The sequence below is a fragment of the Dendrobium catenatum genome, unplaced genomic scaffold (genome assembly GCF_001605985.2).
Source record: "Dendrobium catenatum unplaced genomic scaffold, ASM160598v2 fragScaff_scaffold_220, whole genome shotgun sequence".
Classification (NCBI taxonomy): Eukaryota; Viridiplantae; Streptophyta; class Magnoliopsida; order Asparagales; family Orchidaceae; genus Dendrobium; species Dendrobium catenatum.
The window spans coordinates 1,132,527-1,204,615 of record NW_021318682.1 but is presented as its reverse complement, the minus strand read 5'-3'; the positions used below and the strand labels follow the sequence as shown (position 1 = coordinate 1,204,615).

At 33.8% G+C, this 72,089-nt stretch overlaps 1 protein-coding gene across 1 annotated transcript; it reads left to right on the top strand.

Annotated features, from left to right (window-relative positions):
* Positions 1–33,303: 33,303 nt before the first annotated feature.
* On the top strand, positions 33,304–66,706 carry LOC110099791 (putative G3BP-like protein). The gene is made up of 9 exons (XM_020827074.2): positions 33,304–33,538; positions 33,651–33,785; positions 46,981–47,287; positions 62,468–62,727; positions 62,843–63,026; positions 65,395–65,516; positions 65,601–65,666; positions 65,993–66,071; positions 66,306–66,706. Exons 1-9 carry the CDS (start codon positions 33,500–33,502, stop codon positions 66,449–66,451), a joined length of 1,338 nt encoding a protein of 445 aa, XP_020682733.1. The 5' UTR covers positions 33,304–33,499; the 3' UTR covers positions 66,452–66,706.
* Positions 66,707–72,089: the final 5,383 nt, after the last annotated feature.

Below are 72,089 nucleotides of genomic sequence, written 5' to 3'. Positions count from 1 at the left end.
CAATCAGATTATGCAGGTAGGGGACGAATAATAGGAAAGGGGAGTTCAGCTTTGAAGGAGGAAGCAGGGAAGCGAACCTCTACCAAGTATCTCTCAACTTCATTTTAAGGATGAGATAGCAATCGACTGAGGTAGCTTGCGTTACAGGATTTACTGGAAGAGATATTAAATCAACGGGATTTCAGGGATTCAGCCTGAGACTTGTACAGAGGTTTTCACTCAACGAGGTATTTGGTTTAAATGAGATTAGATATTTCATTTGACTTTTCCCTTTTTTTGCTTAAACACATAGGTAATATTAATAATGACTTGCTATAATTAGTAATAGCATTAAATGAGGATGACAATGATGCATCAGTCAGTGAAAGCGATCTTGATTTGCGCGACTTTTTTTGAAATTTGTGTTTTTGCCTCGTTTTACGTGTCGATTTACCGAATATCAGAATTAGACAAATTAATAGTGAATTTAGGGTATTGCTAATGTTCCGATCGCAACGACGCAGTCCGTTTCACGATCGGACATCATTTGGGTGGCGACGAGGCTTAATTTCCGTAGTAACGCATGCCTTCACATCATGTTCGGATTGCCTTTAAAATTTTCGACATCACCTCAAACAATGCGATTTGATTAAATAAAATGTATATTCCTAATGCCAACGACATTCTGGATGTAATGGCGCCATCCGTTTTGCAATCGGACGTCATTTTGCCACCGACGAGGCTAATTTCTCTCGTAATGCGCGCCTTCGCATCATATTTGAATAGCTTTCGAAATTTGCGACACCACTTAAAATGATCTAATTTGATCAAATAAAATGTAGATTCTTAATTCCGATGACGTTCCGGACGCAATGGAACTATTCGTTTGTCGATCCAACGTTGTTTCGTCACTGACGAGGCTAATTTCCCTTGTAGTGCGTGCCTTCGCATCAAATTTGGATCACCTTTGAAATTTGCGACGCCACCTCAAACAATCCAATTTGATCAAATAAAATGTAGATTCTTGATGGAGACGATGTTCCGGACGCAATGGCATTGTCCGTTTGTCGATCGGACGTCGTCCGAGTGTCTTTGAGGCCTCGTTTCCGTCGTACCGCAAGCCTTTATATCATATTTACATCGCCTAAAAATTCACCACCATCTCGGATGATCCAAATTTATTAAATAAAATGTATATCCTGAATGTCGACGTCATTCCAAACGTAATGGCGCTGTCCGTTTGTCGATCCGACATTGTTTGATCAACCTCGCGCTTTAATTTCGAGTGTCGGCCATCCCTTTTGATCGATCTCGTCTGATTCAATTACGAGGGGCCTCGGCCCAGCAGAGTTCAATGTTCTGATCACAACGATACTATCCATTCGGCAGTCAGAGGTCATTTGGCCTTTCAAGTGATATATGGCGCCAAAGTACGTAACGTTTGTTCAACAATTGGGATCCTTTCTCGTGTGGTTTGAGGTATAGGGGTCAACAGTGTGTGAGATCAAGTGTTAAATTTTTCAGAATTTAAAGAACTAATTTTTTCTCTCTATTTTTTGGATTGGAATCTTATATATTGACATGCAACTAGCTTTTGATAATGATATCAGAGAATGAAAGATTTTTATAATAACTGATGTGCCAATTCAAACTCAATATGTAAATTACGAAATATTTGTTTGTAGAGACATGAAAATGATTTGCCTTGAAGGCAATACCACATAGACTGATATTAAAAGTTGATAAGAAGAAATACCAAAGTATAGGGTGAAATTAACGCATAAACTTTTTTGTAAATCACTAAGTAAAATTTGATAAATATTTTGTCCATAGTTTTCTTCATAGTTTTTTATATTAGTGTAGATAGTTTAAATTTATTTTTTGTATATATTTTGTATTAATCTTAATTTTTTTTGTGCATAGTGTGTGCATAATTTATTTTAAAATTCGTTGGAGTTATAGTCTAAATATGAATATCGTATACAGAGAATACAAATACCGTATGTAAATAATATGCATCTCATACACAGAGAATACACATATTGTACGTAGAAAATATATATATCATCCATAGTAAATACACATATCATACACAGAAAATACACAAACCGTACGCAGAGAAAATGCACATCGTACACATAAAATAGAAGAGAACCTATGTACGTTCTAATGAAAAAAACCATTCTACTTAATTTTTTGGGGGATAATTTTATGAATAAGAGAGTTTAATAAATGATAAAAAGTTACATAAAAATTAAAAAAATAACATTTATAACAGAAATAATTCCTTATAAAATAATTACAAGAGAACCTATGTACATTCTATGAAAAAATGACAACAAAAAATACTTTGAGGAAGGAGTCAGGTGCCTTACTTTCTTTTGGAGTCATGATTATGTAAACAGAAGTAATGTAGCCTTAGAAAAAGGAAATATTTTTTACTTCAAAACTAAGTCTAAGGTTGTTATTAGTTTGTGATTCTTTTGAGGATGAGGATTAACTAAGTAGATGGCAAAATCGTAAGAATAAAAAACTAATAATTGCCTCAGACTTAGTTCTGAAGTAAAAAAATCTTTCATTTTTCTAAGGCTGCATTACTTTTGTTTGCATAATCTTGAGAACCCTAAGCGAACCTTTATGCGTTCCCTACTTTATAAAGAATATTGAACAAAAGAAATCAATAAAAACAGTCAATAAAGGCTCATAAGACTTCAACCAACCCTCCCAACCATATCTGCCCTCCATTAGTTTATAGCTAACAAAAATTACTACACATGCCCCCTAAATATTTTTTGTATTTATTTTTAAATTATTCCAAAGTATGCAATAAATATGCACAAAATATGCAGCTCATACACATAATATACATAGATAATATGCATTAATTTTTATTAATTTAGATTAATTAATGAGATCCTTTTTGTTACTTAGGGTTGATAAATTTTATGTTTTAGATTATTTATAGTTTATTGTTGAAAAAGTAGTTCAAACATTTTGCATTAAGTTGTGCTAGATCCTTATCATCAAAATTTCATTCAGAAAATAGAAGTTTAGTTTTCATGCTATTGATTTCACGTGTTGGTGCAGAATAATCTTCTTTTACAAGCATCCACATGTAATAATCTATATATTATAAGCGAGTGGATATGCAAGTTTTCCAAAAATAAAAAGGTATATTTTCAAATAAGGGTGGTCGAGTAATGGAATACCCTTCTGCAATATTTCGGTTACCAAAGTTAGCCATGGATCAAAATTCAAAAGTTTTCAAAAATTAGATTTTATGAATCCTGCTCTGATGGCACTTGAAAGTTCGTTAGGGTTGTTAAGCCCTCATAAACTAGCCCGAGGCTAATCAAGAGGAGGGTGAATTGATAGTTTTAAAAAATTCTTAAATAAAAAGTAAATTTTTTTTGAAATATTTTGAATATTTTAAAACAAACACATTCAATCATAGAAATTAAAATGTGAAAAAATAAAAATGTATGAATAAAATAGAAAGAACACACTAGATTTTATATTGGTTCAATCAACTTGACATATGTTTATTCCCTGAAGCCTCTCCTCTAAGTATTTCACTAAAACATAATGACTCTCCTTTTGCTCCCACAGCATGATGGAGAAGCCTTTACAAACTCCTTTTCACTGACCCCGATGAGGTAGAGAACTCAAACTCCTTTTATTTCCTCCTAAAGCAGGTAGAGAACCTTGATCTAATGATAGCAAAGACCTCCCTAAATCCACCAAGGAGCCAAGGATGATGAATGGATAATACAACTCAAATACTTTCTTGGAGCAACTTTTATGAACACCTCAAAAACTCCCCCTCATAAGATTCTCTCTCTCTCTCTCTCTCTCTCTCTCTCCAAAGCTTTCCCTCTCCTTCTCTAAGCTCTCTTATGTCAGGACAATAATATAAGATGCTCTCATTACTAAGTTTTCCTTATTGATCGTTTGGGGTGATATGATCTATCAATCTAACCTTAATTATTTTCCTTAATCATCTGAAAAATTTAAGTATGATTATAATAAATCATCTAGGATGATAAGGGATCTTCCTGTATGATTAGAACAAAAATCTATAAATAAAATATTGCCTTAATGAGTTTGGTGACTGAGTATCTTTGATTTGAGCATATCATCCAAGACGATGGGAGTATTGTCTAGGACGATTTGCTTAAGCAAGTTTACATGACCTAGATGCCCTAATTAGGATTTCTATTTTTTATTGATCTTTCAGGATGATTTTCAAATCGTCCTGAACGATCTGATTGAAAATAAAAAACTCCAACTCACTATTTTTTTCTACCTAAGTATGTGTATGCAAGGTTGTTGCAATTCTAGGTTCAAGAATTATAATATTGATGATAATAAGCATTATTGACATTATTGTTTCTTTACTGCTGTTACTATTACACATTTATTTTAGTTGCCGTGTCTATTAACTTTCAGGTCCATAAGGTCAATTCAAATTCAAGTCATCTCAAGATTAGGTAGATTAGGACTAAGTTAGTATGTAACTTTAATTCCAATGATTTTTACTCTTTCTTGAATCAAATATAATAAGGTAGATCCTGATGCTAAGTAACCTTGCATACATACACTCAGGGGAAAAAATTGTATGTTTAAGAGTTTTTTTATTTTTGATCATATCATACGGGACGCTCCAAAATCATCCTAGATGATCAGTTAAAAATAGATACCCTAATTAGGGCATCTGTGTCAAGCCAGCCGAATTAACCAAATGGTCCTAGATCATATTCACATCGTCCTGGATAGTATACTCAAATCGGAAAGACTCAGCCACCAAACTCTTTTAGGTATGATATTATTTTTAGAAATCATATAGGACAATCTCATATTATCCTGGACGATATATTACAATCATGCCTAAATTAGTCAGGTGATTATGGAAAGTAATTAAAATTAGATTACTCGATCATATCATCCAGGATAATCACAAGATCATCTTGGACAATTAGTTAGAAAAACTTTAATATTCTCCTGAATCAGCTAGACATCCCGAAATATGTGCTGGATGATTAGTTATAATGCTTCATCATCTAGATATTTTTGCTAGAAGAATAGAATTATGTTCTGGATGATAATCACTAGTTTTGAACTAATCATGCATGACGATCCAAGCATCGTCTTAGATAATTAGTTATAATTTTTTATTGTCCAGATATTTTCAGTTGAACGATGAATTATGTATTAGATGATATATATTATCTTGAACTAATCATATAGGATGATTTCCTCATCATCCTGGATGATCAGAACAAATAATGTGTTATAATTATCGAGCACACCCAGATCATCATGATTGGAAAGGCTAAAATATACAAATTAAGGCGATCATCCTAGACGATCTTTGATGGCAAGTTACAAATTAAGGCAATTTTAAGGCTTTCTTTATAAGATCTATTGATTATTATTGAAAGTATCTTTTTCTACATTCATGACCTTAGAGAGCTTAGAGAAAGAGAGGGAGAGCTTGGGGGAGAGAGAGAGAGAGAAAGAAAATCTTGTGAGGGGAAGTTTATGAGGAGTTCACAAAGGTTGCTCCAAGAAAGGTTCGAGTTGTCTTCTTCATTCTTCATCCTCAGCTCCTTGATGGCTCTAGGAAGGTCTTATTTAGCAATCAATCAAGGTTCTATGCCTGCTTTAGGAGGAACCAAAAGGGGTTTGGGTTCTCTGCCTCACTAGGGTCAGTGAAAGGAGTTTATAAAGACTTCTCCTCTTTGCTGTGGGAGCAAAAGGAGAGTCACTCTATTTTAGTGAAATACATGGAGGAGAGGCACCGGGGAGTGGATGCATGTCAAGTTGACTTAACTACTATAAAATCTGGTGTATTTTTTTGTGTTATTACAGCAGTTAATTTTTCTATACATTAATTTTAATGATTTATTGCATTTGTTTTAAAATATTCAAAAAAGTTTAAAAAAGTTTCTACTTTGCATTTAAGAGTTTTTAAAACTATCAATTCAAACCCCCCCCCCCCCCCCCCCCCGCCCTCCTTCTTGGTTAGCCTCGAGCTAGTTCATAAGGATCCTAACAAACTTTTAAAGGTTACTTAGCTTCAGGATCCACCAAGGTACATTTGACTCAAGAAAAGGAAAAAGATATATTGAAATATAAATTACAGACTGACTCAATCCTAGTCTAACTAATCTTGAGTTGATTTATGTTCCAAGCAAACTTATGGACATGAAAGTTTAGTGAGTTGGGCACATAAAATATATATACATGAATAGTAGTAGTTAATGAATAATAATATTTATTATCATCAAAATTATAGTTCTTCGGTCCATATTTGCAAGAATCTCACCATTTTTTATGATGGCAAACATTATTATTAGAATAATTCAAATCACGTATTTTTTCTTTTTAATTTATTTAATAAAATGAAATATAAAATAAAGGAAAACAATTTAAGTAAAGCAAAGCAAATTTTACTAAAGCGAGCAAACAATACAAATGATACAACACCAACACTACTCCCCCTTTTGATATCACAAAAAAGAGGAAATAAAAAAATAACCACTAAACAGAATAAAGTAGAGAAACAAGTATAAAACATCACATAAAAAAAACTATAAAGAGGAACTCTGATCAGGTGGAGGTAGCAGTGACTGAAAGAATTTGTGGATGGAAGCAAACTACTCCCCAGAACTAGGTCATATCCTGGTCGTGCTGCTGCTACTGGACTACATAGGCATCGAATCTGGCCTCCCACCAATCGAACCTCTTTACCAGTTGATCAATCTAAGGCTACAGGTTGATAGGGGAAGGTGTAGGAATAGACCCTCCTCTTCTTCCCAAGGTTCCTCATGTGCACAAGGATGATGAGTATTATGGAGGGTGTGGAAGGAGTTATTTGAGTAGAAGATTAGGAGGTGATCAGGTGGACCAGGGAATTGAATGTTATATTTCAATTCAAGAATATATGCAATTAGGTGTCCTAGGGCTAGGTTTGGCTTTCTATTATGGCCTAGATCACTAATATATGTTAAGTGCTCGATGTATCGGATAAGAAGATAAGCATCATTAAATTGGAGGTTGGCTATAATATAGTAGGTGGTGAGTGAAAGGATGGGAGTGATGTGAATCATATCTCTAGCTTTTGAAATAATTGAGTTGCGAAGGATATGTTGAATCATTCATGCATCATTGACTAGGGAACTAACAGAGGAGTCATGAAAGTGAGCATTTGTTCCCCTAGAAATTTGGTTAGCATAAATCCAATTGAAATTAGGATCAAAAGTTAGAATATGAAGTTTGTCACCAGTTGTAGATAAGTGAAGATATTTATAGAAGTCTTAATATATTATTTCAACAGGATGTTTATTAATGTAGGACTAAAGGGAGGTGAAATCAAAATTGAAATGGAGATTGGAAAAAACTCAAATAGGAGTTCATAATTAAAAGGGAAAGCCAGAGTGAGAATGAAGGGTTGTGTTGGTGAAAGGTGTAATACCTAAAATTAAGGGTGGATTAATTTATGATTTTTGAGGGGTTGATGTCTAATACCTAAAAATTAAGGGTGGATTAATTTATGATTTTTGAGGGGTTGATGCCAGCAGACTTGAAGCAGGTATAAACTGCTTCATCTATTATTTAAGTCAATCGAGGATTGACAACTCTTCTGGAAGAGCTACCTGCAAGTGCACGCGATCTTTTGCCGCTAACCATATCAAGAAGTGGAAAGCTCAAGTGAGAGAAGGGTTAAAGGGGTTGGTAAAGAATAAGGTTTTAAATGTCAATTTATAATGAGTCGGGAAAATCATCCAGGACGATTATGAAATAGTCCAAGACAATCAGAGCAATAACTGCATTCAAGATGATTGGTCAAAAAGGATGTCCTATTGTCTAGGATGATCAGATATCATCTTGGATAATTAAACACAATCAATCATCCTGAGGAGTTAGCCGGTACGATCTTTAACTTTAAGAATCGTCAAGGACGAACACGTGGATCATCTAGGATAATTGACAATAATAGATCATACTAGATGAATTTAAAACTCCTAACCATTTTTTCCACGTGGATCGACCAAGACAAACATGTTGATCGTCCAAGACGATCAACAATAATTGAGGTAGAATTCAATTAAATCATCTAAGATGATCTAGATCGTCTAGGATGATCTCAAATAATAAAGTCAGATCATCCATTAGATGAATTATGAATCGCGAAAAGATGATATCATCCAGGACGATAGGGAAATTATCCAGGATGAAGTGAATAAAAATTAAAAATCTGATCATGGATAAATATGATCAAAAGAGATCCCAAACAAAATAAAACATAATAAAAATAAGTAAAAAACATAATAAAAAGATAATAAAAATAGTAAAATGATTTGAAAAATAATTTTTTTAATCAATGCTAAACAATGATAATTTTTTTGTGATTGGATTAAAAATTAGTAAAAAATGAATTAACATCGCAAAAATCTGAAAAATGATAGAATAATTGATACTGTTAACCCCAACTCGGACTTCTTACAAGGCAAACCATCTTTTGAAAATAAAGATCTAACTTAGAAAAATCAATCAGATATAAAAAGTGATATATTCAAAACTTCATTCCAAAAAAAATATCTTATAAAATAATATAACAAAGTAATTAGTCACAATTAAGAATTTCAAAATCAAGTCTTTGAAAATATCAAATGACATATGAATTCTTCTAAGATTTAAAGGTATGAAAGAGAAGAAAGCTTGATTTCTTATGGGCTGATTTTGTGCCTCTTGTCAATTATTTGGCACACTTTACGCATCTTTTGACTTTTGATACACTTTGTATATCTTTCAATTTTTTTGGCGATCATTATGTATCTTTTTAGTTTTTCTTTTTGGGCCTCTTGCATTTTTGCAAGCTAGTTCCCTTTTAAAACTTTTAAATACTCTAAGTTGTGAGAATGTCTTTCAGATAATAGAGAAGAAAAAACTCACTCTCTAATATAAGGAGGAGTAAACTACAAAGTAGAATCATTAATAATATCTTCAGAATTTAAAGCACAGAAAAAGCAGTTTAAAGATTTTGCATTCAATTGAGCATTTACTTGTTCTTCCCTATTCCATTGATTAAAAGGAATATCAGTTTTAACTCCATTAATAATACGTGACGGTGATGAATAACCAATTATAATCATATGCCACATGCGAAAATCAATCGATTGTAAGAAAATAGACATGCGAGTTTTCCAAAAATCAAATGACATGTTTTCAAATAAAAGAGGTCTGGTGACTGAATAACCTTCCATAATAGTACGATTAGCCATGGATCAAAATTCAAAAGCTTTTTAAAACTTATTTTATGAATTCAGCTCTGATACCACTTGAAAGTTCGTTAGGGATGTTAGGCCCTATAGAACTGGCCCAAAGTTAATTAAAAGAGAGAGGTGAATTGGAAAACTTTAAAACCAAAGATAAAACTCCAACCAAAATCACCACAAATAAAGTGCGGAAGAAAAATAAATGCGGAAGCGATAATAAGAAAAGAACACACCGGATTTATAGTGGTTCTATCAAACCTTGACCTACATACACTCCTTGGAAGCACCCTCCAAGTATTGCACTAAAAAAGTGTCTCTCCTTTAGCCCCCACAGCTAAGCGGAGAAGCCCTCACAAAATCACTTCCACCTTCCCCGGTGCGGCGGAGTCGCCGGGTCCTTTGACACAAAAGAGATCTTCTTCTTTGGTGAACTTACCTCGAGACAAGCCTTGAATCCGATGGTAATAAGGTGCGAGTTCGCCGGAGCAACTGTGTGGAATCCCCTCCACACTCCCTTGAGTTCCTCCCCCTCACAGGATCTTCTCCCTCTAAAACTCCACCCTTTCCTCTCTCCCTTTCAAGCTCTCTCTTCAAGTTTCCCCATAAGAATGAAGCTACAATGATTGCCAAAGACACTTACAAAGTGCCTTCCTATAGCTTAAATAGAGGCTCTCAAAATGAGCTCATTAATGCAAGTTGCCGCCATTATCGTCCAAGATGATAGGCATATCGTCCTGGCCGATTAGCATAAATATGAGGAAAATTGTCCTGAATATCACCCTGAAATAAAGCTAGATGATGTCTAATCTTCCCGGACGATCTTGCGATCAGCCTGGACGAAATCCCCATTAATTGCTTTCCAAAACTGTTTGAAAAATTGACCTGGATTAGCCAGGATGATATTTTATAGTCCAGGCCGATATACCAGGACGATATCCAAAAATAAGATTTTCCTAAGTAGATATGGCGGCAGATTCTTGCTGAATTGAGCCGATCATCCTAGCCGATACAAAATCATCCAGGACGATGTGTTTTGCATAAAGACGACTGCTTTAATGAGGATGCCCTAATTAGGGTTTCTACTTTAGTCAGGATGTCCAGCGACGATAAAAATATCGTCCGGAGATGTTACCAAAAATAGAAATCTTTTAGGGCAAAAGAAAATCTTCCCCAAGTTACAAATCATCAGAATGCCACAGGCCAAAATACAACAACATCAAGAAAGGAAAAAGATTCAACTGACACAGGACCTAGTACTAAAACCCAATCTTGAGCTGGTTCCATTAATTGTAGTGCTTGATCGTGTGACGAAACGTTGCACATAAAGGCAATCTGTAGAGAAATAAAGGATGTTTGCTATACAATCAAAATCATAAATCATAGATCCGCAAACATGATTGGAGACCAATCACTAACCAATAAATCATATAGTGAGCCCATAATGAAATGTTACTACACAATGACATAATCATTTTTTTAAAATTCTACGAGTAGATTTAAAAAATTAAAGAAAATTTATTAAAAATTAAGGTATATATAATATTATAATATAATAATATAATAATATAATAATATATATATATATATATATATATAATATATATATATATATATAATAAGTTTAAAAAATATAAATAATTAAAAATAATTACAATGTTCATATTCATGGGAGATCCACTGTAACCAAAGGAAATATTTCAAAATAATTTTTTAATTTAAAATACATAATATATTATTTATTTAAATAATATTAATATTTAAGTATTAAATCTAAAAAAAATCATATTTTCATCATTTGAAAATAATTTAAGTAAAAGTACATAATTTTCTAAAAACGTTAAGGTGTTATACAAAATTTTTGGATTTAAAATGAATTTAATATAAATTTTTTAAGTTTAAATTATTTCAAAAGTATTTTAATATTTAAAAATAATAATTAAATTAAATATTAAAGTCTTGGATTTTTTAAAATAATTTAAAATAATTTCAAAGATAATTTTTATAAAGCTTAGGAAAATATCTTGAATTTTAAATTTAATTAAGTATTAATTAAAAATTTAAATATTTAACTAATTAGAATGACTAAAAATACAAATATTATTAATTTGAAATTAAATAATTAAAATAAATTTATGATATTAAAATTAAAATATTGTAGAAAGCTATTTAACTCTAGGTGTGGTGACCTAGGGTAAGGATTTTTAGGGAATCTCACCATTGGATTTTCGAGATCTTGATACAGTTGAGCTTGTGGATTATCCTCGTATAATTTCCTAGTTAAAATTGAGCCTTAAAACGCTATGGATCAAGCTGAGGAAGCCTTGGAAGCTTTAAGGTCTCGGTTAGCCGGAGATCTCATCGCCGCCGACCTTGACCGATCGGGTATCTCTTGGGAAAGGTGGAGAGGGGTAAAGGGAGCTCACACGCAAAATTTCTCAGATTGGGAGAGTGAAAGCTGTTTTTACTTCCAGGATCGTCCAAGACGAAGTTGGATCGTCCGGGGACGATCGGTACAGGTTGTAGAGGAATTTCTGGACAGAGAAGTTCGTCCTAGGACAAACTGGGGTTCGTCCGTAAGAAAATTTTTCAGAGAGAAACTCGTCCGGGAACGATAATTATTTCGTCTGAACGACATTCGTCTAGAGGGCAAATCGTCTCGGAACGATTTGGGATTGTCCGGGACGATCTTGTTGGATGTATATGGAAATGAGATCTTTTGAAGAGAGAAAAGCCTAGGAGAGAGAAAACTGAAGGAAAAAGAAGAAAAAGTGATTTTTGGGCGACTTCTGTCCGTTTTTATCCGTAACTGCAGTTGAGAAAGTTGACCGACTCGAGGTAAGGCACATTCCGTCTTTCTTAATTTTCAAAAACGAGGATTTTGACGACTTTTCGGTTTTGGATTTTGTCTCCGTTACCGAATAATTGATTCTGTTTTGTACTGATGAACTTTTTACCGTGTAACTTTTGGTATGTTTTTGAGATTATATTTGTGCATGTTTTGAGTATTTTCTGGAAGATTTTTATTAGGTATTTTGGATTTTGCGGTATTTTAATCGAATTATGAATTATCAGGATGTTAAAAAATGTTGCTTCAGTACAATAAAAGTCTTAGAATGATGTTGTGTACTCTCTGTGATAATTTGGTCAATTTCTGAATCTGTGAATTCTATGTAAATTCCGTATACTATCGTTATGCCGCTGACAATTTTTCTGACGAAATCCAATTTTCTGAATTGAATGCTTTGATATGCTGTGATATCAGAAGGGAATAAGGGGCCAGAATCCTTTGAGATTCTGTCCGTGTCAGGAAAATCTGAAAAGAAAACAAGTTATGTTCTAAAAATTCTATATCTGTTCTGTTTTGGTGCTATAAGCACAAAGTGAGACATAAGGGGCCAGAATCCGTTGAGATTATGTCTATGTCAGGGAAGGGAGGCATAAGGGGCCATATTCTGTCAGGGTCCGAGAATTTGATATGTGATATGTAAAATGTGATATCTGAAATATGATTTTATCTGATTTGAATTTTGATTTGTACGATCCGATCCGTTCTGTGATTTGAAAGTTTTATCAGATCTGTTCTACACTCTGATTTGAATTCATGCATACATGATTTGATTTCTATTTGATCAAGTATCTGTTCAGTCTGTTATACGATTTATGTACGGCTATTTGAATAACTTCTTCTGATGTGTTTTCTGATGTGAATTTCTGGAGATTTTGATTGGTGAGTGTAGTCTTGCTGAGCTGTTAGCTCATCCTTGTTTTCTGTATGGTTTTCAGGTTCTGGGAAAGGGAAAGAAGTAATGGATTAGCCGTTCAGTGTTTGATTAGTGATTAGGTATTTTTATACTTTTGATTTGTGTACAGTCATGGCTTTTCTGTTCTATTATTTCTATCTGTAGCCATGCACTGTATTGTATATGATTATTTTGATGAAAGAAAAAAATAGTGGATGAATTTCTATATATGTATTTGAAGTTTATAGCGGCTCTGTGTTTCTGTTTGTTTGAATCTCTGGAAGAAAGCCTAAAGCAAATTCCAAAACTAGATCCTGGATTTTCAACATTTGTCGCGACTCGACGTGAAGGGATTCATTCCAGTCGGGTTGGGTCGTGATAGGGAGAAACTAGTGTGAGAGAAAAAGCCAAAAGTCCTTTCTAATGAAACCCTAAGTCCCTATTTATACCTCTAACCCTATGATGGACGGCTAGGATAGAATCTAGACTGAATTAAGAAGTAAACCAAGCTATTTGGTCGTGATTTGAACCAAGGGAAGATTAGGAAACATTTAAATGCTTTAAAGGAGGGAATTTGACCAATTTAAGCCTAGGTTTTACCAACTAATGGTTGGGTTAACCAAATCAAGGGTTTACCTGGTCAACATGGTCAAATAGACCCAAGGGGTAGGGAGTTGAGCCCAAGATGGCTTGGAATTGGTTTGAATTTGAATTAGGCTCATTTGGACTAGTTGGGTCAACCTAGGTTGACCTAGTCAACAAGAATGACCTAGGGCATGGGTCTAAGTTCAACAGAGTTGGTCTGACCCATGGAACCCAAGGGAGGTGGTGGATTGAGCCAAGGAATATTTGAAATTGATTTGAACTCAAAATAGGGTCAATTAGGCCAAGTAGGTCAACCAGGTTGATCCAGGAGTGCATGGGTCTGAGCTCAACAGACTTAATCTGACCCATGGAGCCCAAGGGAGGTAGGTAATTGATCCAAGAAGATATGGAAGTTATTTAAAATTGAATGAAAGGAATTTGGGTCAATTGGGTCAACCCAGGTTGACCTGGTCAACCAGGTTGACCCAGGGCCTGGGTCTAGGCTCAACAGACTTGGCTTGACCCACTGAACTCAATGGGAAGTGGTGTTGGGCTCTAGCTTGGTCAATTTGACCAAGTCAAACCCTCTTGACCAAGTGTCGGGGGAATTCAAGGTCAACAATATTATATTATATCCATGGATTTTAAAAATGATTTGCTCATTAACTTTTGCAAGTACAATCACCATGTGCATATTTGTTTATTTATGAAAAAAAAAGTATTATCTTCCTCACCATATCATACTAAAATTAGATTTAAATAATGAATTCGTTCATTTCTTTTGTCCAAATTTTTAGGTTTTGTTTTATTCGAGTGGTCTATATTTGCAAGCATAGTTATAATGTAAAAGAAATTTATCGAAGTTGGTTTTTCTTCTTCATTAAATACAATTAGTAAGAAACTAGTGATGCCCTTTTGCTTGAAATACCAAAGATTAGTTCCTTTAGATTTTCTTTTTCCCTATGATGAATTTATATATATATCAAGCAATTGTATACAGGTAGACTATCGTGCACTACTTGTTACTTTCTATAAGTGGATGGTAGTGCACTAATGAATTTCCTGTTATGACTCATACAAAATTGTACTTGTGGTAATCCTTTGACTTTTATAGGAGAAATTTCAAGTTTCTTTCATATGAATTGCCAGATTCTCTATAATTTCTACTACTCATTGCTTGCATGATTCGATACACTTGATTATATACTGATTTCATAAGATGTAATTGTTTGAGAATGATCGCTTGGTATGTAAAATCTGAACTTGTTTATAATTCGCATCATGGAGATTCAAAGTTTCATGTATAGATTATAGAATGCTACGAAAAAACTACGACATTCTTTATAAGAAAAATGCATGCAAGATATTTGTATTAATGATTCGTTATGTAATGGCGCAAACGTTGGTTAAATAAAAGACTATTGGAAAGCATATCTGCATCTTACTTCATTTATACTTTCAAAAGAGTGAACTAGAGTAAGATAAAACATTTTTTTATATACAATCATACATCTTATAAAGAGTGAAGTTTGAATGCGAACTTGTTGGGATGTTGCTTTTGTGCATATGAGATGCTTCATTGTTCTCTTTTAGAATAGCTTTATCGGAATTATATTTACTAGCCAATTGCTTTTGAACAAATGATTATTCAAAAACTTCTCTCTGTAAAAAAAAAAAAAGATATTTGTATGTAAATCTTTCTAATGATTTGTTAATAGTATGTAGTCAAGTTCAAATGCATCAGTGTAAGAATGCTCAGGATCATTCCTTAAAACATGCATGTATGTATATACATGTCTTACAAGGTAAGTTTTCGTTGTTTTCCTTGAATATAAGCAAATCTTTCTTTAAGATGTCTTGATTAGCATCGTATTTTATTTCTATAAAGTATTTCATTATGTAAATACGTATTATATTGCCTTGATTCCATAACATGAAAGTTTGTGATAATCAAATTAGAATTTACATGAGCTTGGTTATTTAAATTATCGCATGCATAATATGAACCGAATTTCAAATGGCATATTCATATGCTTGTCGAAAAATTTGATATGTATTTGCAAAGAGTGACTCTTCTCATGTGAATGGAGAAATATTTATGTTCGAAGTTGCGCTTTTGTTGGAAAGCTTCAAATTTACTTACTCTTTCTTTTCCCTATAATATAACACATATATTTATATAAATAAATAGATTTGTTATGAATGACACATTGTTTGGGTGAGAGTAAAATTTTCATGATTTATTTGATTATTGTGACTCGAGTTTATGGCTTGTACTTTAACCTTCAAATGTAGCTTGTATTGCATGATCTTTAGAGAAGATTTACATAACACAAGAATATGATTGAGTCATGGTTTTGGCACATGTATCATATCATGTGTCTACTTATCTTTTTATAGTTATTTATATTGTTTATGTATATCTTCTCACTCATCTTTCTTGCATATATGTCCACTTTTAGCTATACCATGGCATACACTTCAGACCCAAATGACATTGATTATAATATTTGTTGGAAGGTTTATTTCATAAGTATGGATGAGCTGCATATATTTTTTAAGCGAATTTACATATTTGAGGATATCAAATTCTCATATGAATCATGTGTAACTTCTCTTTGTGCTTTATGTTAGAAAATATATACATGTGTGTGATAAATTTAGATAGACAGAATATACACCCATTGCTTTATTTGTTTTATAGTTAACTCATACTATGATTCCATTGCTTACTTTCTTTTTGTACATTTGAGATAAATTTTAAAGTTATGAATTTTTGTTGCTTTTAATTAATGCTTACATAGTTATGTTCCCTATTGAATGATGCCTACATTCACATTATTTTGTATTCTGGTAATCGCATGAATATATTTGATAAATACAAAATTTAAATTTCTTACTAGTTAAATGTTTATTTACTTGCATTTATCTTCTAAATGGCATCCAACGGCGGATCCCTGGTCACGTGAGGGTGGGCAAATGCCCACCCTGAAAAAAAAATTATTTAACAGAGGGGACTTTTTGGGGTTTTTGCCCCTCCTCAAAACAACTATTTGCCCTAAAATATACAATCCTGCGACGCTTTGCCCATCTCACACATTTCAGCTTGCTCGCAGGATGGCAGGAGGTCATCGAGACTCCGACTCTTTGCATTCGCAGCAGATCTCCTCTCGTTCGCAGTCGCAGGTTCGAGAATCGTTCGCAAATCGCAAGTGTTGCCTTCCTGGCTTCGCTAGTTCGCTGCCACAGCCTTCGCAGTTCGCACGGTAGCTTTTGTCTTGGCGAATCTCACTATTTCCCATCGTAAATCTCACTGTTTCTGGTTTGCCCGGTTCGCAGCCCCCTTCTGGCATTATTGAAGGTAAAAATCAAGAAACGAGTTACTTCTTGCTCTATTTCTTGCTTGATGCTTCTCTTGTTTTCCTTAACTGCATATTGATTTTGTTTCTCTTTTTTAATTTTTTGCATATTGAAAAAATTATGATAGTTCTTGTAGTTGTGGAAGGATTTGTTTTTGAATTTTTTACTTAATATGCATAACTGCATTATTGAAGTGATGCATAGTTTTTAAATTTTTTAACATTGTTTTTTGTATAGTTGGATAGCTGTACACAGTTGATGTTCTAGCAGATTTTTGTGATTTTTGGTGTTGCAAGTTATAAAATAATAACTGGATCTGTAAACTGATTATCGGAGGCATCTTCTTGCTTTGATTATGCGTTTGATGTTTAGTATTTTTAGTAATTTTTATGCCTGTTAATTGAAGATGATGTCAACAAAAATAGAAGATTTGAGATAAATCCTTTTGTAGTATTTTTTTCTATATGAAATTTAGCTAAGTGTGAGATTAGAATGTTAATTGATATAGGATTCAGAAAATAATGTTGAAATTGTGTTGATCTGAATTGATGAAAACATCATTTCAGAAGTATCATGCTTGTTAATTTATTCTTTGATTTTTCTTTTAGGCTTTAGTCTAATTGAATGATTTTTGAAACAATCAGTGGAAGCTGACGTTTTAATACATGCCATGAAATCATTTGACTTTGTATTGGCACTGCATTTAATGATTGATATTTTAGGAATTACAAATGAATTATCAAAAGCCTTGAAAAGAAAGGATCAAGATATTATAAATGCAATGAAATTGGTACAAGTGTCAAAGCAACGATTGCAGATGATAAGAGAAAATGGATGGCTGCCTTTACTTGAAGAGGTGTCATGATTTTATAATGTTTTTGAAATTGAAGTTCCTAATATGGATTCTAAATTCAAATCTTGTGGACGGTCAGTACGAAAAAGTGCAGAAATAACAAATTTTCATCATTATGGAGTTGATTTATTCTATGTTGTTATTGATATGCAACTACAGGAATTGAATAATCTATTTTCTGAAACTAGTACCGAGTTACTTCTTTGTGTGACATGTCTAAATTCGAGTGATATGTTCTCTTCCTATGATAAGGGAAAGTTAATTCACTTGCAGAGTTATATCCAGCAGATTTCTCTATGGTTGATATTGTGTATCTTGAACATCAGTTATCTACTTATATTATTGATATGCGCACGAGCGATGAGTTCAGATCATTGACTAGCATTGCTGATCTTGCAAAACATATGGTAAAGGACAAAAAAAAATATTGTGTATCCCCTGGTTTATAGACTTATTGTTTTGGCACTGACTTTGCCAGTTGCTACTGCTACAGTGGAGAAGACATGTTATGCAATGAAGATTATTAAACATCTGCTACGTAGCAAAATGGGTGATGCTTGGCTCAATGACTATTTAGTTCCTTATATTGAGAAAGAAATATTTGATTATGTTCTGAATGAAGTCATTATGCAATATTATCAAAAAATTCAAAGTAGAATGTAAAGTTTGTAATTTTATTTTTAATTTCATAAATTATGATGCAAAACAATATTTTGCTTTGAATTTTGTTAGTGAAATATATCTATATTTTTTGTATTTTTTTTTTAATAATGACTTTGCCCACCCTGAAAAAAAGGGCTGGATCCGCCACTGATGGCATCTATGCTCACTCATATTTTTGTACTTTCATTTTATCTTACGAGGTACTTATGGTATTGCATACACATTGGTTAGTGGGTCGTTTGCAAGGGAGCTTTTAAGTGGGCGCGCCTTGGTCAGATATACCTTGATAGTCAAGTAGAGACTTCTAATTCCATGTCGATGGAAGACACAATAGCATACACTTTGTGGACTATCCTTTTACTTTTATGCCCAAATATACTTGCTAGGATGTTTAGTTAGCTTGCTATAAGTTAGTTCACTAATAAAGATTTGTCCTTGTGGGTCAAATCTTGCCCCCTTGCTATGAAATCTAGAGACCCTTAGGGTCATTTTAGGCTTGTAGTGTTGACCACCTATTTGTGTCATATATATTGCTTTTCTCACATGATGTGGGCACTGTTAGGACGATTTGCCTTGGGATTTTAAAACATATAAATAACTTTAATTGTTCTTAAATGATTTTGAGCCTCAAAGTGTGACTTTTATAAATGTGTTATGAAATATATATATATATATATTTGTAAACTTAGTATAACTCCTTTCTCTTGAAGTTTGTTTGCTCCAAAAATAATCATATAAAGAACCTCTAAAAACTATAAAACCAACTAATAAAGTACACTAATGAACTCATAGCTAATCTTAATTCATAATGAATCAATCCTAATAATAATCAACCCCTAAAAATCACTAAGTAACGAACATAAACTTAATAAATAACAAAGGTGATTACTTGGTAACCCGGGCCTACGAGACTATTAACTTAGCCCCAAAGATTATGAAATAAATCTCATGGCCCTTGTTTAATAAGGATAATTATTGCATAACCTAAATAATTAATAATAAAACACCAACAAACTAAATCTTGTAACATATATAAAATCAATGAAATTTTTTAAGAAATTGATATTAAACTTAAAACTCTAAGAACTAAAAATGACTAATAAAATGTAACAAATCTATATCTCAAATTGAATTCGTATAAACCCATGAAACCATTAAACCCTTTTAATCAATCTAAAACTTCCCATTTTTAAATTAACCTACAACCCTTGAAACTCTCTTAATTAATCTACGACTTTAATAAACATTAACTAATCAAGTGGAATACTAAAATTTATAAAATACACCTCATATCGACTCTTTATCTAATCATAAATAATAATCTATATTAACTAAGCTGAAACTAAATTAAAAAATTCTTAAAAATCCTCTCAACCAACTCTTCAATATTTAATAAAATACTAAGATACTAAAACTTAGATTTAAGCTAAAATACATTAACTTTAAATAGATAAATGAACTTATTAAAGGAGCAAATGAATTTAGTGCCTTAACTTATGTCAGGTTTATGTTTATCTTTATATGTTCCTCTTGATATACATAAGGTATATATGCTAAACTACCTTGAGCTACGAGGCTAAGTGTCCTAAGGAGGCCTAGTTCCTCATTCCCACTGTGATAATGTCATGTGTACCTTATATTTTAAGGGATAAATATCTAAAGATATACATAAATTATCTCTTTTAAAATTTAAATCCACCATTAGGAACCTAAGCCAATAACCTTGAACACCCAACTGTTAAATCATAGGTCAGGTAGAACCTATACACATATATAAGTAGGAAGTCTTTCTATTCTCATGTCAGCCCTTTAAAAATAAAATTACCTTAGATATAGGAAGCTTAGGTTTTTTTTTATATTGTGCAATAGACTCATCTTAGTGGTGTTACCTATCAATCTTACCTTGAGTCTTAGATTATCAAGAGAGGATTAACCGACCCTTGCTACCTTACAGTCATTCCAGCCTTGATTAGGGGTAGGATTGAGGATGGGTCATTTGCCCCACAATTCTTTATAACCTTAGTATAGGTTAGGGCCCAAGCCATTGGGCTCTTAATAGTTTAATAATTAAGTCTTTAATCTTAAAAAAAAATTAAATAATTCACCCTAAAATGGCTAAACACTTAAAGATAAATTTGAAGGGTTAATAAATTAAACAATAAGAATTTTATCTTGAAACTTGAACTTTTCACCTAATTTGGGATAGTTAGGTACACTTTTTGCACACAATTAGGTGCTGGATATGACACCTTTTTATATGCATCCAAGGGTAAGGTGTATATAGGATAACCTTTTACATTTTCTTTCTTTCATTCATTTTACATTTGTGATGATGTATTTTTCTAGCTTGGATTTTTTTATGATTACCTTTTTTATTTTATTGATTGATAAAATTTTTTTTAGAGATATCTTCTACAGGTAGCCATGTTCCCAGAGGGCAATAAAAATACTTAAATCATAATTTTAAATGCACTTTTTAAAAATTATCGCGATAAATACTAAAAAGCCCTTGGGAATATGGCCATAAGGACTGAGCTATGGATCATTAATTTGTTGTTATGGTTGTAAACTGTAATAATATGTATTTTTTGTAAGGGCTTAATGTAATTTTCTTCTTTAAAAAATATAATTTGATTCAAAAGGTTGTGAAAGCTTATAAATGAGGTATTTTTAAGATATTAGGGATTCAACGTAAAAAAAAGTCCCTTACAAGGAATTTCTTTTCATGTAGATATTATATAATTAGTTGACGTACCATAAGAAGCTTGAAAGAAAGAATTCAATGAAAGGATAAGAAGATGAACATGAAAAAAGACCTCATTTTTAAGACTTACATCATTTCAAAGGGATAGAATCTGAGTTGTTGTTGGTGGGGCCTGACCACCCTTACTTTTCAACATTTTTGGTAGTATAATAAGTGGCAAGTGCTTTAGAACTGCATGTTTTTTCTTAGGTTTCTTACTATGTTTTGCTTTGGGGAGGCTCGGACTGAGTCTTTACGTTAGGCTCTTTAGGATGCTAAATTTTCTATAAAGTTAAAATTTGTTTAAGCAAAATAAAAATAAAAATAGGGTTTAAAATCAATCAATTTCTCATAATTAATACGGCCCTACGCATGCATGCATAACCTTGAGTCAATCAATCAATTTCATTACCCTGCTTGCGTAGAGTGTACATGTCTATAACTATTTTGTCCCACGGGATATTATGATTGTACCCTTTGAATTTTAAACCCTACAAGCAAAATCCTTTTAGAGACCCAAGTTAATATGTTTTAATCATTTGCCAAGGTGGTTTACATATATTTTTCTCTCATTCGAGGATTACCTCATTTAAGGTTTCGTGTTATGCCGATAGATATCTACTATAATCCTAAGAATTAAAACTTAAGAGGCATTATAGAGCTTTGATTACATTTATAGTTCTCTATTTCCTTCTTTTATCAAATATTACTAAGAATTGGTATTCATTCTTTTTATCAATATTGGAGGGAAGAATATGGAATTTAAGTTTATTGACTTTTATTTAGTGACTTAGTTGAGTTTTGGAGAGATTCCATTTGATGATGTGTTCAAGAGGATGACAAAAACCAGCATACTACAAAATAACTACTTGGATGGTAACTAGAATTTCTAGTACACATACTAATAATGATTGAAAGTTCGTCAGGGTTGTTAAGCCCTTATGAACTAGTTTCGAGGCTAACTAAGAGGGGGGGAGGGTGAATTAGATATTTAAAAACTTCTTTAACTAAAATAAAAATCTTTTTATATCTTATAGTGGAAAAAAATAAATCAAAAATAAAAAGATCAATTAGAGATTTCACTCAAGCAGTTAATCGTAATAAAATATAGTGTGAAAAAAAAATACTCTAGATTTATAGTGGTTCGGTCCAACCTGACCTACGTCCACTCCTCAGAGGCACCCTCCGAGTATTATACTAAACCTTTAGTGACTCTCCTTTAGCCCCATAGCTAGGTGGAGAAGCCCTTACAAAATGACTTTCACCTTCTTTAGTGCGGTAGAGTAGCCAGGTCCTTTGACACCAAAGATATATTCTTCTTCTCAAAACTTCCCTCAAGACGAACCTTGAATATGATGGTATTAAGGTGCAAGCTTGTTGAAGCAACCGTGTGAAACCCCCTCCACACTCTCTTGAAACCCCCTCCAAGGATCTTCTCCCTCTCTCAAACTCCACCATTTCCTCTCTCCCTTTCAAGTTTTCTCCAAAAGAATAAAGACACAATGGCTACCAATGACACTTATCAAGTGCTTTAACAAAGCTTAAATAGTGGGCTTTAAAAAACCTTAAAAATCAATCTTGGTGGCAAATATCATCCAAGACGATTACAGGATCGTCTCATACGATGTGTTTAAAAAGAGGGCTTTAGAAAATCATAAAAACTCAATTATGGTACCAAATATCATCCTGGATGATCACAGGATCGTCCAGTACGATGTGCTAAATTTGACCTGATACTCCTAGATGATCAGTTCAAATTTGTACAAATTATTCAGAACGATATTGTGGATCGTCCTAGACGATTAGAAGAAAAATTATGATATTTCAACTTGGACGATTTAGAAAAATCAAATATGTTGGCAAATATCATCCAATATGATATACAAATCATCCATGATGATCTGATTAAATAATTTAACCATAATTAGTCTTCTAATCACATGATAAAAAAGGTATAAATGTTATTGATCGTCCCGGATGATCTAAATCATCTGGGATGATTAGAACAAAATTTGAATATTAAATCCTTGCCTAAATTATTATTGTTGGTTGTTCTCTAAGATCATAACAAATCATCCTGGATGATCGAAATCATCTAGTACGATTAGTTCAAAACTTAAATTTTTGGTTTTGACTCAATCTCACTCCCCCTGAGTGTGTGTGTGCATGATCACCAAGCAAGCATACACCTTTACCGGACTTGACTCAAGAATAAAAAATGCATAAATGAATATTACAAAAATTGTTACAACATAACCTATTCTACTAAATCTTGAGCCTTGAATCTTTATTGAACGGTGCATGGTATCCCTAAAAAGTTAGTACACACACAAATAAAAATATATTGCAAATATAAGTAGACAAAAGGATCTGAGCCATAATATTTGTTATCATAAAAAATATAAACTCATAAGCTCAAATTGCAATAATGATATCATGAAATGCATTAATAAAGATGATGTGTGAAAGATTGGATTGCGATTCTTTGTATATGCATAAATTTATCAAAATTTTAAATTTCTAAATACACAAGTAAAATTGTTATTAATCGTTAGTAAGAAATGCATAAATTTCTCTAGAATTATTACAAGTAGGATTGGTATTCAATATTCATTATTTCAATATCAATTGTCATTCATATACATGTTTATTAAGAAAATTTATTGATTATGATTGATTATTTAAGACGTTAAAAATGACAAGCATTTGCTTTTGTTAATTATTTGATGATTCAAATGGTGAAAAATGAGTCTATGTCACACATACTTCTCTAAAAGGGAAGAAGTATGTGCATATAATTATTGATGATTATTATAAAGCCAATTGTCATTCATTTCATTACTTTATTTTAGAGTGGATCCACCTACAACTACAACTAATCGTGTTCATGAAAAGATAGACATAACTTGGAACCATTGTAGTGAGTCTAAAGGACTAGATGAAAAAAAAAAAAAGTTTAAGTGTTTGCATTATGGGATCACTTACAAAGGTAGAGACATTAATAGGATAAAGTAGTATCTTGCAAGAATCAATGGAAACATCGCCTCAAGCAAACAATTTTTGCTTGATGTCCGACAAAAGATGTAAGAGAATTTGAAAGAAATATCTATAAAAAAAAATAACAAATAGAAGTGGAGTTGAAGCATAATACATATGTATTCGTTGATACCTTATTGATAAAGAGAGGGGATTTTTGTCACTTCTCAAATCATAGTCTTCAGATATATATCACAAAGGAATTGATAGAGGAAAGAGAACATTAGACAAGTTAGAAACCTTTTTTTACACCAAGAACCAAACCTAGCTCCCAACCTTCCTTGAAAAAGTGTTATGGCGTTGAAAGATGACATATATATTGATGATCTTGCCATATAAAAATGGTTTTATGATAATTGTTGTGAAACCCCTTAAGTAGAAGAAACAAAACTCTTAAACATAGAGAAGACTTTTAGTGTAATGGTTAGAATTTCATTAAGAAACTCCATGTTAAGCATGCTCATAAGACTTTTCGTGAATCCTGAGATGGGTAACATCCTGAGAAGTTACACTAACATGATAAAACTTTGAGGTCATTAGGCCAAAGTGGACAACAACTCGATAGTTAAAGAGTTTGAGTTGTTACAAATGGTATTATAGCAATACACCAGCCAGAAGATAGGAACTAAGTGTCATATAAGACAATGTGCTACACCATGGGAGCCATCTCCTGAACCCTGTATGGGATAAAGTGCTACGTGGTAGGAGTCACCACTTGAACTTGTAGGGGCTACCTCTAAAATCTTATCTACCCGGTGAATGATTTTGAGATAAATGTGTTGACAAGAATATTAGTTACTTAAGTGGGGGATAGTGTGAAGCTCCTTAATTAAAAGAAGCTAAATTCTTAAACATCAAGGCACCTTTCGGTGTAATAATTAAAATTTCATTAAGAAACTCTGCATTTAAACATGCTTATTTAGGAGAAATTTTGGGATTGGTGACATCCTGAAAAGTTACACCAACAGGATAAATTGTGAGGCCCTTAGGTTATAGCGGACAATATCTCAATAGTTAAGAGTTTGTGTTGTTATAGTTGCATCACATTTAATGCTTTAAATTATAGCTTTGCACAAAAGGCCATTGATGTTATAGCTGCTATAGGACCTGGATATAAACTACCATCATACTATAAATTGAAACTTTCCATTATGCATATTTAAGACTCATAAATACGTGTTTCCATTATCTTCAAGGGTTTTATAGTATATGTGTATCTTTATAAATTTTATTATTTTCATAAATCCATTACTCTATTCTACTTATTTTACTTAAATGTATATTATTTCTTTTTCATGTTATTTAGTTGCTATTAACTCTCAATTCTTCATCTAATTTTTAAAATTTCACCCATTGAGGAAGAGACAAGAAGCTTTGGTACAAAAATTATATTTAGTATTGAGTATCATGAAGAAGAGGTCAGTTGCTCAAACACTTTATATTTTTTTTAATTTTTAAACTAGACATTTGAATTAATTATGTGAGTTTTATGCTTTATAGTTCTTAATTGTGTTTAATTTTTATCATATATTTAGAAATATGGCATCATTATTACATAAGTTATTTTAAATTTTTAATAAAATTGGTATTTATTATGTCATTTGGTTTAACCCCAGTTGAACTATTGAACTGTGAACCTCTCCTTCAAGCTCGTTGTTTGGATCACTTCAGGAAATTCACTCATTTTCGACGGTTAATATTTATTTTTTGGAAGTTACTAGAAACACCGGCGGCTTGTCGGCAGTTCAAAAACTGTTGAAAAAAATGGCGTCGAAAATCATTACCAGAGGTTTGTTTCCGGTGGTTTTTTACACCGATGGTTTTCTGGCGGTTCGTACCACCAGTTATGTTCTGGTGGTCTAAGAGCCGGTTACCGCCGGTGTTTTTACCAGCGGTCTACCGACCGTTAAACCACCGGTATATACTCCGTCGTTATTATAGTGTAAACCGTCGGTAAACCGCTAGTAACATTATCGGCGGTGCAAGCCGAAAGAAGTTCTGACAGTTTGACCGCCGGCGTGTTGTAGGTTTACTGCTGGATGCTGCTGGAAAATCGTCGAAATATACCGACAGTCTTAGTGGATTTTTGGCGGCGTCAATTACCCGTCCGATATCGAAGTTTCCAGGGCCAAACCGCCGGTTGGCCGCCAGAAACCTATAGCATCTGAAAAAAGAATTAACAGCCTCCCCTCTATTTGAGGGATTTTCACCCTAAACTCTAAACCTGCACAAAAAATACATCAATCACAATAATTTTGGGCAACACGCCATAATAGTCAATCATAACAATTATCACAAATATATTTATAAGTTAAACCAAATAAAATAATAAATGAAACCAAATAATTTCATATCTAAGTTCATAAGTTCATAATTAAGTTCAATAACTTAAACCAAACAAGTTCATAACCAAATAAGTTTATAATCAGATTATCATAAGTTCATCAAACATAAAAAGTACTATTCCTCCTCCGTATCCTCGCTATCTGGAGATGCTTGTGGCTTCTCTTTCTCTTGCTCTTTCTTCCTTTAATTTTCATCTCTGTAGGATCGTAGCTCTGCCTGCATTTCATTTTGAACCTTTCTTATCTCTTAAATCTCTCTAATTAGGGCTGCAACCCTCTGGCTTACAGTTTCTTCAGCTTCACTTGGATCATAAAATACTGAGGTGGATGAACTATCCTCATAAGCATATCCTTGCGAACCCAAGCCATATACCCTTCCCCTCTGTCTTCCTCCAATAACATCTGACCATGTATGATACTCAGAAATCTAGGTCGACCCAGAAGATGATCCCTCACCAGTGGACTATTGAACTCATTGATGCATAGAGTCATTGAAGTCTTGGAATGATTGATAAATAAAATAAATGAGAATATGGAACATCTTTCTTTTGACGACGTTATTTTCTCGAGTTTAGCTTAAACCGAGGATCATTGCAGGTACGATAATAAATTTTTGTTGCATCATTCTTATAGTATAACATACATCTATTGACATAATAATTATTTTTGTAGCAGTGAGATCCAGCTTGGATATTAATTTCTTCGTTCGGTACAAATTTGAGGGAATTAAATTATCCGTTGGATTAGTTTTCTTGAGAAGACCAATAAAATCATTGAAACAATCACAAGGAATATTATACTCATTTTTAATACTTAACATCCTCACTATAATCGACAATTCTGAATGAGTATTGCAACCGTCCCAAATTAAATTTTAAGCTGCATATAGCAACTCAAAGAATTTTTGGATTTCTTTATTTGGTGGCTCTTCTACACTACCCCTTAAATTAGGACCTGCTGCATAAAAAATAAGTTCTTCATATGGTCAATTCATTTGATCTTCATTAAATGTTTCATAAGCTGTGGATGGACCGGCATGAGTATCTCTGTGTGGCTCGTACTCGCCATGTGATGTCAAAATCCAGTAGTCTGGAAGAAATACCCTACGATATAAATCAAGCTTCACATCATCGGGCTTGAGGAATGCTTGATTTTTATGCTTCGAACATGGACATCTAAACATTTTATCAAACTTAAAGGAAGGCAGTTGAGATACAACTTGAATGAAAGTCTCAACTCCATGTATAAATTCATATGTCAATCATTTTCGACCAGGTAACAATATGTTATACATCCAATATCTCTCTTCTTGGATAATCATTTGAACATTGAAGCAAACGTTCCCCTACATAGTTATGAAAACAATTATTAGGAGATATGCACCCTTAACAAGTGTATGTGCTATACTTTCAAACAAGTGTACTTTACTTGAATTGGAATGCATTATAGGTCTCACAACCATCTCATATGAAATTTATTGATTTTGAGAAGCATAATACTAAGTTAAGTGTTGCAAAGATGATGATGCTTAAGTCTACCTCTACCTTTCTTAACATAAGTCAAATTTAATACCTCAACTTTTCTTACTAGGTCATTAGAAGGCCTCCGTTTAATGTGACCAAACCATATAAAGCGACTCTCTCTAATCTTATCTTCCACTGGAGTTACTCCAACCTTACCACGTATATGCTCATTTTGTATCCTTTCTCTAAGGGTCAAGCCACTCATCCACCCAAGCAAAAAAAAAGTTCAAAATTTTATGGTGCTGAATGTTGGACATTCAAAGAGAAGCATAATACTAAGTTAAGTGTTGCAGATATGAGGATGCTTAGGTCTACCTCTACCTTTCTTAATATAAGTCAAATCTGAAGACTGTCATTTTATGTGACCAAACCATCTAAGGCGACACTCTAATCTCATCATCCATTGGAGGTACTCCAACATTTTCACGTATATGCACATTTCTTATCCTATCTCTAGGGGTAAAGCCACTCTCCCCACTATGAACAATAGATCCAAGACATCTAAAATGTGTACTTTTATTAATGACTTGATTGCCCAAAGTCACAAACCCCTCACTAGGTCTATTACTACTAAAATTACACTTAATATATTTAATTTTAGATCTAATCAAGCGAAAACCTTCAGACTCTATGATTGACCTCCATAATTCAACTTTACCATCAACTCTCTCTAGTCTTATCAACATGAATAACAACATCAACAAAAAGCATACAACAAGGTACACCCTCTCGCAAATGTCTAGTGAGAACACCCATGACTAAAGCAAAAAGAACATCCATGCTCATTTCGTATCCTATCTCTAGGGGTAAAGCCACTCATCCACCTGAGCACCCCATCTCTGCAACACTTAACTTAGTATTATGCTTCTCTTTTCATGACCAAGATTCAACACCATAAAGCATTGCAGATCTCACCACCATCTTATAGATTTTTCCCTTAAGTTTGAGGGAGACTTTTCTATCACACAATAAGTCTGATTCATTGCTCAATTTCAACCATCCAACTTGAATTATATTGATAATATCCCCTACTATTTCACCATCACTCTGAACAATAGATCCAAGATATCTAAAACATGTACTTTTATTAATGACTTGATCACCCAAAGTCACAAACCCCTTACTAGGTCTATTACTAATAAAATTACACTTCATGTTTTTAGTTTTAGATCTACTCAAGAGAAACCTTTTAGACTATATGATTGACCTCCATAATTCAAGTTTACCCTAAACTCCCTCTCTAATCTTATCAACAAGAAGAATATCATCAACAAAAATCATACAACGAGTTAAATCCTCTCTCGAATGTACGTAGTGAGAACATGCATGACTAAAGCAAAAAGATATTGGCTTAAGGCTTACCCTAAATTCCCTCTCTAATCTTATCAACAAGAAGAATATCCACTACGGGAAAACACGCGATTACCGTCGGATTATCAACAAGATTTGCGCCGAAAATAATTTATCGACGCGACCAAAACCGACGTACGGATTTCCGCCGAAACGTGCGCCGGAAACTTATATTTCCGTCGGAATATCTATGTTTTCCGGCGGATTTCGTCCGCCGGTAATATGCAGTTTTCCTGTAGTGATCATCAACAAAAAGCATACAACAAGCTAAATCCTCTCTCGAATGTCTAGTAATCTAATCGTAATAACAAAATGCATCAAAAAATTTTTAAAAATGCAAACCTTGGAGGCAGCCATTGCGCACGGGAGTGGGGAGATCCTTCGGCCTTGCAGTGGGGGCGAGATCTTCCTTTGGAGGAACTTTTTGGCGGCTATAGCAGGCATCTCGTTCGCGAGAGGACAAAGGAGACGGGGGTGAGCGGCACGCAGGAGAGACATAGATCAGGAAAGGAAATGAAATGGAAGGCTCGAGACGAAATATTTTAGGGCATTTTTCGGTGGCTATCTGGCGGTCCTGGCCGCAAAAAAAAAGTTCACTTAACACCGGCGATTTTAGCCGTCGGTAACGCGCCGGTAAGATTTAATGCCGGCTGTTTAGCTGGCAGTTTTGTGACTAACGCTTATTCTAGTGGCATTAACTTACATAACCGCCGGTACAAACCGGCGGCTAAACCGCAGGTAAAAACCGGCGGCTAAACCGCAGGTTTAACTATCGTTATTACCAACGGCGTCATAACCACCAGTCTAGACTGCCGATAATCGTTGAATTTCCTGTAGTGGATCGGTTTTGACAACCTTACGTATTTTAGTGCGTCACGCCATATCGCCACTATCCATTGCCACAGTGCTGTATGTTGAATTTATAATTATTATAGAATAGAGCATTCAATGCCGTGGTGGCAACTTCTAGCGCCGCTGCACTCATAGGTCTAACGCCGTAGCGTTAACAAGCTCAGTGATGTAGCACTCCATTTCAAACATAATTTGATATTCTCATTTTTTTCCAGAATTTTTATTGTTGTTACAGCTACACCATCCCAAATGGATCATGATACTATTTTAGCTTTTAAAAGCTTCTTTATTAGTTATAATTTTAAAAATATTTTTTCAAAATGGTTTTTTAAAGACAATATTTTAAAGTGGCAGTGAAAAAGCTATTTTTAAACACATTATTTTTTTTCAACTTCTTTCATGTCCATAAAGTAGGGCTACAAACAAACCGAGTCGATTATGTGAGTGTTCATGTTTGAGTTTATTTATTATTAACTTGTTCAAGTTTGGTTCGTGTTTGATTCAAGATTTATTGTTTGTGTTCATGTTTGGTTCATTTAAATTAATGGTGTTCATGCTTGGTTCATGTTCGATTCGTTTAGAGCTTATCAATCTTTAAACAAACAAGCCTTAACGAGCTATTTTCATGAACATATTTAGTGAATTTTTTTACACTATCAAACAAGCACGTTCATGAACAAATATAATGAGTATTCTTGAGCTATTAAATTAGCAAGATCATTAATATATACATAACTAGTATTTTCGAGCTACCAAATGAGCTCGTTCACGAATAACGATCTATGATTCTTCTTATATTTGTTCATGAGCATCTTAAACAAACAATCTAGCAAACATTGACAAATGTGAAATGTCTCTTGTCATGAACAAATTCATTCTATTAATGGTATAAAATAAAATGAAATTAAATTTATAATAAAAGCAATTGTCTATTTAAAAAGAAAATATGATTAATCTATATGAATATATTTTTACCAAACTTATTTACGAGTTCTAAATCGAATATGAATCGAGCTTCTTATCAAACTTAATGTTGAGCTTATTCATGAGCTTCAAATGATGTTGTTCGTGAATATAAATGAACCGAACACAATAGTGTTCAAGATTGTTTATTTAAGGATCGAGTATTAAAAATGTTGTTTATATTTGCTTGTTTAGTTAGTTAAACGATCACAAACGAGCTTTAATCAAACAGAGCAACGAGTAGCTCATCGTAAGTTTGGTTTGCTTGCAGCCCTACATAAAAGCATTCAAAAAGCTATATCAAACAAAACCTAAATTGAAAAATAAGTTTATGTTTAATCAAGATCAAGTTTGCATGTCTAGTCTCATTGAAACTAAAAAATATATTTTAATGCTTGAGGGCTGAAAGAATATCCAAATCTCTAGTTAATTGAGACAAAAATACTAAATATTTTTATAAATAATGAAAATACTAAATATTTTCATAATATAATGAATAAAAAGAGGTCTAATAATCGCATTCTTAGATCTTGACTTCTAATGGTGATTAGTTAGAAGCAGTTGACATTTATGCTTCTGCCATTTTTTATGTTTGACTTCTTATTATCTTACTCCTCTCTAAAATGCTCATTGGAGTCCTAATTTTATCTAAGAAGAAGAAACATTTATGGTATCTATGTCTTCTTCCTTGGAAGAAATTCATAATATTGTGATGGGCATGACTATTGATACTATTCTAATTTTTTTCAATCTTATTGGGATATTATCAAAATTGATGTTAACGAGCCCATTGATGATATTTGTAAGGGTAAAAAAAATTATATTTTATTGGTAGTACCTCTATTTTCTAAATTCCGAAGATAAGTAAACTCAAAGTGGTTATTGACTTATAAGTTTTGAATATTTTCTAACAAAATCAATTCAAAAATCTCGGCATCAAATGTTTATTTGATTTTTCCTAAGATTATTTCAAAAAATAAGACTAATTTAGTTTTATTAAAGCAAGATCTATGTCAAATAATATATTATATATTAGCCCTAAAGTTGATTCATGATATGGATTTAAGAATTCATAGTCATAATGTTTGTTATAAACTTAATATTTCTTGTAATTATGATCATTTAGAATGCCATTTTTTATGTACAACAACAACAATAAGAAGCCTTTATCCACTATGTTGATTGATTTTACTTTATTTTGTTATAATTATAATATTGTAATTATATTTAATGTTAAAAGACTTTCCTTTCAAAATTTGATGATTTATTTAGAATATTTGGGTAATATGATTTAATGAGTCATTCCATTTAATATAATTATTGAAGTAATATTAGTGGTTGATTCTACTCAATATTCTAATGCTTTCTATTGTGTTTGTATGTTGATCATGTTTAATCTTAAAGATCCAATTGATGTAAATACCTATTGTAATATATTGTTGAAATTTGGTTCGAACAACATTCAAATCCTAATTAAATCAAATTCAAATATTGTGCATATTGAGCCCTATTCGAATATGGCTCAACATGGTTGGAGCCAGGTTCAAACAAGATTCGAATACTTTGAATTATGTTCAAATTTTGTTTGAACCCAATTCAAACATGATTAAAAGCTTGGTCCGATCTGATATTAGTCAAATCTTATGTTCGAACGTGATTTGAAATTTATTCAGAAGTGCAAATCACAATAATTATGATTTATGATTCATAAAAGAAAATTTTTTTCTTTTTAAATTATTATATGATATTTAAATTTAAAAAATTTTACAAAATTTTTTGAGAGATTCATATACATATCATATACTTCTTATATATTTATTTATAGATATACAACCTAAATTAATATTTATTTGTATAATCTTAAATTTTAAATCATAAAAAAACATTAATATTATTTTTTATAATTAAAAATTTTTATTTATAAATTTAATATCATGAAAATATTAAAATAGTATATATCTAAATATTATAATTTAGATGTTAATTATGTTAAGAAAAAAGAATTTTATAAATGCCTATAATTCCCTTAAAGATTCGGTCATTAATGCCGCGAAGGATAAAAGTTGCAGAGAGTGGAAAGCAATCTTCGAAGTATCCTGTTCTGTCTTGGATTTTCTGTATTTCAACTTGAAACCGATTCGGCTGCTGCACTCAAGCTAGGGTTTCATATCGGCTACCGAGATACCGGCGCTAGGGCATCCCTTTGTATGCTGTTTTAGGGCAACAATGGCGTCTGCGTTACCGGGGCCAGTTAGCGCGGTTCAGGTAATTGTAGTAAGAAGGTCAAAGAAAAGGGGGGGATGAATCTTTCCTTGTGTTTTGATTTTTTTATTTTTTTATTTTTAACAAGCCATATTTTTTCTACTTGGATTTTCAGGTTGGTTCTTACTTTTTGGGGCAGTACTATCATTTTCTGCAGCGAAATCCGAATCTGGCTCACCAGTTCTATACAGAAGCAAGCACGATGATACGGTATGATGGAGTCACGAATGAGAGTGCTTCTGGGATGGCGGTAAGTTGCTCTTGTCTGGGTTCTCTGTTTTGATTGATGTTGCTTGAATTATTTGTTGGATTTGTTTAGGAACCATTACGGGGTCTTTTGACCGCATGCAATCAATTTCTCTGCGTTGAGGTGTGTTTAGTTTGTTTAAGTGTATGCAAACCTTGTTCTTTTGTTGGGGGGCGGGGGTGGCGGGAGTGGAAGTATCTTGGAGGTGGCGTTTTTGTAAATACTTTAAACAACTAAGCAAACGAAGTAAGAAAAAAACATTGTATTTTGAAAGCAGTTGGAAAGGGTAAGGGGAACTTGAAATATACTAATTGCTGCATGAGATCAATTACTTACCCTGCCGCGAATTATTTTCGGTGAGGGAGAGGCCTTGGTTGAACATCATTCTCATAATTGCGTTAGATGCGACTTCAAATGAGTATCCAACTTTCAATGTGGGATAGGCGTCGATATGGGTTTTTGCTTTGGTAGGGCTATGCATTGGATGAGATTTCTTGCTGGGATGCAACTTTTAATAAGAGTGAGGTGTTGGATGCAGCTTCTTGCTTCGGTAAGGGCAAGGCATTGGATATTTCTTACAATGAGGGCGAGGCATTTGATCACTTATGCTTTTTATTAATAAAATTTGTAATATAAATATATATTATAATACAACTCTTAAAAAGAAGAAGATTATATTTTGATTTTTTTTGTAAAGTGGATATTAATACTTTATATTCTTTTGTTGATTTTGTCATATAAGATTCAATGATGCTTAGGTCTTTTGTTTTTTCACTTCTAACAAAATATGAAACATTGCATTCAAACAAATTTTGAGTTAGAAATATCAGGTGAGTTATAGGTCTACCAAGCAAAAATCGGTTTTAAACAAAAGTTTATCGCGGTAGTTTTTTCAACAGTAACTTTAACTTGACTTTTCAAATAGGAACAATTAAATTGAATGAAGCCTAAGAGTTACTTTTGATGCATAATTTTAGTTATTTCATCACCGCAGTGGGTTACTTGTTGTTTTTTGAAGTGTGCATTGAACTATTGACTTGCATGCATTTTTGTAGCAATGCAATGATTCAGTTATGCCTCTCCTTTTTGCCTTTTCTTAATAAATTGTGTAGACAAATGATGCATGGCGTCTTAGCATCTAGAGTTCACTAATGTTATCTTTGGATGATATGCATATAGAAATGTACAAAAAATTACAATTCGAAGTTTTTCAACTTTAATTTAGACAAAATTTAGTCTTTTTTTGATGCAAAATTTGAAAGAAAAAAACTTCATTCAAAAAATTGTGTAGTGATTAAAATTAAAAAAAAATGGAAATCAGTATGTAATGTATATGGAAAAAATTCAATTACATGTACAAACTAAACACTAAACAATTGTGAACAAAGAGATAAAATAGAATCATCAAATGGGGAATCACCCCTTGTATGATGTCAAGACTTGCTAAGCGCTAAATGAATGGACATTGCACAACACAAGAATTGAAAGGAACCATAAATTTTATTCAACTATTCATTGATTTTACATTTTTAAGGGTTTTATTGATAACCCAAAAAAATCAAAATAAGAAACCTCTCAACATCCTTCAACTCTATCATAATGCTACAAGTTTTAATTTTTCATGCTTGAATTCCAATAATAAAAGCAAGTACCCAGCTCTAGTTTTAGAAAAATGGTAAGTTTTGACTTTTAAAATATCATCTTGCATGTTGCAACAATTTTTGGTCCTTGCCGCAGTGCAATCTGAAATACCTTAATCACCGCTAAAATGCCAAAAATTGAAACCAAGTAGACTAATGCAGCTATATAGCCATAGAAGGAAACCAATCAACCAAAAATAGATAAACCAATCAATGAATACAGTTATAGCGCCAAAGCTAGAAAACAGATTGCCAAATCATTGCTACAGTGACTTGCTGCAAGGGAAATTGATAGATCCTTATAAGGAAAAAATCTTACACAGTCCAGTGGCTTGCTGCAAAGGTAAATCGATAGAAACTTTTAAGGGGAAAATCCAACGCAAAGATTGCTACAGCGACTTGCTGCAGGGAAACTATCAACAAAGAAGTTCCAATGACAATAAAAACCTGTCAAATCAGTAGGCAGAACTTCTAACTTTGTGGATGGACAAAATCGTGAACTAGTTGCATGCTAAAACATGGAATTGGACACACTGAAATAAGTTGTCTAATAGCTGAATTGAGACAACTTGCCATATTAAAAATAAGCTTAATGAGGTAATAAAAATACTAGAGAACACATCATCATCATATTCATATTAAAAAAAACAAAGGCATAATGAACTAAAATAAAATTAATGCACATGATTTTTATTTCCAATGAATAAAGACTTAGATTTGCATGAACAAGTTTATGGTGACATTTCAATTCCAACTTCACCGTTGTTCTTCTTGATTCTGATGCATATATTTCTTTGGTTCTGATAGGTCAACTCCAAAAATGTAATGATACGATGACTTTTTTTAATCATAACTTTTGATACAATTATTCACAAAATGTTGAGTCAATTTTGTGATCAATTATGCAATAGTTATGGGTATAACTGTTTATTCTTGATTAGAACATGTATTCCAAATACTGGAACTGATCTTTACTAGAGTTTTGAAATAATATGCTGCACTTGTGATGTCTCTTTTTTTGATAGACTATTCTTGTTTGAATTTAGTTTCAGATATCTTATTTTTTCCAAAAAAAATTATGCTTTCCCTGGTAGGTTTCTTGCAATATTTATTTATCCATTGTTTATAAGGTCCCCTTTTTAATGCCGAAAACCAATTGTCATGCACCTTACATGTGATTGAAAAATTGAAACATGTTTTATTTTTTATTTTAAATAGCCTAGGTCAGAGAAAGGCTTTCACTTGCACAAATCCAATTGAAAAACATTAGTTTTATATCACAGATGATACTACTAATGCTTATTGTTTCTGTGAGCAAAAATGTTACACACCAAGCTGCAAATCAACATGTATATTTTAAACCTCTACGTTTCATTTCCTTTAGTGTATCTACATTATAATTGCTATTCACATATTGTACGCGAAGGAGCCCATTTTTTAAGTTATTATGGGTTTGAAAATACTTTCGATTGATATACACTACAGGAAATTCGGACATTACCGTTGGTTTTTTTCTGCAGTTTTGTAAAAAACCGACGGCTTTTCGGTAAAAACCGCTTAGGAAACGATTTTCGGCGGCCTATTTCTAGCGGTTTTAATCACCAGTGGCTTTCCGGCGGCAGAGACGACCGGTAATTTCTGGCGGTCACAATGCCGGTGATCGTCGGTTAGTTATCAGTGGCGTACCGGCTGTCAAAACCGCCGGTGTTACCGGCGGCCAAACCGTCGGATCATCGCCGGTTGAACGCCGACAACTGCCGGTTAATCACCGGTGGCTTACCGGCTATCAGAACCGCAGGAATTACCGGCGGCTAAACCATCAGATTATGGCTAGATAACCGTCGGCAATCATCGGTAAACTGTCGGTAATTACCGGCGGCTTTAGTGAACTTCAGACGACTATAAGTAGCCATCAGGTATCGACGTTTCCGGTGACCAAATTGTCGGTAGGCCGCCGGAAACCTGTAGCATTTGAAAAAAAAATTGACATCCTCTTTATATTTACTGAATTTTACCATAAATTCTAAGCCTGTACAAAATATACAATAATTATCACAAATATGGGTAACACGCCACTATAATTAATAACAACTATTATAAATTCTATAATATTCATCAAAACAAATAAACTCATCAAAACAAATAAATTCATCAAAATAAATAAACAAATAAAGTCATCACTTTCACACAACAAGTTATTCAAACCAAATGTTTAAACCAAATAAGCTCTCACATAAGTTCATCATCAGTTTATCAAATAAATAAGAGTACTAATCATCATCCGTGTCCTCGTTGTCTGGTGATGCATGTGGCTGCTGTTGCTCTTTCTTCTTTTGATTTTCATCTCTATAGGATCGCAGTTCTGTCTGCATCTCATTTTGAACCTTTCTCATCTCTTCTATCTCTCTCGTCAGCACTGCAACCCTCAGGCTTACACTTTCTTCAGCTCCACACTAGGATCATAAAATGCTGAGGTGGATGAACCGCCCTCATAAGCATGGCCTTACGAACCCAAGCCATATACCTTTCCCTTCTGCCTTCCTCAAACAACATCTAACCATATATGATACTCAGAATACTGGATCGATCCTGAAGATGATCTCTCACCAGTAGATTGACGACTTTCCTGAGCTCGTACAAAATCATCCTGCGAGAATAAATCAATAAAATATATTGATATTAGAATGATTTTTAATATATTAAATTTATATTTTCAAACTCTAAAATATTATACTCACATGAAATTTTTTAGCCTTTTCATCAACCCACTGATGGTCATCTTGATGTTGGTGAGTTCTCATATGCAACTCCAGTGGTGTCGGTTTCCGACCAAGAAACTCTTTCTAAAAATAGAATATATATTTAAAATTATATATATATATATATATATATATATTAAACTAAAATGAGTTAAAAATATAGGCATAATAAAAAAAATTAATACAAATTAAATCAAATATTTTAATTTATGCCAAATAAGCATACTTGAAATTATCTAAAACACATATCCCTAATTTTCTTTGGGATATTCTTCCATGATAAGTAACGAGCATCATATTTGCTCCTTATGATATCCCGGATCTTGTGGGTAGGTGGCCTTGAAGGATTGAAGCTACAGGTTAAATTTTTTATTAATAACATATAATATATCAAATTATAATAAACTTAACAAAATAAATTGAACTTACGTATCGTTATCAGGCTCAATATATTGATGCTTATTTGCTATAGCTGCAGGATCCCCAGCACCAATCTCTGATGGTATAGATGGTCCACCGTATTCTGGCTGCACTGGATATGGGTAATAATATGGGTTGGGGGGGTAAGGAGGGTAAGGGATGGTTGATGGACCAGTTTGTGATGCTGGTGGAGGGTAATATGGATAAAATGAAGCTGCATGTGTCTGATCTAGAGAGGGAAATCGAGGACTCGTCTAGGGAGGAGGAAAGTACCCAAGAAAGGGTGGTGGTACACCAACAATAGGTGGATCTGACTGGCCCTGACCCTTACCCTGCTCACTAGGGGACTGCTGCTGACTCGTAGGTGGTAGTGGTGATGGTATAACTGGTGGAACTGATCTCTTCCCCTCACTTTCATCAGGCTGTCTAGGTCTGTTTGGTCCAATACTAAACTTTTTTCAAGAAACCTTTGAGGTGAATGATCTACAAGGAGGATCATCACATGAAGTCATCTACATTAAAAGAATCAATTAGTAAAGCATTGTAACATATAAAAAACATAAATAATGATAGAATTACAATATACATAATAATGAATTACAAACATAAGAAATTACATAATACACTAATAATTAACATTCAAAATAGATTTGACAAGAGACATTACAAAAATGATATGTTGCAAAAAAATACGATTCTATAAGATCAAAAACTATTCAAAATTATTACAAAAACTATAATTCTACATTTATAAATTACAAAACTATAATTCTAAATTACAAAAATTATTTAGAATCAAAAATATTTTTTTTCTCTCTAGGGTATCTTCACTTTCATCATCGTTCTCACTTGATGAGCTAGTTGAACTATTCACATCTTCTAAATGCATTTTAATATTATGGGTTGTAGTTGACATTTTCTCAATTTTAACAGACCTACAACTTGACATCTCATCTTCTTTATAAGAAGTGCTACAACGTATTGTTGATCAATTATCCGCCGTACTTTTATTTTTATGACAGCTAACCAATCTTGTTTATCCCTACGACTATTAGGATATTTATTAAAATAAATTTGAACAGCTTTACTCGCTAACACAAATAGATCAAAATTCCCGTATCTTATATTATGTTTTAAGTATACTAAACCCTACGAGGATGAACCCTTGTACCTCTATTATGTATTGGATCATACCATTGACAGTTAAACGATGAACCCTTATGCCTCTATTCTGTATTGAATCATATCATTGACAATTAAACAAGCATACAAAGTTATCATTTTCTCCTGGATACTCCAAGTCAAGAACCTCATTCAGAATACCGTAATAATCACACTCATCTTCTTCATGAGTATTCACTTTTCCCCTAAAACATACTCCACAATTTTCAGTTTTTCTTTCTTCACTCCACGACTTGGTATAAAATATGAACCCATTCATTATATATATTGGCCAGGTCTTTACCATGCTAGTGCTTGCAAACTTTTATCGAAATAATTGTTATCGGGGTTATTTACATAATTTTTTTTTAAATGTTAGGATTTTTAGTATTAAATAAGATGTAATTCAAATAAAAATTTTAAAATTTATGAGCTCACATAAGATTTAAACCAAGCTGAAAATTCATTTGCAATAATTGCTCAATATCCGTAGAATCTGTCAGAGACAAATTGTTTACGAAATACCTGGTGGCAACTCATCCAAATAATATTTTAGTATTTCAAATAAACATTATTCATTATGCACATTATGGAAAAACTTGCTCTAAGATTGGTTGGACTTCTTCATAGTTCAGTAGCACATATAAATTCGCTATTTTGATTTCTAAATCGTTGAGAAATCTTTCAACACTGATAGTGCAGTCTGTGACTATTCTTCTGCATCGAAGTCCATGTTACGACCAATCTTTATTCTTGTACTCCTTACATGAGGCTCGAAGTAGTTGGAGCAGAAGTGAGTGGTTTCTTGAGACAACTATACTTCACATATCAATCATTCTGGTCGTACTTTATTCTTAACATATTTTTTCAACTTGTTCAAATATTTATTAAATAATTACAATTATTAAGTTAATAAACATATATTTTCAACTTATTCAAAAATATTAAAAACTTAATAAAAACATGTTTTACCTCTCGAAAGGATACATCTAACGATATTTTACATGTCCATCAACTCTAGCTTTGTAAGGTAGATGAACTGGAAGATGTTTCATAGAATTAAAAAATTATGGGGAAATTTTTTTTTCTAACTTATAGATAATGATTGGTATATTATTATCGCTCTTCCGTAAAGCATCTTCGCTTAGTTTAAATGAATATAGGTCTTTGAAGAAAATTGTAAGCTCAGTCGATGGATTTGATATGTAATCTGGTAACATACATATTATGATCGAAATGAGACTCTCCATAATTATGTGACAATCATGACTTTTTAGTCCAAATAATCTCGCAGATTTCATGTCAACAGATTGGCTTAAGTTTGATCTATAGCCATCAAACATTTTTAAACCTTTAAACCATTGACATATTGATCTTTTTTGCTATAACGTGAAAGAGTAAGGTGCTTTGAGCTTTATTATTTTGCCGTCGGTGGTTGTTACTAATTCTAGATTTTTTCGCCGGCAGTACTCTTTAATGTCCATTCTTGCTTTGACATATTATATTAAAATGTTGTTCAGGAAGTTCTTGTCAATGTGTATAACATCCATATTATGTCTTATCAAATTAGTTATCTAATATGTTAATGTCTACAAAATATTTTTTTTAATCCAATTATGTTAAACACCATATCCCAGAAATTTAGACTCTGATAACATTAGGAAATCAATAATTGTTGGAAAGTCAGAAAGTCTCTGTAGTACATCATCACCACTTAATCTGGGTGGAGGAGGTGACCTCTCAAATCTGTTTTTAACAAATGCTTTCTTATTTCTCATAAATTGATTATCAGCAAGTAGGAACATACGATGACAATCAAATGATTTAAATCAAGTATTTTTTCTCCATGTTTTAGTGTGAAAGCTTTAGTATTCTCCATGGAGTTAGGGCAAGCTAATTTTCCTGCTGTGCTCCAATATACAATATACCATAAGCTGGAAAATTGCCAATAGTTCAAAGCAATGCAGCTCGAAGGAGAAAATTTTGTTTTGTTGAAATGTCATATGTAAGAATACCTTCTTCCCATAATAATTTGAGATCATCAATTAATAGTTGCAAAAAAATATCAATTTTTACTTTTGGATTATGTGGTCCAGGTATTATAAGTGTTAAGAACATATACAGAATAGTCATACACATCTTTGATGGAAGGTTGTATGATGTCAGTATAACTGACCAACAAGAGTACGGTGTAGCTGCTTGATTATATGGGGTAAAACCATCGACACATTATCTCAATCTTATGTTGCGTGGTTCAGTAGCAAATAAAGCATGTACTCTATCAAAATGTTTACACGCGTCAGCATCTGATGGATGATAAAGAAGTAAAGAACACCATTGTTTGTTAATTTCTCCTTATGCCATCTCATATGGCATGCTGAACTCATTGATGCATAGAGCCGCTGAAGTCTTGGAATGTCCGGTAAATAAAATAAACGGGAATATGAAACATCTTTCTTTTGACGACGTTGTTTTCCTGACTTTGGCTTAAAACGAGGCACATTGCAGGTGCGACAATAAACTTCTGTTGCATCATCCTTGTAGTATAACATATATCTATTGATACATAAATCAATTTTTGTAGCAGTGAGACCCAACTTGGATACTAATTTCTTCGTTTAACAAATATGAGGGAATTAAATTGTCCGTTTGATTAGTTTCCTTAAGAAGACCAATGAAGTCATTGAAACAATTATGAGAAATATTATATTCAATTTTAATACTTATCATCCTCACTGCAATCGATAATTTCGAATGAGTTTTGCAACCATCCCAAATTTATTTTTGAGCTACATGTAGTAACTCAAAGAATTTTTTTGGTTTTTGCATTTGGTGGCTCTTCCACACTAGCTCTTAAAGTATGACCTACTACATCAAAAATAAGTTCTTCATACGGTCTAATCATTTGATCTTCATCAAATGTTTCAAAAACTGTGGATGGACCGGCATGAGTATCTCTGTGTGGCTCGTACTCGCCATTTGAGGTCCAAATCCAATAGTCTGGAACAAATCCCTACGATATAAATCAATATTCGCATCATTGGGTTTGAGGAATGTTTGATTTTTGTGCTTCGAACATGGACATCTAAACATTCCATCGAACTTAAAGGAAGATAGTTGAGATGTAACTTGAATAAAAGTCTCAACTCACTGTATAAATTCATCTGTCAATCCTCTTCGACCCGGTATAATTCCTTATCTAACCCTAATATCTCATTAACCTCCTGGTGATCTCTCAAGAACACCGGGAAGTCCTTTCCTCTAAAATAGTCAACCCTTGTCTCTTGCATTATAGGCCATCTAGATTTTAGTTGCTTGTTGTCTCTGACCTTCTCAGCAAAAATCTGGTTTACATCCTTCTTTTCGGCTGATTGCTTAGAGATGCTATCCGCGATATCTCTAACGGTGTTTGAAGGCGCCCGCCGAACCCTCCTCTTCTCCGTCACCGGCTTCGTCATCTCGCCAATGGGCTTTTGGCCGCGTCGCTCTCTGAATCGAGGCCGTATAAGGGCGGGCCTCGAGCCAGGCATGTATGCATTTGTATGCATTTGGATATCATTGATGATCGTAAAACCACTCTTTAGGTTTAGGCTAGGTTTGAGACCTAATTTCAATTGTGAGGCCATTCCTTAACACGTTTCATTACTGTTGAATGATTTTAAATTTGCATAGAATTTTCTGTAAACATTAAGTTTTCTATTTTAAAGGGTTATTACATATTCTGTGGTCATTTTGTTAAAGAAATTAAGTTCAGTCTGCTGCTTTGAAGGTAGTAATGTTATAGTTAATGAGGACACTTAGGGTTAATCATTTCCATCTGGGTTCTTAGTTTTTTCAAAGGCATGCTTCAAGTTTCATCAAACTAGTCATTTTGCCTATGAGTGTCTGGTAGGTACTTACATATAATGTAGAGGAGGATGATAATGAAATCAATAATTGATAATATTCATGGTTTGATAAGGAAATTAATGATTATGAGGATGCTTTATGAATAATTCTTTGAATATCATGTATTGCATCATAACTACTCTTAATGTTAAATATTATTGGAAGCGAATTATAATTTTTTAAAATTTTATCAAACGCGTGGATACAAAATTTCAAGACTAATGGGAGAAGGATAGTTTCGAAACTTAAAATCTGAAAGTAGAACCGAGTCTTCAAATGAATCTTATGCACCTCATTAATTGAACAAGTCTTTGCTTATTTTACATTAACATTCATTTGAGAAAGAAAGTAGTTAATAGGGCGTTATCTATTTTAGTACCAATTGAGTTCAGTTATTTTGTGCTTGAGATTTTGACTTTGACTGATGATGTTAAAATTGTTGGTCGATTTTCAAACTATTTGCCATGATGGCCTTCCTAATGAATTATAGCTTTTTAGGGATATACAACATGCGATTAATCTAGTTCATGGATCATTAATTTGTCTCATTATGTAATGAATCTAGTTGAACATATTGAGTTTAAGAGACATGTAGGTGATTTACTTTAAGGATTATTAGAGATAGCACGAGTCATTTGCTGCCCATTCTTTGTTAACAGCTTAGAAAGACAAAAATTGGCATGTGCATGCCGATGGTAGAGCTATCAATAAAGATATCATTTAATATAAGCTTCCCATATCTCATTTGGATGATATGTTATAATTGATGAATTGTGTTATTATTTTTTTCTTAGATTGATTTGAGAAGTAACTATCATCAAGTTAGAATGAGGGAGTGTGATGACTGAAAATTTTGTTCAAGATAAAATATGAATTATATGAATGGTTAGCGAGCCTTTTGTATTAACAAATGCACTAACTACTTCTATGAGAATAATGAATCATATTTTGGAATGTTTTTATTATTTACTTAAATTATATTTAGTTTATAACTCAATTCAAAATGACATTTCACATGTTTTAGGACAATATTGGAGGTTTTTCAGACTGATAAATTATATTTGAATATGAAAAATATGTTATTTTGTGACCCTCATTTGAATTCTTCTTAGGATTTGTGCTAGCTTGGATGGATTGCTTGTTGGTTCTGTAATTTGAAGCCATTAATGATTGTCATAAGTGTACTAATATACATGATATTCATAGTTTTCATGATTTGACAATTTTTTTATATAACACCATGATTTTAGTTTTTTTAATGGAAGATCATTTTTCAAAAAAAGCTCATGTGATAGTATGTGATAAAACTCCTAATGCATGTCACTTTTCTAGAATTTATTGAACAAGGTGCTTAAATGAAATGTGTTGCCTAAATTAATTGTTTTTGATTGGGATGAAGAAATGCTTGAGTTCTTTACGGAAAACCTTTGAAAGAAAATAAGAACACAATTTAGATTTTTGACTCATTATTCATAAACTGATGGGCAAACTGAATAGTTAATGGAAATTTGGAATATTAGTTATGTTTTTTTGTTAAAAGACCTTGCATCTGGGTGGGTTTTGATATTGCATGTGGCTTATTGAGTTTGCATATAATTCATTTGCCAATAAGTTTATTGGCATGAGTTCATTTGAGATTGTCCCAACAGTTTGTGGATTTTATTGAATTTCCTGTTAAGTATTGGTATACAACTGCACTAGCATTCAAAAACTTATTCATGTATTATGTGAGGCTACTAACTATGACTATTATAAGTTTTTATTAATGTGAACATGAGATATGTGGATTTTAATATTGTAATAATGTACCTCTAAATTTTAAACAAGCTTCCTTCAAGAATGTTTAAGAAATTAAATACGATAGACAAGGTCATTGAAACTTATATAGTGCACTGGAGCTAATGCCTACAAGTTGGAAATTTTAAGGAATATCAATATTAATTTAGTTTTCAATATATTTGATTTGACCATATTTTATAACTTGTTGTTTAATAGATGAATTCTTCTCTTGTTCCATCTCATGAATTCACATCCAAAACCTTGTCATATAATTCTATACAACTTGATTTTGAAGTTATTATGGATGATGAGATTGTGTCCACTTTTGATGACAGATTGTAGAGATTTCTTGTTTATTGACGTGATAGACCTATTTGTGACGCCTCATATATATTTGCAGCAAATGCAAAATCTAGCTTGATCACAAATGCTAAATTTATCGGAGTTGAATTTGTATATGTCAAACATATTGGAGGGAGATTTGTGCGTTCATATGCATTGGAAATGCTGATTGGATAACTACCTTGAGCAAATCTATTGTAAATTTATCTCATTTTATAATATTTTAATTTTAGGTTTTATGAACTTGCCTATCATGAATACACTTATGAGAACATGTGTTTTCCGTTAAGTAGATTTCTAATTATGTTAAATTGTATGGTTAGGCATTAATTTGGGTTAGTTTGATTGTGGTTGCTCTCAAATTGAAAATTGTAGTTACTCCTTGTTTTAGGTCAATTTCATATTTCTCGGTTCTTGTGGTTCTTGAAATATACACATTATAAAGATGGGTTGGTTTTTGAGCTATGATGGTATTTTAGCATAACCTGACAAAGCTGGTGGTTTTGTTGGCTTTTATTGCTTTTTGCTAGGGGTGGTGGTTTTATGTCAGTTTGTTTCTAGTGATTTGCGTGCTTAATTATGGATTAGGATGAAAAGTCATTATTCGTGACTATTTTCACCTGGAATATTAGAAATTTGAAGGCTTTAGATCAAGAGCTTTGAATATCTTACTGTTAACTATGCGAATGGTGACTTAAAATTTGGGGATTTTGTATCAAATTATGCTAATTTTATTTAAACCATATCTACTGCCCTAATGAGAAAAGTTTATAAAGAGATAGTTTGTTGCATGCATTTGAACAACTTCGATCAGTATGGGTACAAGTTGGATGTTAGATTTCTTTGAGTGTGGTACAAATACGGCTACCTAATTCCTAGGAATTTCATCTCCTTGTACGAAGCGAGGCCTGGATTTCATTTTTGTTGAATACTTTCTTTATCTATTTTCTTCTAAATATTTAGTTATTGGCTTGCTAGTGTTTCCGATCGTGTTTAAATTTGATACACCTGAGATTGTAGTTGTGATGACTTAATTGTAATTGCTCTTTGACAATTTGTAGCATGTGAATTCTTGTCCTCTGGACAATATTGCTGTGAAGTATTTTTTATTTGCAATTCTACTCTAGGATTTTGTTGGATTTTATGTGATATGATATGTATTTCGTTGAGGTTTCTTTTGTTATTTGATATAACTTTATAATTTCGCAGGAAATTCATAATCTGATTATCAGTCTGAATTTCACTGAGATTGAAGTCAAAACTGCTAATTCGCTAGAATCTTTGGATGGAGGAGTTTTGGTGATGGTGACAGGTCTCGTGCAAGTAAAAGATTTTATTTGCAGGAGGAAGTTTGTTGAGACCTTCTTTCTTGCTCCGCAAGATAAGGGATATTTTGTTCTGAATGATATTTTTCTCCTCCTTGAGGAGGAACAAGTTCTGCCGCACTCAGTAGCAACGTTATCGCATGATGATTATGATACAAATTTAGATACATTGAATCCTATGGAAGAGCCTGGTATGTTAAACCAGGTTATATTTAGTCAAATTATTTTTCTAATAAAAGTAGTTAATTTTTTAATAGAATGTTTGATTCTCAATGTTGAGGACTATTGTTGACTAACCTGTTTTACCTACAGATTTTTGACTCTTTGTAACCTCAAAATCACTTTCAATTAACATTTCTATTTTAACATGAATAAATTAAATCATGTATTAGTTAATGAAGACTTAATAAAAAAAATGTTTGCAGAACTTGCTTTGCTGCAAGCTGCATGTTTGCTTCTTCTGCCTTGTTTTGATTACTATTAATTCATCTTTGGCTTTATGAATTTTTGACTATCTTTTAATAAATATCATTCTGTTGTGATGTGCATCTTATTTAAAATGTTTTGCATCGCCCTTATCATGAATTATATTGATTTGAAATTTGACTTTTTTTCCCCTCCTTTTTGTTTCTATGATTAACTGTGTTATTAGGTTATCTTTATGAAGGACTGTAGAGTCATTACTATTGTTTTATTCATACGGGTTTGTGGCTTTTTATGTTGCTTTATCTGATCAGTATTGTAGCTGCTTCTCTGTTGCTATTTCATCTTCGGGATTTTATCCACTTCTCTATTGTGCATTTCTTGCTGGAACTATAGCAATTCCTTATTATGTTATTTTCTTCGAGACTATTGTTGCCTCCTAGAAATTTTTTGTTTTTATTTTTGGTGTCGGGTTCTACCGGCTATTCAAACTCCTTTTTGTCACCTTCTTATTCATAAAATTTGATTTTAAGTTTATCTTTGTGAATTTTGCAACCCTAGGAACCACATTAATTCGATAAATAAATTCTTGAGGCATGTAATTTATTCATATTTTTTATTGAATAAAAATACTTTATTTTAATGTTCAATCTGTGCACATTTAATAATTCTTTCGAGTGCAGTACATGTATGACTACTTAATAATGGGAGAAATTATCTCGTTGTATTGGCGCAAAGCCCAAATTTTCTTTTATTTTGATGTATTCTTTCCTTTATCCGAAGTTTTCTAAATATATTTCTATTGTCTTACTACTTTTTGCTTGTTTTTTTAAAATTTGATACAATTAGAATTTTGGTTGCAGCAGAAAAATTTCAATTGTTGCTTATTTTACATGTTTGAATATTTTTTTGTTGATTTTCTTGGATTTATATGATTATTGCATTGTCATTTTGCTTTCAATTCTTATATTTTTTAGTTTGCACTAAATGAAGGTGAGTTTTTCATATTTAGTGGTATTTTATTTTGAGAATCTAATTTTCTTTATATGATTTCCATTTACATTATTTTTGTTGTATTAGGAAATGTAAGCCCAAAATTTTCTGCATCAAATTGGTTTCAGAGCTTATGTTTTTATCACCATGCTAGCCTATGTTGCACCGATACGGATACGGGACACTGCAATTCTTAAAAATATAGGATATGGGTACGACGCGGATACAACATTAATATATATAAATCTAATAGGAAATACTTGAGTTCGCTAGTAACCCTAAGGGAATACTTGAGTCCGCAAGCAAAACGATCACAAATTGGAAGAAAACAACAAGAAGATAACAAAATCTGGGCTAAATTAGCCCTTAAACGATAGTTTGCAATAAACGAAACAAAGCACAACACACACGAAAGCAAGATACAAGTGATCCCCAATTCGAGAGAAGGATCATCTCTCCCAAATCTCTAGACAAGAGAGTCTAGAGCCCAAGCGCCAAGAAATCCTAATTCTCAATCAATCAAAACATAACCTCTCCTTAAATCCCCTCATGCACTTTAATACAAACACTTTCCTAAACTGATTTCCCTCCCAAAACACTAGCCTCTCCCCCTTTATTCAATTTTGAACATCACAAAGATGGCGGGCCCCACCTTGTTTGGCGGAAACAGAGAGGAGGCGGCTCTGTTCCGCCTCCTGTAATGAAATTGAGCCGGTGCCTTGAACCGACTCAATGTGAACCGGCGTAACAATACCGCCCTCCCAAAGAATCACCTTGTCCTCAAGATGAAAATCTGGAAATGAATATTTCGTCCTCTCGTATGGCTCACATATGGCATCGTAGTCTGGTAGATTCTTCCACTGGATCAACACTTCCTTAGTTCCGTCTTCTTTCTAGCGAACTCCCATCAGCTCTAAGGGTTCCAGAACCACTTCTAAATCCTCAGTGAGTGTCGCAGGTAGCTCGGGGTTGACAGTGTAGTCACCAATGGCCTTCCTCAATTGCGAGACATGAAAACTCGGTGTATCATCGCCGATGGTGGTAATTTCAGTCAATATGCCACTGCCACAATCTTCTCCAGCACTTCATAAGGTCCATAGTACCTTGAAGCCTACTTTTTATTCCTCCTGTTAGCAACTGTCTTTTGCCTATATGGTCGGAACTTCAAAAACACATTCTCTCCTACTTCAAACTGGATGTCCTTCCTATACTCATTCGCTTGTTTCTTCATAATTTGCTGAGCTCTCAGTAAATGCCTCTTCAACTCATCTAGCACTCGATCCCTCTCCTCTAAGTACTGCTCCACTGAATAAATTGGAGTACTGCTATTCTCAAAGTGCACCAAGTGAGGGGGGTCCCTTCCATACAACACCTTGAATGGAGTCATCTGTGCAGCCGAGTGAAAAGAGGTGTTGTACCAGTGCTCCGCCCAAGACAGCCACTTGGCCCAAAGCTTGGTTGTCTCCGACAAAAAACATCTCAAGTATAGGTCTCCACGCTCCTATTGACCACCTCCGTTTGTCCATTTGTTTGTTGGTGGTAAGTGGTGCTCCTCTTCAGAACTGTCCTCTGTAACCTGAACAATTCTCTCAAAGAATGGATGAGGAACACCTTATCTCTGTCAGACACGATCGCCTCTAGTACGCCATGCAATCTAACCACCTCTTTAATGAAAGTTGAAGCCACTGTCACCGCGGGGTAAGGATGTCAGAGAGGGATGAAATGAACATACTTGCTCAATCTATCCACCACCACCAAGATCACTGTGAAGCCTTATGAACTGGGGCAGCCCATCTATGAAATTCATGGATATCTCCTCTCATACTCGTCCTGGTAGTGCCAACGGCTGTAGTAGTCCCCATGGTGACATAGTCAAATATTTGTTCATCTGACAGTTCTCACACCTTGCCACCATCTCCTCTACATCTCTATGTATTCCCTTCCAGTAAAGCTCGGCCGCTAGTCTCTTGTAGGTCTTCTGCACTCCTGAATGGCCCCCAACTGCACTTCCATGAAATTCCTGGAGTAAATTTGAGATGTGGATCGAGGTATGGGGCTTCACAAATCTTCCTTGGTACAACAGTCTGTCTCCCTCTAATGAGTACCCTCCTCTTTCAGCAAATCTGACTTGATCCTTCCCAATTCTTCATCTCTAGCACTTTCTTCCCTGATAGCCACCCAATCAAGCATCAAAGAAACCGATAGTGCCACCATCTGCAGCTCCCCTATACATCTGGACAAAGCGTCCACCGCCTTGTTCTCCACCCCTGGTCTATACTGAATCTTAAAATTGTACCCTAGCAACTTGGACAACTACCTTTGATGCTCTTTCGTCACCATCCGCTGTTCCAGCAGGTATTTCACGCTTCGCTAATCTGTCCTGACAATGAAATATCTCCCAAGCAGGTAGGGCCGCCACTTCTGGATGGCCAAGACGATGACCATTAATTCTCTTTCGTATACTGATTTCAGTCGGGCTCTAGCAGTCAATACCTAGCTGAAATAGGCAATGGGTCTACGACTCTGCATCAGTATTGCACCTAACCCGTACCCGGAAGCATCTGTCCCCACAATGAAGGTCTGAGTGAAATCTGACAAGGCTAGGACCGGCACTGTAGTCATCGTCTTCTTCAAGCTCTCAAATGCTGATGTGGCCGCCTCCCCTCATAGGAACCCGTCCTTCAACTGTACAATGAATGGCCATGCTATGGAGCTGTACCCTTTCACAAACCTCCTGTAGTAACCTGTCATTCTTAGGAATCCCCTCAATTCCTTTAGATTTTTCGGTGTTGGCCACCTTATCATTGCATCAATTTTGGACTGATCTGCTGCAACTTCCTCTTTTGACACCACATGGCCCAAGTACTCTACACTGGCTTGTGCAAAGCAGCATTTCTTCAAAGTAGCCCTCAGCTGGAGCTCCTGCAGTACCTCTAACACCCTCTTCAAATGCTCCAGTGCTCCTCTTCTGTCATGTTGTAGATCAGGATGTCGTCAAAGAATACCAATACAAATCGTTTGAGATAAGATTTGAAAACCTTATTCATAAGGGCCTGAAAAGTAGCTGGAGCATTGGTGAGGCTAAATGACATCACCAGGAACTCATAATGTCCTTCACGAGTTCTGAAGGCTATTTTGGGTACATCCTCCTTTATTCAGATATATTGGTAACCCAATATCAAGTCTATTTTGCTGAAGATCACGGTCCCACTCAATTCATCTAGCAGTTCGTCAATGACTGGTATAGGAAATTTGTCAGGTACAGTTTCCTTGTTGAGTGCTTTGTAGTCCACATAAAAGCGCCAGCTGCCATCCTTCGTTTTCACCAACAGAACAGGGCTAGAAAAGGGGCTGATGCTGGGTCTGATGATCTCGGCCTCAAGCATCTCTCTAATCAACATTTCTATTTCATCCTTCTGGAACTGAGGGTAGCGATAAGGTCGGACACTGATGGGCGACACTCCCTCTTTCAACACAATGGCATGCTCCTGCTCCATCCGCGGTGGCAATCCTTGAGGTGGCACACCTCTCGGAACTGTTGAATCAACGGCTGAATGGGGAGGGGTATGTCTCCTCCCTCCTCCAATCTTGCTCCCTCTAAACTGTGCAACTCCACCCAATACCCTTCGCCTGCCAACTAGATATCTCTCACCATCGTTTTAAGAGAAACCATGGATTTGGAAAGCCCCGCATCCCCCTTAATCACTACCTTCCTTCCATCCACCATCAACTCCATCGTGAGTGCTCCCCAATTCACTTTGGTGTCATCCAAAGTTTGCAGCCATTTCATCCCCAGGATGACATCCATGCTTCCAAGCTCCAGTGGAAGAAAGTCCTCCCTCACCTATATCCCCTGGATCGTCATTCGCACTCCTCTGCAAATCCCCTGGCCTTTCTCCACCTTCCTCGTGCCCATCATCACCTCGTAACAGCCGGTGTCCACCAATCTCACTCCCAATTGGTCAACGACCTGGGTGAAAATGAAATTGTGAGTAGCCCCTCTATCAATCAACACCACAACCTCCCGGTCATCGATCTCTCCCTTCACATTCATAGTGTGATTCGTAGTGAATCATACTACCGAGTTTAGGGAGACCTCAGCCAAATCCAAGTGTAGCTTCTCCATCTCCTCTTCTGTCTCCTCCTCATCTCCCTCAGCTTCCTCGTCATCGCAGACAATGAGAACCTAAAGAGTTCGGTCCTTGCACTGCGTGTACTTTTCATCGCTTCGGAAGCACAACCCCTTAGCCCTCTTCTCCTGCATCTCTTTCTCTGTCAGTCGCTTGAAGTTTCCTCCATTTCCTCCTCCTGTCTTCTCCTTGTTAGCCTCTTGATTCCCTCTTGTTGCAGGACCTTTAGGTGTGAGATGAGTAGTCGTCATCCTGTACGTGCCCCGGTGCTGCTACTCCTGGCTCCCTTCTCCAAATTCCTCTGATTTTCCACCAATTGGGCCAACTTCATGGCCTCCCCCAAGTCACGGGGCATCAACACCTTCACTGCGCTCGGATCTCCGCCTTCAACCCTTTTATGAAGTTCCCCTCCAATATTGTATCTGAGACTCGCTCCACCCTGCTAGCTAGGTGCTCAAACTGCTCCCGGTAATCTGCTACTTATCCCTCCTGTGTCAAAGCAAAGAATTGTTCATATAAGTCTCCTCCCCGATCGGTTTGAAAACGCTCTATTATGCAGGCTTTAAATTCCCTCTAGTTCATGATCGGCCTCCATTGGTCTCTCCACTGAAACCACGATAGGGCTTTCCCTTCCAAGCACAATCCCGTTGCTGTCAGCTTCTCCTCCGTCAACCTGTTGACGACAAAGTACCGCTCTACCTTGTAAATCCATCCATATGCATATTCTCCTTTGAAGATGGGCATCTTTAACTTTCTCACCTTCTGGTCATCACCATTTCCCCTGATTCTTCCATAACTTCCCCTTTTCGAAGTGCTCGGTCCACACCATGTGTTCCGCTCTTCCCTTGCTCTTCCATAGCCCAAACTCCCTTCGAAATCCCCCTTCTGTCTTCAAAATCAGCACCATGGCGGCCGTAGTATCCCTCTTGGCGCTCCCCATAACCTCCTCTTTATTCCCTCTGGATAGGCTCCAGATGGGGTCTTCTTCCTTCCCCTTCCACGATCTCCACCTCATCTTTCTCTCGACGGATTTCTGAATTCTTATTTTTTCCTTCCACCCCTTTGGCCACTGAAGCCGTTGTTTGATTTTGAATCTCTAACATTTTTTTCATCATATCTCGGAGGTCGGCGACTTTGTCCCTCCATGGAAGAAATCCTTTCCTCTTCCGTCGTTTTGATTTGATTCATCTCCCCTTCAAGTCTTTCCTCCAATGCATCCACTTTTTTGGTTGCCATCACAACCCGGCTTTTGTATATTCGCAAAAAAACAAGATTTTGGAGTAAAAAAACAGCAACTTCTTCCTTTTTGGGGCAAAAAATTGCTGCTGGAATTCGTCGAAAACAGCCCTCCACCGGTCCCAAGACTCGCTCTGACACCAATTTGATAGGAAATACTTGAGTTCGCAAGTAACCATAAGGGAATACTTGAGTTTGCAAGCAAACCGATCACAAATTGGAAGAAAACAGCGAGAAGATAGCAAAATCTGGGCAAAATCAGCCCTTAAACGATAGATTGCAATAAACGAGACAAAGCACAACACACATGAAAGCAAGATACAAGTGATCCCAATTCGAGGGGAGGATCGTCTCTCCCAAATCTCTAGACAAGAGAGTCTAGAGCCCAAGCACCAAAAAACCCTAATTCCCAATCAATCAAAACATAACCTCTCCCTAATCCGCTCATGCACTTTAATACAAACACTTTCCTAAACTGATTTCCCTCCCAAAACACTAGCCTCTCCCTCTCTATTCAATTTTGAACATCACAAAAATGGCCGGGCCCCACCTTGTTTGGCGGAAACAGAGAGGAGGCGGCTCTGTTCTACCTCCTGTAAGGGGCCGGCTGGGCCGGCTCAATGTGAACCGGCGTAACAAAATCTTACATACAAATTAAGAAAATAATCACAGCGTAATATTTGAAATGACAGAAAAATGAAATCAACATCATTTGTAGCCTTGGAGCTTATAATATCAAAATAAAAGTAAGCATTAAATGTCTAGTACAAAAACAAAATCATAAATTGTCTAGCTGATTATCCTACGAAAGAATCGAAGTATTGACACAAATTATCGGTTCAATAGTTAGAACTCCAAATAGAATGTTGAAAGCCTAAAAAATATTCAACAAAATAATGAAAATATGTTATAGGCTTATAGCTTAATCTTTCAAATAGTTTCCCAAACCCATATGAAAAAATTATAACTAAAACATTTACTCTATATCTTCTCCAAATCTCTTAATGTGTGGTTTGAACCTTTATTATCTTTTCCCAATATCTACAAACATATGCAAGTGATCATAATTAAAATTCTTTTAACAGAATAAGTGATTGATCAATTGGCTTTAAATATCATATTTGGATTAACTTCTTATAATACAAAATAAACAAGCAATAGAATTTTTAGATCTGGCATATGTAAAAAACTTATTAACTGTGAGATTTCTCGTTCATATGGCATTGAGATAAACTTTGGACAATCAAAGCCCAGTGCATATAAGCTCCTTTAATTCACGAACTGTGAGCAAATAAATATAATTCACGATTACGAAGCAACCGTTCAAATAGGATATTCTAATAATATTGCTTAGGTGTTTTAAACAGGAAAAAATAAAAAGTGCGCTAACATGCAAAACGAAGGTAGGATGACGAAGAAGATGAAGAAACAAACCTTCACGCAAAAACGAAGAAAGGGAAGGCCTCGTTTGATATAAGGGACTAAGATGCACGCGAAGACGAAGGAACGAACCTTCTAGTAGGCTTCATTGCTCGCGTCATCGAGCCACCTCGTCGACAAAGGATCTATCCCGTCGGCTTCTCTGCTTCGTCGGTTTCACTTGCTTTCTCGTGTGCTTCTCCTTCAACGACAACGAAGAAGACGAATGCCGCTTTCAAAAAATGGAAAAACCCTAGCTCTAAGGTCTGGTCACGGAAATGAGTAAGCCGCATAAATGAATAGGCAAATCGAGCGGGTTGTGGAAATGAATAGACAAATCGAGCCTATCTATCATTTTTTTTCATTTTTAAACAGGACACGAATCTCTGATACGTGTGTCATGCCAAATTTAAATACTATTTAAATTGGATATGACAAAGCTATGTCTGACACGCGTATTCGTGCCTATAAGAGGCGTATCTATATCCAACGTGTATACAACAAATACATTGCAAGCCATTTCATAGTTGTAAAGGGCTAGTTAAATAAATGATATTTTTGATCCCGCCTAATAATCTAATCAGAAGTATCTAATCACAAATAGTACAATGAGAAAAAGAAGTCATTACTTAAATAGTGTTAGAGAATTTTCTAATTTTAAAAATAAAATGCATTAAAGTTCAAATAAGGCAGCCAGAAAATGTATCTAGATTCAAAATGACATGTACTACACTTCCAATTCTCAAAATGCAAATTTAAAAATTCAACTATAATGGTTTCTTTTATTCACAGTACTATTTGTGATTAGATACTTCTGATTAGATTATTGAGAGTGATAAAAAATATCATTTATTTATCTTGTTCTTTACAACCATGAAATTGCTTTGTTGTTTATATTATCAAATATTTGTTGTCTACATTATAAAAATGTGGAAATATCACATTTTTATAGGAAAATGTTTGAAAGCAATTTTTATCCTTGATCATTTTATTTTCATTATGTTAGAATTATTTTTTTTGTCATCTGAGGTTTTTTTAGCAATAAGAGGATTTTATCTATTTAGCTAGCTGTTTTGTGGAATAGTTATTTTTTTGTTGATATGATTTTTATTTAAAAATATATATGATATGTTATGATTAGTTGACTTAATAAAAGGTTTTGGTCTTAAATTTTTGGTTTTATTTCTTTTGATTTAACATTTTTTATGCGTAGTTGATTTGATTCTATGATTCTTCACCCTCACATTGAATGTTGGGGGTTTACGTCTATCCATTTTTTTAATCAAATTTAATAGCATGTTCAGGGGCCATTTAGCTTTAAAAGTGATTTATATTGATAATCCATACTTTATATGTTTTATTTTCTTTGTTATTGAGTGTCTTGAACTAGAGTTAGGGCTATTGTGTGAGGTTTTAAGTTATTACCTATGCTGCATCGATTCGGATACAGCGACACGGATATGACACGATATGGATACGAGACACATTAATTTTAAAAATACAGGATACATGTATGGCGCGGACACGATATTATAATTTATAAATCATACATAAAAATTAAGAAAACAATCAATGCATAACATTTAAAATGAAAAAAAAAATGAAAGAAACATCATTTGTAGCCTACTAGCCTTGTATCTTATAATATCAAAATAAAATTAAGATTTAAATGTCTAGTACAACTACAAAACAAAAACATAAATTATATAGCACATGAAGTTTCAACTATTCAATAAAAGGAATGATAGGATTAATATCTTCAGTGGTTTATCTTTGAACTTTTATATTATCTTCAATAAATATCATAGCTTCCAATTCAGGCTCATTAAGTGAAAAATTAGCAATTTTTAATATTCTCATATCTTCAAGAGATTCAAATCCGTCTCCAGCAATATATCATATTCTATTATCTCCTTCCATGTAAGTTGTATTCAATGTTTAAAATTGCGTATTCGGGTATTGAGGCGTTTTTTATTCGTGAGGCGAGGCGTAAGCCTCAAGGCGTTTTGAGGCGTAAGCCTCAAAATCAAAAGATCGCGTAAACATAAAATAATAAATTTGTTATATACTAATGAGTGAATAATATAAAACATAAAAAATCATAAGATATAAAGTGAAATCAAAATATCTCAATAATAAGACTACATGAAATATAGTTCAACTCAAAATTCTATCTTTTCGGAATCCCAGTATTCTTTTCATTAACATATAATTCCGATTTCCAAAAATAAATAGCAATGACATATCACATAAGAACTCATAAGTTATCAGCACTGTCATCACTAAGGGGTTCTTCATTTGAATCATTATTATGGTGAACTGCTCTCTCCCCTTCCTCCTCTCCTATAGAGTCCAATGTCGGGCATTTACTTCAAGATTTATGTAAGTTTTAATACGTATAGCGTGAGGCGTAAGCCTCATGCTAGTGAGGCGAGGCGGGCCTCAATGCGGACCTCAACCAAGTTGAGGCGCAAGCCTCATAAAAAAAACTCGAGGCGTAAGCATCGAGGCATTTTTTACTTGACTTGCAGAAAGGCGGGCCTCAAGGCGAGCCTCATATTGCGCAATTTTAAACCATGGTTGTAGTTTTCCTTGATAAAAGTCGAAGTTTTTATACATATAAATTAAATCTTTACCCTGTTGTGGAGTAATTTTATTTTTCTTCATTGATTGGATAAAATAATGTGCTTCAATTTCTTTCACAATAAGATGAGGATGAAACTTGGCCAAGTAATTTCATGGTGATTATTTGAAGTAGATGTGCTGAAGCTCCATGTATCAACCACCACATTTTCAGATCAATTCTTCACCTATCACGCAAGGATTTTTGGTCACTAAAGTCCTCCAAATAATAAAAAAAAGGGAGATTTACATACATACCACTTAATACTATGCTATTTACATATTTAACACCTAAAACTCTAATATTACATACATACCACCCATAGTTCATTTTCATACCAAATATGAGTGGTAGAAATGAAATATATAAGTGGTAGGAAAGAAATTTAAGTGGTATATTTGATATTAAAATAATATAGGGTGGTATTCATGTAATATTAAAGTTTTAGGTGTTAGATATGTAAATGGGATGTTATAAAGTGGTATGTATGTAAATTTCCCTAAAAAAAATTAGCAAGCTCTATATTGATACTTCTCTTCTCATTTGAAAAATAACGCTTCAAACATGTTTCCTCATATTTGAAATTTCTAAATCTTTATATGGAGAAACTCGTTTAGAATCCTCTTGAAGTCATTCTTTATTTGAATATCTTCATATAATATTTAAATAAAATATTATTAGATAATTACTAAACAACAAATTGTGAATTAATAATAAAAATTGTTGAAATTTACTTGGGATTTAGTGAGTGTGCCAAGCAATGTAAAGGTGTATGACTTTTGCCCCATCTATATTCTAGAATAACATCAAAAAAACTTGAGTTTTCCTGAAGTGCATTTCTCTCATGTCTATATATAATTTCTTTTACCTTAGCTAGCATTGAATCTTATATATGATAAATAAGATGTAAACAAGACTTATCAGTATCAATGACTGTCAATATATCATAAATTTGATCAGTGAAATTTAAGATGTATTCAATATCATCCCACTATAAATTATCAAAAAATTTCTTTTAAATACATTGTCTTTCCAACATCATCTTTCTGATAACAAGACCATTTATCACTGATCACCATACCTTCAAGGGCATTTTTTTATTTTTTTTAATCTTCTCAACATCATTATAACTGAAGCAAGGATAAAGTAATTCTAAAGAAATGTCTTACAAAGGAACTTGAAATCAAAGATTGTGATTGACTAAATTTTTTTTCTTGGAATTGAAGTGGCCCACTCTAGCAAAGGAATTTATATTTCACAACAAAAATACATTAATGATCTTCTTAAGGAAACATATAAAGGAACTTGAAATCAAAAATTGTGATTGATTAAATTTTTTTCTTGGAATTGAAGTGTCCCACTCTAGCAAAGAATCTATATTTCGCAATAAAAAATACATTAATGATCTTCTTAAGGAAACGTATAAACTAGTTTGTAAACCGACAACCCCAGTAGAACCAAATCTCAAATTGGGGAAAGTTGAAGAAGATCCAAAAATACATTAATGTAAACCGACAACAACCCCAATGACAAGGAGAACTTTAACAAAGGGTAGGCTAACCGCAGATTAACCTAACAACAACTCATGATAGTCATTTTCTTTTCAGGTAATGAAGCATTCCTTCAGTCTGGTAAGCCTTGTGGAGGGCAGGTATTGCGCTCTATGCGATTGTCATCTAAGTAACTAGCTCAACTGCTCGTGTTTACAAAGCACATGGGAAAGCAGGCACGGAGTCCTCTTCCGCTGGTCGAGTAGACTGTCAGGTGGATGGGTAAGAGCGATAGGGTTAGACATTAGCCAGCCTGTCTATCTATGTCATACTTGGGATTCACTGACAACCAATTCAAAGTAGATCCTCTCTCCACTTCTTTCTTTCTATCTGTTATTCTATTGGTTGTGTGCGCGTTATCCCTGTGACATTGATAAGATTGGAGTTCATGTAGTTGGAATGCCTGAGACCCCTTTTTGCCTTGCTTCTCTGGCTATTGCTCCGGCTAAGGTTTCCGCTTTGACTCGCCTTCCTTATATTTCATATCTTCTCTTTCAATCTGGACTTGAATGTCTTCCGCATATGAAAGTCTTATTGTGTTTTGATTAAAAGTTTTCTTGGAATTGATTAAAGATTTTTCTTGGAATTGAAGTGGCCCACTCTAGCAAAGGAATCTATATTTCACAACAAAAATACATTAATGATCTTCTTAAGGAAACATATAAACTAGCTTGTAAACCGAAAACAGTAGAACCAAATCTCAAATTGGGGGAAGGTAAAGAAGATCCAAATGTAGATAAAGGAGCTTACCAGAGACTTGTGAGAAAATTGATCTACCTTTCCCACACCAGCCAGATATAGCATTTGGTGTAAGCATGGTCAACCAGTTCATGCAAAATTGAAAGTCGACTCACATGCAACATGTAAACATAATACTGCACTATTTTAAGGGAAACTTAGATAAAGGGATTCTCTTTAGAAGAGATTGTGGAATAATCACAGAAGCATATACTAATGCAGATTATGCAGGATCTAGGATTACTAATAGATAGATGATCAACCTCAGGATACTGCACATTCCTTGGAAGAAACCTTGTTACATGGAGAAGAAAGAAATAAAATGTCGTGACAAGATATAGTGCAAAAGCAGAATATAGAGCTATGGTCTTAGGAATATGTGAGCTACTGTGGATCAAGATAATTCTAGAAGACCTAAGGATCAAGTGGGACACATGAAGTTACAGTGTGACAACAAATCAACAATCAACATATCTCATAATTTGGTTCAACTTGATCGGACCAAGAACATAGAAGTGGATAGACATTTCATAAAGGAGAAATTAGACAGTGGTCTTATATGTATTTATCATGTCTCATCAAAAGACCAGCTTGCAGATATTCTTACTAAGAGACTCAATAACTCTACATTTCTAGGACTGATTACCAAGTTAGGAATGACGGATTTGTATTCTCCAGTTTGAGGGCGAGTGTTAAATCCTAGTTTTCCCCTGGCATTTTGATCCCATGTCTATGATGGGAATCCATGGGAGGCTCACCTATTAAATCCTAGGCATCCCTTGGCTTTTTGATCCCACGACTAAGATGAGAATTCATGGGTGGCTCACTTGGATCACGCTGATCTCCTTCCATATTTAGATGGCTGATTTAGGAAGGATTATATTAGAGCAATTATGCATTATTTTGTAATTATTTGTTTCTTTATTAACATATCTTGTATAGAATTATAAATAGTGGCAAATTTGTGCAATAAAATTAAGCCTTTTCGCTCTCCAATTCTCTGAATGTAACACTATTTCATCTTTATGAGTATAGTTGCTTCTTTATTTCCTATCTACGTTTGGGACTACCACAATTCTCATTTGTGTAATCCTCTCTGGGATTGTTGTCGCCTCCCATGAGAATTCTAATTTTCTTATTTGTATTCGATTTTGCTTATCTCGTCATTCTTTCTATTACTATCTCTTGCGAAAATTTTGAATTTTAGGTTTATCTCTGTGAACCGAGCAACCTTGGGAACCATATGAAGCATTCGAAGTTTATAAATAAATTTGCAAGGTTTGCAAGTTTTCAAATTTTTATTAAATAATTTTTTTTTCTTGTTTTCAAAATTATGTGTTTGTTGAATGTTGTAATTTTTTACTGAGTGCGGTATAACTGCGACTGTTTAGTTCTTTGGGATGTTATTTTCTTGTATTGGTGTAAGGCCTGAATTTTCTTCTATTTTGTTGAACTATTTCTATTATCTATTATTTTTAGATGTCTTATGATTGAATTGCCAGAGTTTTTTTTTATTCTGTTTAAGTTTGATAGAACTGGAGTTTTACTTGTGGAAAAATTTCAGTTGCTCATTGATTTTGTGTGGATTCATATTTTTCATATTTATGCGGGCATTTGTTGTTCATTTTTTTCATTTTATACGAGCATTATTTTTTGAGATTTAGCTCTTGTATTTCTAGTTCGCACTTAAAAGAAAGTAAGTGTTACATATTTAGTGGTCTTTGATAATAATAAAAAAAAAAACTTAGTGGTCTTTGATATATGAATCCTAATTTCCTATATGTGATCTGTTTTAAATGCGTCATTTTATTTGCATTAGGAAATCTAAACCTCAAACCATCCTATATCAGCTTATTGAACATGTTTAGTTTTGTTTTTCTTTTATATTCTTTACATGTTGTCCATATATACATTTGATTGCTGTTTTGCATGCTTCGTCTCTGTTAATCTTGGACATTGTTTATCTCACACCACTCATGTATGTCATTGTTTATCTTGGACTTGTGACCTGAACTAGAAAAGTTTCATCACCGCAAAATGGTACACGTGTATTTTTAATCAAACATCCTATGCATCCGATGGATCCTTGTATAATAATAGGTCTTTTGGGATAGCTTTCTTGGTGCCCAAATTTACTATAATTTTAGTTGTATAGACTATCTTAGTTTTATTGTAAATGCGTAGGCAGATTCATTTTATTTTGTTCTTCAAAACCTAGCTCTTCTACAGTAATTTTGAGTTTTAAATATTATATTGCAGTGCCCAGCTACACGCTTGAGGAAGATATTCCTACGGATTATTTGATCTCTTCGTCTCTGCCTGATGAAAATAATACGCTTGACAATTTCGGTGTTTCTGGAGAGCCAAATCAGGCCCCAGATCCTGAAGAAATAGTTGATGAAACTCCTGCAGAACTGCCTACTAGTTCATTCTCAAGTGTGCCAAAAGCTGCACAGGACCCACCTGCTCCTGTACAGGAGCCTGTTGGGGAGCCACCAAAGCATACGTATGCATCCATTGTATGTACAAGAAATTCTCCTATAAATTTCATTTTTGTATACTTTGCATCAAATCAAACTTTTTTTTTTCTCTTCAATCAAATACTCAATGTTGTAATGGAGTTAAATTCAACAGTTGCGAACTTCAAAAGCTCAAGCTGCACCACATTTAACTTCTATGAACAAGACGGGTCCTGTTATGGCAGAGTGGCATCATGCACCACAGGCAACTCAGCAACAGGTTCAACCCATTGTCCCTTATGTGCCAGATAAGTCCAGCTCTGAGGCGATGGATGAAGTATCTACTTTCGAAGATGAAGGTTAGACTTCTTAGAACTTTTGTTTAACTTTTTTATTTCTTTTTTTGTTGTTGATGTTGTTGTTTGCAGTTCTTTCAGTTCTTTTTATGCGGCTTATCTATCTGATAGCCTTGCTTTGCAGCATGACTGAGTACTAAATGCCTATTATCTGTTTATGCATATTTTATGCTTTCAAAATTTGTCGTCTAGAAATTACTGTGCATGAAATGTATATATATATATATATACATACATACATACACACTTTTTTTTTTCATAATTTTCTTGTTGTTTATTGTATTGCTTCGGATAACCTAGAGCTAGCTATGAACTATGGTTCTGTTTAGTATGTGTTTATACTCACATTAAGAAAAATGAGTTTTAGTTGTTTATTTGAAGTGCCGCATGTGTGTTATACGAGAAAAATGACTCACATTGTTCAATGTTTCAACTGAGATTAAATCGAGGGGTGAATCGTGACAGTTTAATAAATATTGAAATTATTTAATAATCGTTTAAATGGTGTAATATTTCTAATAGTGATGCAATTAAGTGATAAAAAGAAATAAAATCATGCAATATAAAACATAACAGAAAATAAGTTGAATTAATTAATGTAGTGAACTAATTTTCATTACAATTTCTATATTTCTATTATAGTTAGATCACCGATAAACTAATAAATTTTAATAAAATAAAAGTTTGGTACCATCAAAATGTATAATAAATAATATGAACTTCTCTTTTTGCTCTTAAGTATTAGTTGATCCTCAGCATCAATGTGTGGATACACAATCCCAGGGTGAGTGCTGTACAATTTTTTTGAAGATTTTGAACCATCTGATGAGCACCCTAGTCTTTAAAACCAAATACTAGTTCAACGCTTTGTTGTTAAATTTCTAGTCTTTCAAATTTTCTTCAGTTTTAAGGCAATCTAATATTTATTGGTGTGATATGACCGCCTAGAGGATTTGTTCATTGTTCAGTCAGTTTGATTGGTCAACCTAGTTCAATTTGTTAGAAATCAGGAAGTACCAAGAGAGAGAACCTAATTAGTAAAGTGTGAGGAGACAGTAATAGGGATGAATCCTATCAAATTTATTTTATTTAGTGATTCAATCCAATTAGACAGGGCATGAAACTCCTGTCCCTTGTAACGGCTAGATGATAAGACCAGGCCAATTATAATCCAAATTTTTTTATTTAGTTAAATTTTAAAAATTTCTGTCATATAATTTAAAGAAAAATTACAACAATTAAACAAAATAAAGGTGCAATGAATTTTAAGACATTAAACCAAAAAAAAAAAAGGTGAAATGAATTTTAAAATATTTCCATATATTTGAAAATTTTAGAAATAATCTAGAATTGCTTTTGTTGTTGATGTTTTGTGCTGATCAATATACATAAAATTTTCATTTATAGGATAGTACACCCATCCTCTCCTGTGATTGAGGGGGTCCCATCCAATGTTTAAAATTGCGTATTCGGGTATTGAGGCGTTTTTCATTCGTGAGGCGAGGCGTAAGCCGCAAGGCGTTTTGAGGCGTAAGCCTCAAAATCAAAAGATTGCGTAAACATAAAATGATAAATTTTTTATATACTAATGAGTGAATAATATAAAACATAAAAAAACATAAGATATGAAGTGAAATCAAAATATCCCAATAATAAGACAACATGAAATATAGTTAAACTCAAAATTCTATCTTTCCCAAATCCCATTATTCTTTTCATTAACATATAATTCCAATTTCCAAAAATAAATAGCAATGACATATCACATAAGAACTCACAAGTCATCAGCACTGTCATCACTAAGGGGTTCTTCATTTGAATCATCATTATGATGAACTGCTCTCTCCCCTTCCTCCTCTCTTATAGAGTCCAATGTCGTCCATTTACTTCAAGATTTATGTAAGTTTTAATATAGCCTCATGCCAGTGAGGCGAGGCAGGCCTCAAAGCAGGCCTCAACCCAGTTGAGGCGCAAGCCTCATAAAAAAAACTCGAGGCGTTTTTTACTGGAATTGCGCAAAGGTGGGCCTCAAGGCGAGCCTCATATTGCGCAATTTTAAACCATGGTCCCATCTGTTTCAATATATAAGGTCTTCTAGTCATCCCTTTGCAACCACAGGGACGTGAAGGTAAAAATTTGGATTAGGATAGGTTTTTATTGCACTCATATCGGGCTATTTGCTAAATAGAAAACAAAACATGAGTATACAAATATGATGATGACAAGTTTGTCCAATTAATCTAGTTCACAAAAATAAAGCAGCCTTAATCCAATTAGTATTGAGTTCTTTATCGAAGATATTGGTTCAATTACAACCCTATGCGTGTCCTCTCCCCATCAATTGATGATCTTGAGACTTCTTGTTCTGCAGGTGATTCAAAATCTGTTTATGTTGGAAACCTTCCATCAAGTATTTCAGCATCTGACCTTGAGCAAGAGTTCAGTAACTTTGGTAGAATAAAGCCTGATGGTGTTACTATCAGGAGTCGCAAGGTAATTTGACAAAGTTTGGTCCTAAATGCATCAATAATCTAGTTTTATGAATCGCTAATTTACTTTTGCACTTTTTTTATGTAGGAGGCTGGTTTTTTCTATGCATTTATCGAATTTGAAGATGCTTTTGGCGTTCAGAATGCCTTGAAGGTTTATTTCGTTGCTCTTGTTTCTACTTATTAGCTTTGCATAGCAGCAGGGGGTCTTATTTAAGACAAATTCTTTTGCAATCTGATTATTCGCTTCGGCTTTAGATGTCCAAGATTCATTTTCTATCAATGACAAAGTTAATAAAAACTCATGGATTTGGTTTATAAATTGTTCTGCTTACATTGCTCAACTTTCAGAACCTGTTTTTTTTTTTTTTTTTTGCCTGATAAATCAATGAAAGCACTGAATATCCGAACAAAAGATAGCTGAGTTTATTTACAGTTCATTGCAATTACAGCTTTCAGAAAAGCTCTGTTATTTTGTAGGCTTCTCCGGTTCAGTTGCATGGGAGGTTGATTCATGTGGAGGGTAGGAGGCCTAACAGCGGCGCATCTCGAGGAGGAAGTAAGTGTTTTGAGCTTCTTTTGGGACGACTTTCTTATTGCTTTTTAAAGCAACTTCTTAGTACAAAAATTAAATTTTTTGTACTAGGAAGCTACTTTAAGAAGTAGAAAGAAAGCCATCCCAAACAAAATCTTAATTTCTTAAATTTCCTTTCCTCACTTTCTTCTAAATTCAAAGTCAACTATTTGACTTTTCTTATTTCTCAAGTAAAATACTAACTATCTTAATGCTTAGGAAGGGGCAGAGGAAGGGGAGGCCATATTTCAGAGGCCTCAAGAGGTCGGTTTGGTGGCCGGTCTTTTGACAATGACAGGCCAAAGGGCAACGGTTATCTCCAGCGAGCGCCACGCCATGATAATAGGGGAATACAAGAGAGATGAATGGAACGGCTTTAGCTTGACATATTTCAATAACACTATATGTTGTACTTTCTTTCACTTCACTGTTACATCTTCCTACGCCAAGTTCTGGGTGGGCTGTGTAAGTTTTGTTTTCTCTTCAGTAGTGTTGTAGGCATCCTCATCATCATATTATTGAAATTATCCTAATTATTTATGCTTGTTATTTGCGTGTTCTTCATAACCTTAAACAATATTGGGAGTTTATAAAGATCCAATGCTCTATGTTTTTTTTTTTTTGTCAACTTTTTAATTGTGTGGGGCTCTTTTTCAAAGTTATAGATGAATGAATGTAAATAAAATTTAATGAAGGTTAAAATGTATATAAAATCACTGATTTTCCTATTGATGAATACTTGTTTCTAGCAAAGAGTTTGTTAATTGATTAATATAATATTTCCATAATTATTTGGTAGAAAATCATTTATATATTTAATAATGGTGTTGCTTGTATGCATTAGCTTTTAAGGTTTACTTTTCAGTAATATTTAAGTTCTTTGTTTGAATCTAGAGGTAAAAGTTTGAATCGGATTCGATTTGAAAATTAGGAATGAGTTTTGTTGCATATAGGATTTAAATACACAAATTTAATGTTCGGAATAGTTTTTTTATTGCCTTATAAAGTAATTTTTTAGTATAAAATATTTTAGGTCAATATATTTTTAAATTAAAAACCTGAATTATCATTTTCACCCCTTCAAAAGTCAAGTTAGTTCTCTAGCTCAAATTGTGAAGCAAGTCATGATAAATAGAAGAAATCAATGTAGGATCTATCTATCTATCTAATGTGGACATAAATGATGGTGAAATTGTAGTTGCTGGTTGGATGTGTAGTCAAATTGTAGAAGTTGATACTTGGATTATTATTAGGATGGATTGGACAATGAGCTCAAACAAGTGCTTGGCATCAAATCTCCTTGCATTCATCTTTGAACTAAAATCTCATGTGCAATGGATAATGATGTGTTTGAGTTGGTTCTAACAAATTGGGATCTTTATAGTGTGGTTGAGTTTGGTCAATGTCTAACAAATGTCACATACTATTTTTGAAAACTCACTAAACATTTATTCTATGTTGTTGAGGTGGTTTGGTTTAATACCTTAACTGTAGCACCCATTTCATGGATCAATGTACTTGAAGGTGGTTTTGTCATGCATCGTTGCGACTTCTTGTAGTGGGATACATATGGAGTAATTAAGGCAAATAAAGAGATTTTTTTTGTGGATTAATGATGTTGTTGGGATTGAAGAGATTGATTTCATTGATGATGGCAACATTTGTGAGCGATTTGAAATGATGTTCTTCTTTTCTTCGAACCCCAAAACGATTATGTGCTATGAATGGCTATAGATTTAAGGACGAGAACAATATGATCTATTAAATTTGGGAGAAACAAGATGCGAAGATGAGGTTCCCTCTCTTTATAAGGATTTATTTGTGGACATTACCATTGCTGCAATTGGAGAGCTTGAGGTCAGTGTGGTTATGAAGGACGAAGTTGGTCTTAGTGTGAGAGGTGACGATTGATGGAGATGATATCGTTTTTATGAGATCTTTCCATTTGAATAGATCATTGATGGAGACTTAAATGGGCATTGAAGGATGATGGGTGGAGATCATTGATCGTTGTGTATATTGACTTCTAGAATTTGCCCATGTGAAGGCATTTTACTAGATAACGTGCTTTTTTAGCCTTTATAATTTTGTAAATGAGAATGTCAATCGATTGCTTTCCACTGCATTATAGAAGTGCGAGAGTTAAGAGATGTTTTCCTTATTGTAGAAATAACAAAAAATTTGTTAGTAGATCTATATAAGATCTTGAAGTGGTAGAGGGGAATCAGGAATAACACCAATTAAATGATTGGGAGCATAAGTGAGGTGCTTGTTCTTGAAGGATCTACAAATATGGAATTGTGTCATGAATAATAATGTAATTATGCTCAGATTGCTAATAAATGACGACAATCACAATGTTAGGAATCATGATTTAGAGATAGTGATGATATATATTGTGATTCATCAATTGATAAGGCACGATGCACATGATCTAGTTGAGAAGTTTTGAAGGAGCCATGTTGACCAAACAAGCACTTGATAACAAGGTTTAAAGAGAGACCCTTAATATGAACTGTTGCTTGGCACATCGAAATAAAATGAATAGGAGATGAATGACAGATTTTGAGATGCTAACAATCATACAAATAATGAAATAACAATGGAGGATTACTTCAATTTATTTTTTGATGTCTAATACTCCTAAATGGAGAGCATATATAGGCTTTTAAGGACTCAAGAGCAATAATTGATAAAACCTCTTCTAGAAGCTCGCACATAGTTTTTGCTTAGTGGACAAATGATTGCCTTACAAAATCTAAGAATTAATAAAATAAATAATTATGCTTTTCTTGTTTTTTTGCTAACCCTTATTATACCATCAACCGTAGTCCTCACCTATAATAAGAGGTAAGGATTGAATGTGGGCACATCTTGTTATATGATCTTATTATGTACTTTTCTAGTCATCTATCCTAAAAAAATTTTCAGTCTTCTCTGAAAAATCTTATAATTCTCGATGAAACAAAGATTATCTTTGATCGATATTCTTTCTCCTTTTCCTATAACTTTTTAAAACTCGGTCCAAACTTATAGTAAGATCTCAATTTGACTACATAGTTAATATTGAATCCAATATCCTCAAATATATGACTAATGTGAATGATGCCAATGATCATGAATGGAGTTTCAAATGTAAATATGAACTGTCCCTTAATGAACCCGAAACCAATAATAACTCATCTATAACATGTGAACAAGGCATGTAACATGTTATATGATGATTATTAACCCATTTTTAGTTATCGTATTCATTAGCATCAACACAAAATATTTTACAGGAGTTATGATAACTTTATATTCATGTAGATTAGTTTGAGTTGATTCCAAAAATTGATGGGCTTCCGTTTGGCATTCCTAACTCCTATTAGTTTTCTTAACTCCTGTTGGTTTTCCTTTTTTAAGTAGTGAAATATCATATTGTTGTTATCTCTTAATCGATCATGATGCAATCCTAAGCATGAGATCATCTCTATTTATTAATTATTACATGCAATAATCATTGGAGGTTATCACTTAATCGATCATGATTTAGGGCTGATTCACATCTAACCCCTTGGCAGGTTTAATAATTTTTTTTACTCATCTTTCCTATCAAAAGAGAGGGATATGATGGGATGTTGGGAGGTACAGTTGTGAAACCCTCCTTTATTTTATGCATAATAGGATAACTAGTATCTAATGTTCTATTAATTATAAATTATATATAATAAAATCATAAATATGAGATTATCTCTATATAATTATCATTAGACATCATATCCCTTTCTAGCCATCATAATTGCAACACTCGTTCCTTACCACCAAAAGCGAGGGATGTGATAAAATGTTGCTGGGAGATACAATTGTTGGACCCTCATTTGTCGTGTGTATAATATGACAACTAACATCTAATATTGTGTTATTGTTGAATCATGTATTATACAATCCTAAACATGAGATAATATCTATATCATTATCATTAAGTGACCTATAGCTTCGAATCTCTTTACCATAATTTCCCTACTTTTTCTTTATTAAAGAGAAATCGAGGGATGTGATGGGTTGTTGTTGGGAGGTACAACTATGGGACCCTTCTTTATCTTGTGTATGATGTTTTGTTATAAGTGGTGGGCTAAAATTCATGTGCATTTGCCTCCTATTATAACTTGTTGCTTCATACCATCTATCTCATCTACACAAACTTTTAAATGATATAGATAGAACATATCTAAACAACTCATTTAAATTAGCTAGTAATAGTAATAATAGTAGAAGTGAGCACTACTAGGAGATTATGGAGATCTATTAGACGTGAGGGTAGTAGTAGGTATTGCATGGATCCACCGTCGTAAGAGGTGCATACAAGCATTCCTCACTTTTAGGGGTCACATTGAGATGCACATCCAAATATGATATTTAACTAATATTTTATTATCAAGTTGAAACATACAACTAATTTTTCACCAGGGTACAATATTAGAGGTTGCAAACAACCTACTTATGTAGAGATAGGGGCTCATCGAGTGTCAACAATTCATCCAAACACTTTAGAACATAGGCGTTGCAAGTCTCTAGCATCTATGATTTATTTGATTGGATCATTATCTATATACTACCTTGGTGGAATGCTGATCATCACAAATACTTGCTCGTAGGAGAGATGGTAGTCACTCTTTAGAACATTGGTATTATGGTGTATGAGTAGTGGAGAAGCACTAATTGGCCAAACATTGTTGACACTAGTCTATGATGGGCTTGTTATGATGAGCTCCTCGGCTCACACCCAATTCTTAAATTTGTTTATTATGACCCAAGTAATCTTAACATTATGTCTAAGTGTAATATGGACCAGGCTCGTCCCAAACTTGTATGCATTTGGGCTAATTGAGATAGTTTCACTAAAGAATCTTAAATGATCATCTTAGACAGAATAAATTCATGCTTTTGTACATATATTATATTTATTATAGGATATTTTCAAATGCATTGTACTTCATGCTTTGAAATATATTTGCAATATCTATCTTTGTAAGAGAATTTATGAATATTTTTTGTCTCACTCATTTGGTGTTGTATTCTTTTTCTATATATTTAGGGAGCATAAAAATGCCACAAAATTGACTAGAGTTAACATGACAGGTCTTGACATCATTTTTGTATGAGTTCACTAGGACCAATCTATATCCTAGGATCTATCTACCCTAGGATCTATCCAGACCCTAGATCTATTCAGAACCTAGGATCAACCTAGATCTTAGATCAATCCAGATCCAAATCAAGTCCAGACTTCAAACATATCAAGACTTTAAACCTATACATATCTCAATTCTAGTTTAAACCTTAATCATGCCTTGATCTAGCTTCAATCATATCCAATTATTTATAATCATTCAAATAATTGCAAATGATTTATATAATTTAATTTCAATTATTCAAACCTAAAATCCAGATCAAATCCAAAAATTTAGTACAAAATCCAAGTTCAAAGGCCTAATCCTAAAAAGCCTTTTTTTAGTGAATTTTCAAACATTTCAAACTGTAGTCAATGACCCTTAAATCATGATTTATCAATTGCATATTGATTAGAAATGTCTTTAAGGTCTACCCTCTAAATTTAAACTCATTCCAAGACCTCTAGCCCCAAAAACTGAATCTATTTCTAAAAGTTGTAAATCCTTCAAATATTTATGGCTTATGCTAGTGGACCTACCGTCCAATGAGATTTGACCTTAAAGACTTCTTCAAAGCCAATAACCACATCGAGACCATTAATTATGATATGTTGGGCAGAAACTATATTTTTGGTGGATTCACTTTGACCCCCTAGTTGACTAGTGGTCAAAATGACCAAAATGCTACTTAGGGCAACTTTAGAATTTTCTCTAAACTTCAGCATAGCCTTTTCAAACTAAGCCTCAAAATCTCTTCCAATGCATCCTAATAAATATTAAGAGTACATTAGATTCAAGCCCTGATCCTAGTCAAACTTGGTTGACTAGGTCAACTTATTTTGACCAAAAT

Coding starts and splice junctions, on each gene's coding strand:
- LOC110099791 (XM_020827074.2), top strand. CDS start 33,500: ATGGCGTCTGCGTTACCGGGGCCAGTTAGCGCGGTTCAG. Junction 63,027..65,394: donor ATCTACTTTCGAAGATGAAG/GTTAGACTTCTT, acceptor CTTGTTCTGCAG/GTGATTCAAAATCTGTTTAT. Junction 65,667..65,992: donor GCGTTCAGAATGCCTTGAAG/GTTTATTTCGTT, acceptor GTTATTTTGTAG/GCTTCTCCGGTTCAGTTGCA.